Source organism: Ochotona princeps, chromosome 2 (genome assembly GCF_030435755.1).
Source record: "Ochotona princeps isolate mOchPri1 chromosome 2, mOchPri1.hap1, whole genome shotgun sequence".
NCBI lineage: Eukaryota > Metazoa > Chordata > Mammalia > Lagomorpha > Ochotonidae > Ochotona > Ochotona princeps.
The window spans coordinates 120,504,715-120,574,902 of record NC_080833.1 but is presented as its reverse complement, the minus strand read 5'-3'; the positions used below and the strand labels follow the sequence as shown (position 1 = coordinate 120,574,902).

At 50.6% G+C, this 70,188-nt stretch overlaps 2 protein-coding genes across 3 annotated transcripts; one reads left to right on the top strand and one right to left on the bottom strand.

Annotated features, from left to right (window-relative positions):
• Positions 1-12,704: 12,704 nt before the first annotated feature.
• On the bottom strand, positions 12,705-34,941 carry STYXL2 (serine/threonine/tyrosine interacting like 2). 2 transcript variants are annotated; one of them, XM_004589152.2, is made up of 6 exons: positions 34,804-34,941; positions 34,100-34,225; positions 21,449-21,543; positions 17,770-18,001; positions 17,279-17,496; positions 12,705-15,484 (listed from the first exon to the last, which is right to left on the bottom strand). In XM_004589152.2, the coding sequence occupies exons 2-6, from the start codon at positions 34,207-34,209 to the stop codon at positions 12,723-12,725; spliced, it is 3,417 nt and encodes a 1,138-aa protein (XP_004589209.2). In that variant the 5' UTR covers positions 34,210-34,225; positions 34,804-34,941; the 3' UTR covers positions 12,705-12,722. The 2 variants fall into 2 exon arrangements, with proteins under 2 accessions (XP_004589209.2, XP_058516564.1); XM_058660581.1 differs by lacking the exon at positions 34,804-34,941 and adding an exon at positions 34,554-34,702.
• A 3,505-nt stretch (positions 34,942-38,446) lies between these two features.
• On the top strand, positions 38,447-69,648 carry GPA33 (glycoprotein A33). The gene is made up of 7 exons (XM_058660582.1): positions 38,447-38,631; positions 52,972-53,126; positions 56,511-56,727; positions 60,080-60,238; positions 68,006-68,125; positions 68,752-68,884; positions 69,206-69,648. The coding sequence occupies exons 1-7, from the start codon at positions 38,589-38,591 to the stop codon at positions 69,339-69,341; spliced, it is 963 nt and encodes a 320-aa protein (XP_058516565.1). The 5' UTR covers positions 38,447-38,588; the 3' UTR covers positions 69,342-69,648.
• The last annotated feature ends 540 nt before the right edge of the window (positions 69,649-70,188 follow it).

Here is a 70,188-nt window from a genome sequence, read left to right as displayed (position 1 = left end):
TTGATAATACAAAGGTGCTGAAGACCATGCTGCAATGAAAATGAACTCCTAAAAATTCTGTATCAAATGACCTAAAATATGTAAAAATATATATATATATATATATGCATAGAAAGCTATAAAAGGTGATTATCTCCTGCAAGTCTGATTACAGGATGATTCCGTTTCTTTTCATGTTTTTTCTGTATTTTCCATGTTTGCTTCTGCAAAATTTTCTCTCTTGTTCGTGGAAGGGGGGAAAAGCCAGTTACGTTACTGAAAAATAGGTACTGGTCTCTGTTACCCCGTTGGCGTTTCCGTTCTACTGTAATTGCTTCTCTGACGGACTTGAATGTCAGCTGTATTTTTTTTTCCCCCTCTTGGAAACCGCCGCTGTTACAGGAAACCCTTCTACGGAGGCATTTTCTCATAACCTGAGCGTGTCTCGCAGACCCCAGCAAAGAGCCTTGTTTGGACAGCAGTGCTACTCCCAGTGACAGGCGCCTGCAGAAGTTACTAATCTCCCCAACAGCCTTTAGCCGCCATCCTTGACATTCAATGGCCGGTAAGAGGAACAGATCTCTTCCCCGCATTGGGCTACAGAAGGGCATTAACTCGGGGCCCCATTGTTCTTCTGTCTCCCTCAAAAACCCAGGAACATCAAATTCCCGCAACTTCATTAAGGAAGCTGACAGTGGCATTGCTAACACCGGCTGTTCTCACTTTACACGAACACTCGCCAGCGGTAGGGATTCATAACCCTTGTGGTGAGCACCCACAAATCTAAGCGGGCGCGTCTGATGCCTACAGCGAACTTGAAGCCAAACGAGAAAACGGTTCCAGAAAATAATGGATGCTCTCAGATCCAATATCTCTTCCCCAGAGGGAAACGAAAGAAACAGAGAATAACCACAGACGTCGTCAGGACATCCAGCTGAGGCAATGTCAATGCCGCAGACCATTCAATTAAGAGTTGCTGCCCAGGGTTTATTGATGGTATTAGTCCTTGATTTTGGTACCTGGGAACAGCAGATAAAATAAATTCGCAGTCTCGGAAATGTCTGTGGGCTTCCAAAGTCCCATGCCATACCTACAGAGCACTTTTGTAACTAGGAGGCTGGATGGGATGAGAGGGAGGGTGTAGGCACCAGAGACCACGCTAAGCACCGCCCTGGAGGCCGGGAGGGTCGAATCTGGTTCCTCCTTCGTGAAATGGGTACAGAAACACTTCAAGGGGTTGTTGTGACTGAAAATTAGAAGAATGTAGAAGACATCAGACTGCTGCCCGCACACATTCCACAGACAGTGGCACTTAACATTTCTTGATAACACTCTGAGTCCAGAGTGGACGGCCTGGAGAGAATCAAGCAGACTGATAAGCAAGACCAAATGATTGGGTGCTGTAAATCCAGAGGACTTTTTTTTTTAATGCCTATAAAACGAAACAAAACAAACAAAAAAAATAATGTGTATAAAACAGCAGAATTTGTTCTTCATCATGAAGTTGGATCACTGGGAATAACTAGCTTAGAATACTCATATGTTAATAGGAATCTTGAGTTCTGCTCTTCCACGTTGAAGTCCACATTCAGAATGCAGCCAAGAGCACCTCTGGGGCGTCTAGAAATGCTGAAGTTCTCCCTTTTTTTCTTTTTAAACATATTTATTTAGTTATTTATTTGAGTAGCAGAGTTACATACACAGAGAGAACACACACATACATATATACATACATGGAGAAAGAAAGGCAGAGAGGGAGAGCCATCCATCCACTGATTTACTTCCCAATTGGCCGCAATGGACAGGGCTATGTCGGTCCAGAGCCGGGAGCCTGGAGCTCCACCCAGGTCTGCTATGTGGGTAAGAGGGGCCCAGCTATTTGGATCCTCTTCTGTTGGTGCAAACATGAAGTCATGGGAGCCCAGCTTTGCAGTTATGGTTTGTCCCATTCATCTCACTGTTGGCCCTCTAAAAACAATCTGAAAGTAACTCCGGGCTTCATTGAAAGAGGATAATTTTTAAAACTCACTCTAAGAAAACTGCTAGTATTCTACAAAGTTCCTGATGACTGGAAAGTGGTGGTAGAAGTTAAAAATCTGGAAAAATCATTATCCTGACTCAAAAGATTAAATTTTAAAACTCATGTGATGTTGGGGCCAGCACTGTTGCACAGCATGCTAAATCTCTGCCCATGGCACCTGCCAGCATCCCATATAAGTGTCGGTTCGAGTCTCAACTGCTCCGTTTCTGATCCAGCTCCCTGCTAATTACCTGGAAAAGCAGCAGATGGGCCAAGTGCTTGAACCCGTACACCCACGTGGAAGACACATAAAAAACTTCTGGTTTCAGCCCAGCCCAGCTCTAGCTGTTGTGTTCCTTTGGGGAGTGAATCAGAAGATAGACGATCTTTTTTCCTCTCTTTTTCTCTTTGTAACTCTGCCTTTCAGAAAAAGAACAAAACATACAGCATCATATTAGATATCCTTTACTTTTTAAACTAAAAAATGTTAATTGTATTGAGATATGAGGTCAAAATAGTAAATGGATTTCCTTTTATGTCTCTCGTTAGGGACTGACCCTTGGGCAATTTGTTCAACTCTGGACTTGTTTTTTCAAGTGTGAAATGGTTGGTTGAAAACACTTAACCATTGGTTGTTCAGTGGTTGTTAAAATTATGTAGAGTCACAAAGGTTGGGGCTGGTGTTGTAGCTCAATGAGCTAAGCTGCCACCTGCAATACCAGCATCCCGTATTAGCACTAATTCAATTTCTAGTTGTTCCACTTCCGTTCTAGCTCCCTGCTAATGTGCCTGGGAAAGTTGTGCAAAAAGATCTCTCTCTCTCTCTCATTCTGACTTTGCATTTCAAATAAATAAATAATTCTTTAAAATGTCGCAGGGGATGAGACATAGCAACATTAAGTAACCTGAAAGTCCTGGATCATTTCTGGAAATTGGGGTGGAATATGACCAAAGAGCTGCTTTACAGAGAAATAGGGCAATTGCTTGGGCTACAAGCATTGCAGCTAAATCCTTGGGTCACTCTAGGGAGGAGTTTCTGAAACTCACTTACAGCTGTAGATTTACAGAAACATAATGTTAGAGGAAAGTATAATTTGTGATGCTGCCTTACTCTGCACTTTTCTTGACCATTTCCTAACGTGATCGATACCGAAATACATGCAACGTGACAGTCGTCCTACCTGGACAGACGCACAAGTTAATGACATGTAATTGTCCTGGTAAGGCAGGTGATTGGCCTTGAGTCTGAGTTCTGCCTGGCTCCTATTTCTGGCTTTCTGCTAATCAGCATCCTGAGAGGCAGCATATAATGGCCCAAGTGTTGGATTCCTGGCTTCAGCCTGACCCTGCAGGCATTTTGAGCGATGAAGCAGAGGTTGGGAGATTCTTGCTTTCTCTCTCTCTCTCCTTCTGAATTTGAAAATAAATCCTACATCCTTGCCTTCCAACTACATAGTAAGCGCTGGTTTTGCCAGACATATTCCAGAGAACCGAGGTGCTGGGGGATACTGATGGCTCACCCATTTGCATACATATCTTCACTCATCTGGATAGACCTTGGTCTTAAGGATGTCTCCTTGAATGTTGGGCCTTCAAGGTCAAGTTTCAAGTGTTAGGTCATCCTACTTATTATTATGAGGTGGTAAAATTATTTTATTAAAACAGCAATAATTAGAAAATACGTTCGTCTTGTAATCATGTAACAGCAGTGTTTTCTGTGTGAAGCAAACATCATCCTGCACAATCCATGTACTTTTACATCAGACAAAAAGCTTCGATCAACTTAGCTGAACTGCTGACACTTGAACTTGAAAAATTGCTGCCTGGTAGAGAGCCATATGTTGACAGTGAAACGCACTGTGTTGAAACTCACTGTGCCATGCACAGACGTGCAAACCAAAGCAAGAGAAGGAAAAAGGGGCAGGAGATCCTCTTCTTCCCCGCATTTGCCTTGCTATTCCTCTGACACAGTTTAGAACCTCCTGGATTTTTTGAGATTCACACAGCCCAGTGAGATCCTTCAGGGTCCTTCTCTTTCCAAAGGGCCAGAGCTAATCCGCGCCACTGTTATCCCTCACTCACAGCCATTTTCACAATGGCTGAGGCACTAACTCAAAGGAAGGAGTCTGATGCTCGGATCGCAGGCCAGGGTAGCCTCTGGGCTCTGAAGTGCCCGTCTTTGTGAGAGAACACGGTAGACATGCATTTGAATTCCTCAGAGCAAGATGTTGGGTCTCAGTCACCCCTGCATTTCCAGCATCCAGAACAATCCTTGTCCACAAGAAGCGAATGAAACAACTCGACACGGTCTCACGGTATTATTTATTCATAAGTGTGTTTTAGCCCCTGTCTATGGAACAGCTCTGGTTTTAGGCCTATCTGTTTAGCTTCGGCCTTGGCAGAAGTGCTCATTCATCCTGACCTTGCTGGCATCAACTTTCCTCCTGATGAAGGGACTTTGTGTGGATAAGTGATTTGCCCATTGTGTCTGTCTCTCTCACACACACACACCAAAAACATATCCAGACACAGAACCTGTCTTGTGCTTCAACCCAAGAAAACTGCACTGAACTCCACTGCAGCCTTCTGTCATTCCCCAGAAGCCTTTGTCATCACCGAGAGCTGTATCGCCGCCCGCTCGCTCCCCGCAGCTTTCCAAAGAGAAAGCTGTCAGAAAGATGCACAAATATTGTGACTCCTTGGAATGCAAGCTTCTCTCCCAGGAGCCGGGGAGACAGAAGGTGCAGAAACCCTCACGCCTTTAAGCATCATGTCCTTTAAGCAAAGCTGCTATTTAACAGACTTCGCTAGGGGCTCTGGGCTTGCCATCCTCCCCACCCCCCGCACGATCTCGCACTGGTCTGTGCAGTCAGGAGATGGTGAGTCCTGCGGGTAGAGGAAGGCCAGCTGGAGGAGGATCTCTACCTCCGGAACAGCACGTTGGGCAGCAGCCCTGCAGTCCGCAGCAGCCAGATTTCTCTGCAATTGCAGTTTCAGTTTCTCTGAGGGCACAGGCTTCTATAAAGCAAAAACAAACAAACAAAAAAAAAAAAGTGGGAGGAAAAGCTGGCTTCCCGATGTATCATGTAATACAGAACACTTCTTTACCCCTGTCTTCATCCATTCAGGTTGCTCTGGTGAAATTCCAGACTGGGTGATTCCAGCATCATGGGCATTTGTTGTACACAGATTGGCAGGTTGGGAAACCTGGAACAAGGCCTCAGTAGTGAGGGCTTGTGACTCCCTCCATGGGACCCGCTGGCTGGGTCCCCAAGTGGCAGAAGAGATAAACAAGTCCCTCTAGCTCCTTTTGTAAGTACTCTCCCCTATTCCTGAGGGCCAAGCCTATGAGACGTAATCACCTCCAAAGGTCCTGGTTCCTAATACTACTGAGTTAGGGTGTAGGTTTCAATCTATGAGTTTGTGAGGGGGGACTCGAATGTTCAGACTGTTGCACCCCACTAGATCTCAGTGTTTCCATCTATAAAATGGGGATATTAGACCTGCTTCAAAGAGTTGGTATTGGTCAGATTTGGACTGAATGGCAGCCAGTCAACTTTCCAAATGGAATTCCGAAGGGCATGGCTTTGGAACTCTGGGGGCCTCTCTGCTATGCTCCTCCCGGATACAGCTGCAGCTGGGCATGAGCAGCTCCTTGCTTCTTGTGCTGTCTTGCTGGTTGAGAAGCAGTAACAAGAAAGCGATCCATTTAAGCCACATGTGCCCAGGGTCCAGTAAAGGGCATGTGTCTTGCTTGGTGTTGGTCTGCTGCCATTTGCCACAATGGTTTAGCTGCTCTGTGCTGCTTTGAGAAATGTGGCTTCCTCCCATCCCCAGCAGCTCTTCCCTGTGCAGTGTGAATGAGATTCTGCAGGTAGGCTGGCTGTGGTAGGCTTGGCACAGAGCAGGGCCATGACCTGCTAGTACTATGATGCCCTTTGCAGCTGCTTTCCCTTCCCGACCCCTCCCCTGCACCCCAGCCTCTGCTCTGCCTTGGACAGTGTGGACATTCAGCAGGACGGGGCCACGGAGAAGCGCCAGCACAGAGCAGCTCTGTGGCATGGAGGGGGATGCTTTCAGGGACGGTCACAGCTGTGGGTGAAGCTGGGGCTGTTCTCCCGTGCAGGTGCTGAGCTGCTTGCCTCTGCCTTGGAGTATCCTGTGACCTCTTCTGACCTATCACACCTATCGCAACAGGATAAGAAAACTCAAACCAAAAACACCCCGCAAAATACTGCAAGAAGATAATTCAGAAACTAAACAGAAGCAAATTAACTTCTCTGGCCCCTAAATATAACTCATCCTGAACTAATGAGATAATCAATAATTCCATACTTTCAAAAAGAGATTAATGTAAGTGCTGATAATAAGGCAGAGGAAGTAAGAGTTGGTTTACTGAACAATATTAGGTTCCAGGTATTGTTTTAAGCACCTGGCAGATGTTACCTGTCTTCGAAGGTTTGTGGGCTCTGAAATCAGATTGCTTCTACTTGAACATGGGGAAGCCATACAATCACGGATAATTCATTATTCTACTTCCCAAGCCTTAGGGTCGGCACTGTTTACCTGTGTAAACCTCTGTGTCCTAGGGTAAATACTGTCTCCTCCAAGCCATGTCCTCAGGGTCACCCTGTTGAAAGTAACAAACCCCATGCCGCCCCAGTCCCTGCCATTATTTTCTAACCGCGGTCCTGCTCATTTCCTTTGGAGAGCTTAGCTGTCTTGAACTGCGCTAGCTATCTGGGTCAGACTCAGGACAGAGCAATGAATCAGGACTACCCTGTGGATGTTGCATTCTAGCAGGGAGAAGTAAACAGAGAGGACAGGCAGATAACAAAGAATGGTCTAAATGATTTGCTTACCACCCATCTCTTAATAAAAATTAGTTTCTTAAGGGCAAGTTCTGGTCTGTCTTGGTTTTTTGCTGAACTAGCAGTCCTGAGCATGTGGTTAGTGTATCATACGCTTCAAAAATGAAGACATAAATAAAGGATAGGATTGTAGAGATGATAAAGTGGATAATCGCTGTTAACATTCTTTGTATAGCACCTGCAGTGTGGTAAAAAGTGTAAATGGGAGCCATTTTTCAATTAGGTTACAAAGCTGTACTCTTACACTGTATATTGTATACTCTGTATATTGTCTCTACAACCATGGTAATTATAGTAGCAGTAACTATAATTATGTACAACAATATACAATTCCTAAACTCTACTGCAAGTCCTGAACCAGTTATTAAAACCAGTGTCTTTCTGAATTATAGCTGCATAATAATCCTGAAAGGCAAACATTCATTTTTTTTAAAGATTTATTTATTTTTATTGAAAAGGCAAATTTACAGAGAGGAGACAGAGAGGGAAAGATCTTCCATCTGTTGGTTTACCCCCCAGATGGCCACAGAGCTGAGCTGGTCAGGAACCAGAAGCCTCTTCCAGGTCACACACGTGGGTACAGGGTCCCAAGGCTTTGGGCCATCCACCACTTTCCCAGGTCATAGCAGGGAGCTGGATTGGAAGTAGAGCAGCTGGGACACAAACCAGTGCGTCTGAAATGTCTACCGGAAGGTAGACATTCTTAACCATAAGTTTTCTTACAAAACAGACTGTGGCAAGCATCAGAGATGAACGGGACACTGTGCCAGTTCAATGGAGGAGACTTACGGGGTCAGGGTCAGTGGAAGAGGCCAAATAGAGGAGGAATGTGGAGGAATCTTGGAGGACGTGACAGGGTGCAGGGTGGGGAAGCCAAGGAGGAGGGGAAAGCTGAGGCACAGAACACAGGAGAGCAGCCCAAGTGGCGTGCTGGGCAAGGGTGGCCAGTGCTAAAAGGACAGGCGAAGGCGACCTCTGGATGCCAAGTGGAGGAGGCAAGGATTCATTTAGTAGGTAATGGGGAGTCATTGCTGCAGCCAAGCAGAGAAAGGAACTGGAATTATAAATTTAGGGAAGGATAATTTGGTCCTGGAATAAACAAAAGGGAAATGGAGACTGGTTAATAACAAGGCTACTGCTAAACCAGATAGACGGAAGGTGAAAGAGGCCTGGTTTTGAGAGGTGGTGGGTGATATTAGCATGAAAGCAGCCAAGACAATGGGCAGAATTACCTGGCCTAGGTATAGACAGCAGGGAAAGAGGCGTCAGGTGTAGCTGTGAGGCTTCAAGCCTCAGTAGTGGGTGGATACACCTGCCTACTATTCAGACCCAGGGAGCTCGACAGTCCTTAATTCCACTTTTTCAAAAGCTTTTTCTCATGAGGGACATGTCTAAGAACCTGTCTGCCTTCTGTCACTTCAAACAGCACAGTGCCCCCTGTACAGTGTCAGCAGCAGGGTGGCATTCCAGAGACATCTAGCTGGCTGAGCTGAGCTCGATGGAAAAATCATTGATTGAGGCCCCTGTCTCTGTTGCTACCCAAGTTGACTCCAAGCTTTTACCTTCAGGAGCTTGGGGACACTCTGTTCCTTGCTCACTCAGGACCTAGCTGGGGGAAGGGATGGCAGTGGGGTTGCCTGGCTTGCGTTTGCTGCACTGCATGCCCACTTGCTCACAGGCGCTACGAGGGTCACAGCTCCTGAAAATGACTGGGGATGTATTCGGGACCCGTAAAGGTAAGCTTTCATGATAGCTGGCTGGATCTACACTGAATTTGATGGATATTTGGGGAGATGGGATGGCTTAGAATGCTGGTTTTGTAAGAAATCCACTTGTGATTGTGGGTGAGTGAGTGTGTGATTGTGTGTGAGTGTGAGTGTGGGTGAGTGAGTGTGTGTGAGTGTGGGTGAGTGAGTGTGTGATTGTGTGTGAGTGTGTGATTGTGTGTGTGTGTGTGGCAGAGGACATTGCTTCTGAATAGCTCCTGAAACAGATCACAGACATGATGCAAAGGAACTGAAGCTGGCAGAAGACCTGGAATTGTGTACACAACATGGATGATGTTTTTAATCAAGACAAGTAGATGCTCCTAAGCACAAGTGTAGATTTGTACTGAAGACTCTTCCTGCAAGGGCAGCTCTATGTAGTGTATTAAAAAAAAAATGGCTGGTGGTGGTGGTATGATGGCTCAATGGTCTAATCCTCTGTCTGCAAGCAGCAGCATCCCATATGAGAACTGGTTCATGCCCTGGCTGCTTCACTTCCCATCCAGCTCCCTATTTATGACCTGGAAAAGTAGTGGAAGATGGTCCATAACCTTGGGACCCTGCATCCACATAAGAGGTCTGAGGGAAGCTGCTGGCTCTTGGCTTCAGATCTAATGGGCTCAGCTGTGGCTATTGTAGCCATCTGGGGAGTGAACCAGGGTATGAAAAATCTTTCTGTAAATCTGGGTTCCCAATAAAAATAAATAAATCTTTAAAAATATTTTTTGAAAGGCAAAGCAAGAGAGAGAGAGACTTTCCATTTGTTGGTTCACTCCCCAGTGCCCTAACAGCTGGGGCTGGGCCAGGTGGAATTCAGTGTTAGTCTCCCGTGTAGGGAGCAGAGATCCAAGTAGCTGAGCCAACACCAGCTGTCTCCCAGAGCACACATTAACAGGAAGCTAGAACTGGGAGTGCAGCTAGGATTTGAGCCCAGGCACCCTGATCCAGGATGTGGATATCTCTGCTGTCTTACACAATACGCTGAACACCTGACCCTTCTGGTATTTTGAGATTTTTTTTCTTAGTGTATAACTCAAAAGTAGATGGAGGCCATAGATTCAGATCTGTTTCTTCATTTTCTTTCTTGAAAAACAAAATCACTGATTCTCTAGTGGGTGTTACGAACAGTCTTCCAGTTGGTAATTAATTCCTGAGAGCATGTTGACTTTGTGTTTAGTATCTTCAGGCATTTGGGACCACATCGATGCGAAGGTGCTGAGAAATGGCCTTGCGTGTCAGCATGTTCACCTCTGTGTGGTGGTTCCCTGTATAACCCTCCAGTCCCATCTTTTCCCCTTCTGTATGCTAATTAAACCCTCCAACCCACAAGCTTAGGTTGAGCCAGAGAAATTCTTAGCATGAGACTGAACACCAGGAGGAGAGGTATGTGCAGGAATTTGTTTCCACTCCTCAACCAGGCTATTTATAAGAGAGATGGTGCTGGGACCCTCACAGCATTCTCTGGGGGCAGCCTCCTTGCTGGGACCTGTGGGTCCTCAGTTGGTGGCTATCTCTTACCCTGGCGGACACTCAGGCACTTTGCCATCTCCTCTTGGATCCCTTCCTCTGCAAATGCCATGTTGGATATGCCATCTGTTTCCTGTGGAGACTTTTACAGACACACACCTTTCAATATCAGTGACTAAGGCTTAGACTGCAATCTATCATCCTCTGTTAGGCATAAGTCAAAAATACCTTCAAATCACATCATAAACCAAATGCAATTTCTACTGATGTGGTTTTCCAAAATATACTCTGGAGGCCAGGAATGAGCTGAACTCAGAATCTTAAATTTGGGGGTTGATCTTCCCTGAGTACAGGATCCAGACACAGGTGGCCTTGGAGATACCACAAGCAAACACATTTCTCTAGGCCTTGATTTTGACCCGGGTCTGGTTTCTTCCCCCAGTGAGCTGAATTGCTTCTTGGCCTTTTAGCTAAGATCAAGTGTAGCAAGCTGAGCTGAGCTTGTCTACCTGTGGCTGTGGACCTATTATCACCTCCTACACTATAAGAGCTCAACTGAAAGCAGACTGAGTGAGTGGTCTCCTTTTCTGTGTTTCCCAAAGCTCACTCCCAGGGTTGGAGAAAGACCAGTGTGAGTCTTCAGACCAATATGCTTTAAATGACCAACATCGATTTACTGGGTTTTGAGTGGGAATGGACTAGGGACGGTTTTAAAAGAATTTTCTTGTCTAGCTTGACATAAGTAAGATCAAGTTATATATTCTGCTGGCTATGTTAAAAGGCAAGGACAGAGAACCTGAGCTAGGTGGCTCCTGTGGATGGGTGGGGGGGGGGTCTATTAAGGTAATTCCTGTTCTCTCCTAGGCAAGTGCTACCTTGACTGTATCTACATCACAATCATCCCTCCAGGTGTGATTGGAGAGAGGGAGTCTTGCACTCCCCAGGGGGTCAAGTGGGCTTAAACAGACCCTCTTGCAGGTTACTCCATAGTAACACGATTTTGTAAGGTGAGAATGATTCACTGAGGACGGTTAAAGTGAGGCAAACAGAAGCAAAAGGAAAGGGGCAAACGGGACAAAGACAGTACCCCTCCCCCCGCAGCACGCTCTGTGCCAGTGGAGGAGGGCACGGGCATCACCAGCAACTGAACTGTGGGCCACAGCGACAGGGGGCAAGACAGGCAAGTGCTTTGATCCTAGCTAAGGGCAGGTCTGAGTTTGTGTCCAAGTACCTTCTCCTCTGCCTTGGTATTTGTATCTTTGTGCTCTCTGAAATGTACAATGCTGAGACAATCTGCCTGGCAAGCTTGCTTTATTGCCACACACACACACACACACACACCTGGAAGCTCAGTTTTCGGAAGATCATGTGACTATCCCTTGCCCTTTGTCCCATATCGGAGGCTTCCTGCCTCTGGTGAATCCTAGCATCACCAGCTGGGTCCCCTGAATGGACTTTTGTGTTTGGCTAAAGCATCCCTGGCCCCTGGGTGACACAGGCCTGTTTTTCGGCCCTGAGAGGGGTGTGGCAGCTCGTCGATGGTAGAAGCAAGTCCACTCAGGGTTGCAGTCATGTGCTCCAAGTGTAACTTCTGGCTTCAGCAACCCAACTTGTGTCCTGGCCAAGTGCTTTGGGAGCAAAGACTAGAGAGTTCTCAGCCAAGCCAGCACACACAGCATGCTGAAAGGGACTCTCAGCACTGCCATCTCCAAGGGCGACAGCAAGCATGCCCTCAAACTCTTTGGAAATCCATCCCCTCCCTGTGTGTGAGGCCTTCTTTTTCTGCCACTTCAAGGGGATCCTCTCCCTCCTTTTCATCTTGCCACCCTCACCTCAGTAACACTCATTCTCTTTATTTCTATCTAGGTTCCTCTGTTTTTCTGCAGGTTTTTCCTGGTGGGATTGCCCACTGCATTGCATCGTAGACTAAATACTTGATTGTTACCATTAGCGAGCAGACGATAATATGATCTGGTAGTATACGTTTTGAGGGAATAAACAGGATGGCTCGTGATGGTCCATTTGAATTTTTGGAAAGTGGGTTTCCCCTAATTTCCAAAAAGTTAGAAGTAAGCAGAATGAAGAAAACAGATGGACAAGATACCGATTTATTGGAGATCCAAAACATCCAAAAGAAGCCGCCAGAACTGAGTGTTAAAAGAAACAGCCAGAACTGAGGGAGCGGTCAAACTTGGCCCAGGATAGAGTTTTCTGGTTCTCATTAAAACCTCTACAAACAGAACTACCTCCTGTGTTCGTGGCCTTCCTGGAGTCTGACAAATCACGATGTTTGTCTGTGTTCACCTCTTTTTCTGGGTGATCTACTCTCCCAGTGAAGGGAGTTAAGCACCAAAGCGGAGATGATGCAGTGGGGCCACGGCAAAGGTGCCAGGCTGTTGGTGTTCCCACCTCTCATTGCTGGGCTCCTTGCCTCATCCCCACACCACCCCAGCACCCTTCTGCTCGGTGCCTTTCATTGGGTTCCAATCCTCCTAGCAGACTTTCCCCACATCCCTTGAGGGCTGGTGACAGCTTGTGCCCCACCCCCAGCTCCATCTCTCCCGGGGTCCTCAGGGGTCCGCCTGGGGTCCGCCTGGGGTCCGCTGGGCGGGGCTGGACTCAGTTCTCCCGCCTCCTCTGCAGCTTTGTCTTGGTTTCTTCCTGCCGTCGTCTCCAAGCGGCAATAACGGCCTCATCGTCCATTTCTTCCTCTTCCTCCCTGTCGGTGCTTCTCCGGTACTGAGACCGCCTCCCGGAGGCAAACTTCCCTTCCTCTCTGTTCTCTCTTCGCTCCTTCTCTCCCTCCTCGTCAGACCTCATGAAGCTCTGGGTAAATTTCCTCTTGGCCCCAAACTCGGAGAAATCCGATTTAGAGGACTCTTCCACGTCTTCCCAGTCTCCCCTGGGTCTGGCCCAGTTGGGGCGCAGCAGCTCCGGGGACTCATCACCCTCGGAGGGCTCGGGGGTTCTACGGAAAAAGTAGGGCTCTGGGCTCTCCTCTCGGGAGCTCGAGGTCTCGCTGAATGTGGACCTGGAGAACTTGTGCGTCTCCCTGCCCTCCTTGGTGGAGGATGTGGAGAACCGCGAGGAGCTTCTCACTGAGCTGCCGTCGGCCTCATGGTAGGAGGAGGTGTCCTGCTCCTGGCACTGGGATTTGGAGAACTGGTAACTGGAGGACTTAGACTCGGTTTCCCGGAACAGAGATGATCTGGTGTACTTGCCCCGGGAGCTGCCCGACCAGTCGCTCTGGGGAGGGGACTTGTCCTCTGTCCTGAGGCCACTGAGCCACCTGCTGATGCTGCCATCCGCCTCTCTGCCGGCTCTGCTGCCCTCCTCTCCGCGATGGGAAGCGGCCAGGGAGGACATGGTGTCCGTCTCGGGCTTTTGGGAGTTACTGCGGGAAGAGTGTCGGAAGCTCCCGAAGGCACTATCTGTGTCCTCATCCCTGATGCCCAGGCCATCGAGCTCATCATCCTCCTTGACCTTCTTCTTTTTGAAAAGGGAGCTGCGTTTGTTGTCTGAGGCTAGCTTCTCCATTTTGTACCCAGACATCTTTTCCCTCAGCTCCATCTGCATCTCCTTCTCCTTCCGGTCAAGCTCCTTCAGGTTCACGTCATCAGCAAAGAGGCTGTAGATGGGCTTGCTGGTCCCCCTCACTCTGCCCCCAGGGCCTTCCGCCCTGGGGCCCCGTGCAGAGCTGGAGGACAGAACCGACTGTGTGTCACAGCTGGCTGTGGCCTGGCTCTGGAGCGGGACACGGGCACCCAGGGAAGAGCTGCTCTGTCCACTGAGCATGGACACTTGGTCATCCCCCAGGCAGCCGGCCACTGGCGTTGCTTTCAAGCTGGCCACGGATGGCGAGCGGGACAGTAGCAGCATCTCATTTTGCTTCTGAGCCAGGGTCTCGCTCACCACATTGGCGATCCAGTTCTGGATACTGGCGATGGAAATAGTGTCTCCGGGCCCCAGCGGCAGGTTAGGCAGGGGTGTGGTGGGGTTGGAGGCCTGGGGCAGGTGGGAGCAGAGGCTCTGTGCGCTGAGGACTGATGCTGTGTCGCCATCAGCGCTGACGGAGGGCGCCGCCGACCAGAAGGCGGACAGCGGGATGCTCCCGCTCGCTGTGGAGCTGTCTGCCTCCCAGCTGCCCAGGGACTGACTCTCCTCTAGCGTCTGCTTGCTTCTCTCCAGCAGCTCCAGCCTCCGTTGCCTCTTTTTGGCCAGGACTGAGTCCTCTCCCTTGCTGAGCGCCAGCACCTCCTCCTTGTTCTCGCTGCCCACCTGCTTCTGATGTTTCAGCTTCCAAGCCTGGTAGGCTGTGAGATCCACATCAGACGGCTGCCTCGCCCCCTCTCCCTCCTGCGCTCCCTGCTCGCTGCTGCTGTCTCCCGCCTCAGAGTCTTTCTTGTGAAATCCAAATTGGATTCTCTTGATCTTCCATCTCTCCAGGGCGGTGAGCTTGTCCTTGTTTCTGCTGCAGAAATTATAGAAGGAGCTGGCCTCGGAGCACAGGCTCTGCTCGTCATCCTCCCGCATCCTGCTGCTGCCTGCCTCCCAGTCGCTGGCACTCTGCTCCCTCCGGCTCCGGCGCTGGTAGCTGCGGGAAGCTTCCTGCTCGATTTCCTGCAGGCGCTCGTTCCACAGGTCCCAGGTGCTGTCGGTGGACACGGAGTCGGAGCGGCGCCGGGCACCTGTGCCCTGGCTGCTCCTCTGCAGCTGCTTCTTCAGGACGTGCAGGCTCTCGCTCGTGCTGCTCTCACTCAGCGTGTGCCTGCGTCTTCTGCCTGCCTCGCTCTCCTCCTCCTCTTCCCTATCCCACTGCCGCCTGTGCCCCTGCGCTTGGTACCTCTCATTCCGACTCTGCCAATCCTGGATGAGCCTCTCCACGTCCTGGTCCTCCAGGTCCTGGTCCTCCCCATCCCCTTCCTGGGGCTGCTCCCCTCCCTGGGAGGCCTGGCTCGCTCCCGGGCTCTGCCCCCTTTTCCAGGCGGCGTACAGCTTCTCTTCCTCCTCTTCGTCAATGAGGGTGGGCTGCTTGGAGGCCCGGCCGGCCTGGCCCACAGAGGAGCCACTCAGGACGCTGGAGAGGTCGTCGTCCTCTTCCACCGTGAGGGTCTGCACTCGCACCCCCAGCGTGCTCCCGGTGGCCTCTCCCTCCTCAGCCACGTCCTCCTCCTCGTGGTAGTCCTCGTCCCGCTCCTCCATCAGCTTCTCATTGAGCTCTCGCAGCTGCTTCAGGAAACCTTCGTTGGGACAGACAGCCCGCTTCCTGCGCACCGTCAGCAGCGCATCCAGGACGGCCATGTCGTGGAAAATCATCAGGTAGGCCACCACCAGCACGGCCGAGCGACTGATGCCCATCTCGCTGCTGACCAGGACCTTCCCTGGAAGTCACAAGACAAGAGAGATGATACAGCTGCAGGGTCTTCCTCAGACAGCTGGGGTCCACTAAGGCTTCTCTGTGGCCCTACCCGGGGGCCAGCCAGGCAGGGCTCCCCCTCCCGGCCTGGGTAATAGCGCCTTTCTACCGCTTTCCGCCCACCCGAGGGAGGAGCAAAGGCATGCATAATGTGGATGAGCCAGCCAGGAGGCACTGGTCTTCCCTGGAATGTTCCCTTTGGACCCTCCTCCACGCTGTGCCACCAGTCACCAGCCCGATGCCTCCGTGGTTGGGCACTCATGGCTCATGTAAACACACAGACTCGCTCTGGTTTGGACTAGTTTAATTTTGCAAATGATACTTTCAGGGACCGGCTTGAGCCCCTGCACTCACGTGGGATACCAGGAGGAAGCTCCTGGCTTCAGCCTGGCCCAGCTCTGGTTGTTGTGGCCATTTGGGGAGTGAATCAGCTGATGAAGGATCTCTCTTTCTCATTCTCATTTCTCTCCCTCTCGCTTTTTAAACAAATAAATCAAGCTTTAAAAGAATTTATTCAGATGTTAGAGCAAACAACAGACTTCTCTAATAGTCACCTATTCTGACATTTTTGGGTCGAGAATGAAACTTCTGTCCGAATTAGACTTTTAATGAAGAATGAGATACTGATCACTGTCATATTCTTACATGTTTCTTTTCCTGGGTGTTCTGTCTTGCAATTATTATCCAAACATCTTTGTATGTTTCCTTCCTATCCTAACCGCTCTACTAAGACTCAAAATTGGAATGCCTGTTTCTTCCCAGAGCAGATTGCATGCAGAGTGGAGCAAATTATCTCTGGTTTGGGCTGAGTCAGAGTCCAGCTGACCCTCACCCACCTTTTTTCTGACCACTGGGCTCTCACTTGTGCCTTCCAAGCTTGCAGCATGGGTGGATCTTATGATGATGATGATGATGATGGTTACTAAATGCTTGTATCGGTTATGGTCATGTCTTTGTCCCACAGCGGGTCACAGACTGAGGCTTTAGGGGATGGGAGTGGGAAGGTGGGTGTGTGCAGAGCCCAAGAATATAGAATGGCATGACTGTCAGAGCCAGCAGCAGCCATGCCTGTTCCAATGCCTGAGTGGCCCATGTGGTACCTCACCTTAACCCCTTCCAGCTCCAGCTCAGGGCTCAGCTCTCCCTCCCTGGGGACCCCCCCTCTTTTATAGACTGCCAGGCCGCACAGACTGCTGTTAGGACCAAAGGCTCACTCTCCTAAAGATGGTACCATCTGCCATAAGTACAACTTAGGCTTGGTCTGTAGTAACCTGGCTGGGGTGCCATATTTTTTCCTTAAAGCCTGAAGGGACCCTCATGGCAGCCTGAGGGACAAGGCAGAGGCTGGTTGGGGATTTTCTGTTTTCTCTGTTGAGCTCTGGGTTCACGCTGATGTATAGACTTTGTACAACTCTAGGGGGCACTCCACACACTGAAGTCAAAATACGCTTATTTGGTTATGATGAAAATTTCCAGTAGGGAAATAGTTTGAGGAAGGTGGTCTTTTCTGATTTGCAGGTGAGTAGCAGGGTTGATTGGTGGAAGGATCTATCACTGAGTTAAAAATCTGGATTCAGGGTGGGTGTTTGGCACCTTCTTTCTTGGAATGCCTGATGTGAGATCCATTCAGCTCTGTTTCTGATTCAGCCTCCTGCTTATGAAAACACTCAAGATACACTCCCTCAAAACACGGCAGATAAGCCCACGTGGCTTCTCCCCAGGGCGGTCCCCGCAGCCTGGGGACAGCAGACACCCTTACCCCGGTAGGTCAGCAGGGCCTCATCGAGGAACTCAGCAGCTTTCCGGAAGTGCTGGGAGATGTCCACCTCGGGGAAGTCATCCACCTCCACCCCCAGGTACTGGATCTGCAGGCCAGTGTAGAATTCGGGGCCCGTGTAGACGCCGGTGCCATGGGCAGCATTCAGGATGTGCGTGATTCCCAGTCGTTTGAGCCTCCCCTTGTTCACAGCCACGCTCCTGAGAGCAGAAAGAGGGATATGTTAGCCAGAGTCACAACTGGAAGAGTGTGTTATCACTGTGACAGGAAGCCTGGGAGGGAGGGGACAGCCTGACAAGGGCCTCACTGCAAATGTTCTATTCAAAGGGCCAGTAACTTGGCCACAGCAAGAGACAGAGAAGAGACAAGGGGCTAGGCAGCGCAAGGCAGGATGAAGAGAGTTAGGGGTAACTCGCTCTGCCGCGAACCAGAGGAATGGGGCAAAAGGTTGTGTCCGCAGCAGTTGGACTCACTTCTCAGCTATGAAGACATTGGGCCAGACCTCATCCACCTCATTCCAGGGGGCCTCTCGGTGGTCCTGTACCAGGGCCCGCTGCAGGTCCATGACGCAGGGTGTGTTGTACAGGCTGGTGTCGTCCATCTTGTCCCTGACGCGGTTGTACAGGTCCTCCACCAGCAGCTGCTCTGCAGACTCCAGCATGCCCTGGCACTCTGCATCTGCCTTCAGCCCCCGTGGCTTGAATTCTACGGGGGGAAACAGGTGGCACTCATAACAACGAGTTGAGTACACCGTGGCCTTCCCTGTTTCTTGAGAGAAACTGCTCTTGGACAGTTGGATCTGCCAGGAAGGACTAAATGGAGGTTCTGAGGCCTCACTGCATTGATCTGGACCCCTGTAATCAGTTTGAGCCACAGCCTCGTTTAGCTACTCTCATTCTTCTCTAAAGCTTTTTGATCATTTTAAACAGATTTTGTTTATTTGAAAGCCAGAAGCAAAGAGAGAGAGAGAGAATCTTGCATTTGTTGATTCACTCCCCAAATGTCCACAGTTGAAGCCAAGAGCCCAAAACTCAATCTGGGTCTCCCACATGAGTGGCCAGGACTGGAGCCATTGTCGGCTGCCTGGCCCAGTTCACCTTAGCAGGAAGTTGGAATCAGAAGCAGAGCCAGGGCCCACATCAAGTGTTCTGATATGTATGAATGCAGGCATCCCAAGTGGTGCCTTCACTGCTGTGTGCAAAACCCTGTTCCTGGTTGTTGTTGCACCCAGGTTCTTACGTCCTAGGCATATGTCTGATTCATACTTCTCACTCTCACACTGCCCAAAATGAAGTGGACACCTGCCAGTATCTATCAAAGGAACACCTGGTGCTCCTTCATAACAGACCTGCCTTGTCGGTCTGACTCCTTTACATATACAGTGCAAATAACCTTGGCAGAGTATGACGTTGAGCAGTCACTCAGGCAATGCAACCTTCTATGATGCCTTTACTTTGCTTAGCTATGTCTTCATTGTTTCCCATCCACTGGTGTGTAAGCTGCTGTGTCTGTGGCCTCCCTTACACAGGAGGCTGAAGCTTGCTCTGAGCTTCCATGCTGTTCTCATGACAGGACTCAGGACCTTTCCAACAACTGGTCAGGAAAGCTCACATATTCCAAATGAACTCAAATTCAACACACTCACATCAGGGGTAGACCTTTATTTCCTCCTAATAGTATATTTGTTCAGGGGTTAAGACACAGTTTTGGATGCACCCCGAGAGCTTTGCCTCTGAGATTAGCTCCCTTGCAAGAGCCAGAGAGGCAGCAAAGGCTCAGGTTCTTGAGTTCCTATCACCTACGTGGGAGACTCAGATTGAGTTCCTGGCTCTTGGCTTTAGCTTGACCCAGTCCTGGCTGCCATAGGCATCTGGAGAGTGAACCAATGGATGGAAGATCTCTCTATTTTCAAATAAATAAAAGCAACACATTTTAAAAGTCTAATACATTTGTTCATAGTTTATTAAACATGGGAGGAAAAGTAAGATGTACAAGAGTAGGTAGGGTAATTTTTTTCCCCCAGTAGCCAGGAAAAGAGAGTTGAAAAAAATATGAATTGCAAAGTGGGCATTGGCCAGGTCCTCCTGCTGGTACCATCTCTTTCCCTGATTGGCAGAGAGGCCTGGGAAAGCAGAGCCATACATGAAGGACTGACTGGGCCCTGCCCTTCCTGGAACCTTCTGGTAGGTGTCCAGTCCTAGTTTCTTCACTTCACGAAAGCTCCCCTGCTCTCTCGTTCTTCATCGCTGGTCTGAACCACAAGCTGACGGGACCTTTGTTCTCTGACCTCCATTTGAAAGACAGAGGAAAACCAGAGTACTGCTCTCCTTAAAAATAGGTGAAGTGGTTCTGCTTTTCCCGATTCTCCAGGTTTTCTGCTCTGGCTCTCCCAGATCTCACCAAGCAAAAGTAAAAGCCCCTTCCCTTCCCCTCATCTCGTTCTATAGCTTTCTTTTCCTGTACAACATTTGAGCCGCCAGTGCTTTGCCACAGACACAGTGCTGCCTTCCTCAGCCATAGATGCAGCAGGTGGCTCTCCGGATTTCTTCCCCTGTCCGACCTCTCACCACCACTGGTGGCCCCGGCTTCACCCTCGGACTCTTCCGAGTCTGCCCCCCACCCTGCCTTAGCTCCTCATGTTTTCCTCCCTGCCTGCCCTCTCTGAGGTGAGCCTGAGAGCCAAGGCTGCTGCTTTTCTCCCCTCTTGTTCCTGGTTGTGCTCTTTAATGTCACCCAATATATTTTCCTCTCTGTGCCGTAGGCAATAGCTTTGTGTCGCTCATAGCTCTTCAGTCACCAAGGCTAGTAAAACACAGGCTTAATGTCCCAGAGAAGAGGACAGTAGGAATGACCCAGAGTTTTTAAAATACTTTTTTGTTTTGTTTTGTTTTAACCTAGATGTTGAATGTGAAAGACTTGAAAGTGATGCTTTCAAAGGGAGAGAATTTTTTTTTTTTTTTTTTTTTTTTTTTTAGCAAAAGCTAGACTTGTTCTCCTCAGGAGATGAAGCCTGGAGAGGCCAGAAGAGTAAAGTGTGAGTAGTGAGGGTGTGTGATGGGATATCAGTGAAAGGCCGCCCAGGGCCAGGACTGGGCCAGGAGCCATTCAGGGGAGCTGGACCAGGGGAAGGGCCATGGCCTGTATCCAAGAACCTTGGGCGGGTGTAGCATAACACCATAGCCCCCAGACAGGGTGAAAGAAAGAAAAAATACAACTGAAAACTAAAAGGCAGAGGGGTATTTGAGCATGTGGGGGCCTCCCAGGCTACCCAGAGCAGCCAACAGTTGCAGATGGAATTCTGGTTCTCTGTGAGGTGCCATGAGAGCCGCCTTCCCTCCTTCCCTCCCTGGACCCTGCTAGGGACCCAAAGGATCAGGGGTCCAAGAGAGGTCTGGGATTAAAAGCAGGAGTTGACAGTATGGTGGGTCTCATGACCCACAGCCACTGGCAGGGGATGGCGGAATGGAATTCAAAGGCTAGCAGGATCCTGCTCTATAAGCCTGCTGCTTTGTCCTACCCCATTCTGCCAGAAATATAAGAGGCCACCCAAGGACGAGGGAGGAGGGAGGAAGGAGGAAGGAAGAAATTGTGAGAGATTCTTTGCTCAAAATTGAGTAGAAAAAAGAAAGTACATTCATTCGGGGTGAGTCACCTTGAAGAAAATACAATATGGTGTCTGTTCTGGAATTTACCGTGGGTACATTAGCACCTTTCCACACCCTGACCCTTCTCTTCACATTTCAGCCTGAAGATCATCTGTGAATATGAGTTTTTGAGCAAAACTCCCCGGATGTCCCTAACCATTTCTTAGGTTCCAAGGTCAATGTGTATATCATAAGACACACCAGGACACTTACACTTAACTTTAGAAAAAAAAAAAAAAAGAAAGAAAGAAGAAAGAAAGGACAGAAGGGAGGAAGGAAGGAAGGAAAGAAAAATCCTAAAGGCTGGTTGGAACTACCACCTGACAATCAAACTAGACAACTGGTCACCCAACCGCATCATCATTTCCATCTTTACCCCACCAATGTGGGTGAGGTGGGTCTGGCAGAATTGCTTTCTCTGTTTGCACCTTCCAAAGGGCTCCCACCCAGGGTTTCCAGGTGCTCGCCGGTCCCCTCCCTGCTCCCATGAAGTCTCTGATGCCATTACCTTCATTGATGATCTGCTTGGCAGCAACAGCTGATGAGAGGTGAATGGGCTCCATGAAGATGCTTTCTGTCTCTGCCTCGGAGACCATGGAGTGCCTGTAAGAAGAGGACACACGTGTGAGAGGACTTGGGCAGCACCTGAAGAAAAGTCATTCTTCCTACAATGAGGAAGCATCATCCGAGTTCAGCGTCAAGGGGAAAACATGGGAGATGAAGAGCAAACCTTCCTCGGTTTCAGGAACCTGGGGGCACAGGATGCCGGAAACGTGGAGGCACAGTTGCCCAACAGTGTTCAGACCTGAGCTGACACCTATGAGTAGGAGTGGACGTATAATGACATGCAACATTAGTTGTGGGTGGGACAGTGATTATCTGTGGTTGGGAGAACTCACCTCATGTGGCTTCACTTGGTTGGATCTCCTGTTGTCTATTTCCCCTTCTTGTCTCTGGTTCCTCTCCTATGGGGTATATCGTTCTCCTATGGGGCTTGTTCCTCTTCTATGGGGTTTGTTCCTGTCCTCTCCTCGGGTTCTGCTGGACTGATGACCTCTCCACTCCCCATGGTATCCCTGTTTCTAAGGGAATGGGCTAACAAGGATGACCTGAATAGCAGTAAGTGAAATGCTGAAGATGTGCACAGATGCACGGGCGCTGACTCTGAGCACAGAAGTTCAGGTCAGGCTGAGCCAGAAAGGCAATGAAGTACTTTGGGTAAATGTCAAGGCCATTTCTGCCCAAGGATTCTGTGGCTCTGTCAAGAGACTTGGAAAGAGACTTGGGCCAGAGACGAGGGTTAGGATCACACATTAGTCCACTAGCAAACATGTCCTCAGTGGGCACTTCTTTTTTAAAGGTTAATTTTATTTTTATTGGAAAGTCAGATATACAGAGAGGAGGAGAAACAGAGAGGAAGATTTTCTCTCCGATGATTCACTCCCCAAGCGGCCGCAATGGCTGGAACTGAGCCAATCTGAAGCCAGGATCCAGAAGCTTTTCCGGGTCTCCCACACAGGTGCAGGGTCCCAAAGCTTTGGGTCGTCCTTGACTGCTTTCCCAGGCCACAAGCAGGGAGCTGGTTGGAAAGCAGGGTCACTGGGATTAGAACCAGAGCCCACATGGGATACTGGCACGTGCAAAGTGAGAACTTTAGCTGTTAGGCTACTGCACTGGGCCCAGTGGGCACTTCTTATTTAATGATGTTATGATGTTAGAGTGAACTTTGAGTCTTTTTTTTTTGTCTTCATTTTTCGTTTAGATTCAGAGGGGTTAAAAAAGTGGGGAGAGTTAATGAGCACCATCTACAGGTTTAATTATGATAAAAATCCTCATAAACTAGATGGTAGGAATTCATATTCCTGTTTCATACATGAGAAAGCTGTGACTCTGAAATTGCTCAAGACAGCCAATAAACGGAAGGACTGTGTTGTAGTCCTGCTCTGTGCCCCACCTTTTCTCCACTGCAGCACACTGATTCTGTTCAGGTTGGAAAAGAGATGTGAGCATTGTAGGGGCAACCTCAGCTGGATGTTCAAGTTCGTGTAGATTCAGAGAAGTGCTGTAGAAGTCCGTGCTGAGAACAAGAATGGGCAGATGGATGAATTGAGGTGAGTAGAAGTGAGTTGAGCTGAGTCCAGTTGGACTGAGATAGCTTGAGCTAAGCTGGCGATAAATTAGAATGGATTGATTGGAAAAAATAATTCTCTTACAGTAGGCATCCATATCAGAGTCCTCCAGTGGGCGTGTGATGTGCTCAGAATCATCAAGGTCAAGTGCAAATGAACTTGCCAGAGAAGGAGTATCCCAGGACTCTCCCCAGGATGTGGCCATGCAGCCTAAAGCCTAGTGCATCCTCCTCCCTCTCCCTCATGCTGAGGAGCACCTGAATGCACCTGTCACGGATCACTTCAGCTCCTACACCAAACACTCCTTGTGACCAGTAAATGTGTTTTCAGGTAAGGGTGATGGGAGGCCAGGGAGAGACTAAGGATGAGGTTTGTGGGATATTATCCTGGGAGGCGAAAACTAGAGTGACCTTTAGAGCTCTCCTTGGCTAAGGAAGACTAGAACTGGTAAGAGTCGGAGTAACTCTACAACAGTATAGTCTAAGTGGTCTTATTTATTTACCCCTGTGATTCCAATGTGTGAAACGTGAACAGTCAGGGTTTGGTGACCGAGTAGTACGTAGACAGATGGGTGGATGGATGAGCAGGCGGCTGGCTGGATACATGCACATACTATGCTGGATACTAGGCAAGGTGTCCACATACCACAGTATGGATTCAACCCAAGGATCTCTAAGTCCCCTCCTATTGCCCTCTCTCCAGCCCAGCTTGTACTAGGTTTTCTCAAACCTTGCCCACCCATCCTTACCACAATCACTTCTGTCCAAGGACTTTGCAGAAGCCCCTGTCTGCAGCTTGGATGCTCAGTCTCTTCGTCCTCTTTCAGACCTTGGTTCAGTTGTTGCTTCTTTAGGGAAGTCTGCCCTGACCTTGTGCTTTCTGGCACAACCACGAGAAGGAGCATTTCAGAGGTGGACCCTTCAGCCTGTTAGGCCACACCTCCCCGTCTGAAGTCACTTGAACCCGAGTCAGGACACCCAGTCATGTCGTATCCACATCCCTGACCACCCCACACCCTAAGAGAAATGAAGTAGAATTACTGTCTTTAGTCTTTAAGTCTAGCATAATTTGATACCAGAAACAGTGTTAATCCAAGGGCTAAGAGGTCAGTTTGGTGCAGATGCTAAGGCATTCTTCTTGATAGTAGCAATACAGGATCTAATAAGTACTAGTGACTGACTCAAACACACCCACTGTGGATGGGAAAGAATACTATGCCCACATGGGAGAGCCAGGCCCTGCCTCGGGATCGGCTCCTGTCGACCCTGCACAGGGGGCCTGAGCAGCACCAATCTTTGTTTTTCAGATAGCTATGTTTCATGGCACCGGAGCCAGAGCCTCCGAGATGATAGCTTTGTCCGTGTCAACAATATTTGTTAAGGGAGTTTGAGTTATTAATAATTAATGTTACATCACTATGAATAAAATATTCATCATATTATTTATTAAAGGTCAGTATTACGTGAAATGAGATTTGGGGCGAAACAGCATGACAGCTCCAGATTGAGAATTTCTGTATTGCCGTAGGGTCAGAAGGACATCCCCCTCCCCCACAGCCCTGTGCTTTCTCCTCATGGTCAATTTTCTTTGTTCTTCTATGGGTCTCTGGCACTCTGCATCCAGAGGAGGGTTTGTTTGTTTGTTTGTTTTTCCCACCCCAGGCAATCTGTCTTCCCAGCTACAGACAGGTGCTGGGCAGAGCCCCCGGGGGTCACCTCACCTATCAGGCAGGCAGAAAGTCCCTACAAGAAATCCCAGCTAGTAGTGTGGCCCCTGGGATCCTGATGAGGGAGCCCTTGGTCATGGCGTTCTCTGGCAACAGTGCCGACTCCAAATAGTGAGAATTTGACTCTAAGTGACTAAAATGGGAACTGAGAAGCAGCCCTAAATATACTTACAACTCCCAGGCCATCCGTTTGCCAGGGGGAGGATTCGAAATGAAAATTAGAAAACTGAGAAACTGTGGGGCGAGAAAGATTGAAGTTTGGTTAATGAGCCAGCCAATTGCAGGAGCCGTGCGTGGAGATCCTGCGGGTCCCCATTTAAGAAGCTGGCAACCTCATAACTGAGGAAAGAGGTGGATGAAGAACAGATTGCTACATGCCCCAGCTCCTCCCCACTTTCTGGCCTTGGCTTCTGATGCTGAGCCCTGAGCATCAGAAACCCTAAGCTCACTCACACTCAGCATGATATGTGCTACGCAGATTACACTCGCTTTCACGAGTCGGCTGCATGCAGAGAAATGTCCACCAGAAATGAAATTGTTTTGCCAGGAACAAGGTTTATTAAGCTAATAAAGAAAAGTGTGTGGTCGGACCTAACAAGACCCTTGCTTTCCCCCAGAGAAGAAATGCAGAGAGAGAGAGGGAAGGCAGGAGGGGGAGACCCGAACAACCAGCCCTGTTTATATTTGCAAGGTCAGGGAGATGGTAGTCCCCAGGTTTTGATTTATGACCATGTCTGAGCTCCAGCCGGTGCACCTGAGATGAGGCAAACCAACACTCACAGCCTGATTAGAAAGCAGCATGGGCTGACTGTTCAAGAAAGACAGGCAGCGAAGAGAGGATCCAGGATCGATATGTACCTCATCACAGGATCAGGAAGCAGCAGCTAAAAAGCCTTGAGGGTGAATTGGGAGAGAAACAATAACGGGGATTTGATGGACTTCCTCACCGAAAGCAGGAGACCAGGCAGCCTTCTTAAAATCTGTGCTTTTCAAAATTGCACACTGTGACCCATTAGTGCATCATAAAATCAATTCAATGGGTTTTGTCCAGCATCTTGGAGTGCAGGTGGGGGTGGGGAGCACCATCCATTGTAAGAATAAAGCTTTTTTAAAAATAACTGGTATATTGGGCCTGGCGGCGTGGCCTAGCGGCTAAAGTCCTTGCCTTGAATGCCCCGAGATCCCATATGGGCACCAGTTCTAATCCCGGCAGCTCCACTTCCCATCCAGCTCCCTGCTTGTGGCCTGGGAAAGCAGTCGAGGACGGCCCAATGCATTGGGACCCTGCACCCACGTGGGAGACCTGGAGGAGGTTCCTGGTTCCTGGCTTCGGATCAGCGCGCACCGCCCGTTGCGGCTCACTTGGGGAGTGAATCATCGGATGGAAGATCTTCCTCTCTGTCTCTCCTCCTCTCTGTATATCTGATTGTAATAAAATAAATAAAATCTTAAAAAAAAATAACTGGTATGTGCGTATAAAAACATACTTCACAAAAAGGGAAAAATTGAAAGAGAAACCTATTTTTTTTGCAAAAATTTTTGAAATCCATGCATTCGAGGGATCTTCAAAAAGTTCATGAGAAATGTGCACTATGAAAATAACTGCATGAGTTTCAAATTTTTTACACCAGAATGATTTGTACCTTTCCATTTTCTTTCCACGCACTTGGTGAAGTCCCCCGGTATATGTATACATGCTGAGTTGAGATGCAAATGCCATATCTTACTGCAGATTACAGGCTGCAAACTGTAAAAGCCACTGACTTAAACCGCTAATGGGGTGGGATGGGGTCCCACCACCCAGGCCCTCCCCCAGCTCCTGCACAGCCCAGGAGGAACTGCCTTTTTTGATTTGATTTTTCTGGAAAAGGCCTGGGTCTCAGAGCTCCCTCAATCACTTTGGAGATGATGGTCGTACACAGGCCATGTTCAGGCATTCGGGAAGGAGGCAAGTCAGTAAAATAAAGAAAATCAATTCTTAGCAAGCTGCCTCCAACGGGCTTATTGAAAGAGCCAAGGTGGAGAAATCTTCAAGGAAAAAGCCATGTAGAAGAGAAAGGATAGAGAAGGACCGCGTTGCCCAAGAAACCACGACAGGGACCTGCAGCATTTATACCTCCTGCCCCCAGCTCCTCCCCAGGCTCCAGGTGGGCACCCAGTCACTGCGGGAGGGAGACGCGAAGGGGCAGAGCTGTGGGGGACACCTGGCCAGAGGAACACCAACAATGCATGGCCTGAGGGATTTGGGTCTGAAACGCCAAAGCCAGAAATGAACCCTGCTTAAACAAGACCTAAAGGGAAATAGAAGAGCATCAGGCAGAGGGCAATGAAGTCTTTGCTCCTCTATTTGGAAAAACCAGCTCAGAAGGAAGAGGGCAAGGCCCACTGACTTAGGTGCTATTCCTGTGGGTGATGGGCAGGGCTTAGGAGTGTTGGGGAGGCGAAACATTCTTGTTAAGATGTCCCGTGCACAGCAGTTTTAAATGTTGGCATTAACTTGGGTATCACCTGGGGTGGCATGGCTCTCAGTCTGGGGGATGGAGACAGAATCTCTGGCCCCAGGTCTTCTTCCTGAGACAGTGATTCACAGTGGCTTAGTTCTTTCAGCAGAAGGTGTGTGAGGTCAGTGCCTAGCTCAGGCTGAAGCGAAGAGGTGCCATTTCCATGCCCTGTGGGTTCCTACCCTGGGCTGAGCTTTATAGATGGGACTCCCTGCCAAGGCAGCAAGCCACCTTCACTGCCCATCCTGATCCTTGCTAGTTGGTCTGGCGCTCTGGGTAAACTTCTGCAAGGCCCTGCCTCCATTCCACAGGGAAGAGTGCAGCTCTGCCTGCCAGGTCAGGGACTGCAAGCGTGACCCTCCCCAAAGTTGTGTCTCCTAGAACCTAGGGAAAGTCATCATTACATTGCAGTTGTCATTACGTCAAAGACCCAGAGCTGAGATCACTCTAAATGGGGGCGGGCTTGAGAGCATCCTGGGAAGAGCAGACAGAGGAGAAGGTCATTTGAAGGAGGGGCTAGAAGTTGGAGTTCTGTTGCTACAGGGAAAGAGACACCTGTAGTGGCAGAGATGAGGTTAGAAAGGAGTTGTTCCCAGGGTGGAGGGAGTGCAGCCTACCTACTGCCTGGACTTCCAGCCTCTGGATTGTAAAACTCTGCAAGAGTTCCTTTATGTTGTTGTCAAGCCACCTAGTTTGTCGTAATTTGCTACGGTTGACCTTGGAGCTGGTGCAAGAACCAAGTAGAGTTGGCAGTGAATACCTGGGCAAACAGAGACTCTAAGGTGGACTGTGTCAGCCAGGGGAGTCTGGAGAGATTTCACTGTGATTGGAGTGGCAAGATCAGGAGCAATACAGAACTGTTGAACTATCAAAACCACTTGAGCAGGACACTCATAGCACACTCCTTGTTGGGGACCCAGTTATGGTTGTGAGGCTGGGTGGGGCTTCTTCCCTTATCTCTCCTCTCCCCCCAGATACAGGAAGGAAAAGAGAATGTCAAAACAATGGTCTTATCCACTTTCCTCAAGTCCTTGACCCTTCATACCCTAATCAAATATGTAAAAATTATGAAAAATAAAATGTATACAGTTTTAAAAAGTGTCCACAGCTGAGATATTTGATGATTGGGCACACACTTAATTTTTTTTTAAAGGCCCAAACCATCAGCCAAACAGATAAAACAAAAGGATAGAACTTTAGATTCTTCACAAGTACTGGGAAGATAGTTCTGGGGAGGGGGATGGGGAAACCAGCCCCAAGCCATGATGCCCTGGAGCTCAGAACCCTGTATTTGCTTACTGCAGAGTTGAGGGAACAGTTGTCTGAACTACTTGCCGGGAACTCTGGTTCAATAAAAATTGGCTGACATTGTGAGTCGGTGAAAGGAATCAGTCATCAAATAGTCTCCTCTGGAAGGAAAAGCAAAGGGAACCACTTGATGTTTATCAAATGTTTAATTGTGTGTGTGTGTGTGTGTGTGTGTGTGTGTGTGTGTTTTGTCTGCCACTGGCGAAACTGGCATTGCAAGTTTGTGATTAAGTCGGTGATTCTCCTGGCTGTCGGGGAAGTGGGAGGGCAGAGCGGACCTCAGTTTTGGTGCCCGCTGCATCACCGAGGTTCTTACGCTACAAGAGGCTGCCTCCTAGAACAGGGAGAACCTTTTCCTACATTACAGACACAACTTGATTGAGATATAGGCAATGTATGACCAGAAGATACTTAAACGATAGTTTTTGGTAAGTTTTGACATTTGTCTACTTAGAAACCATCACCTCAACCAAGAATGTGGGCTTATCCATCATCCACACCGTTTCCTTCCTGCCCTGGGCTCCACGCAACTCCTAACTGCTTTCTGTAACTGTGGAAATCTGCCTCACTTTTCTAGAGTTTTATAGGAATGAAATTATGTATTACACATTCTTTTTTCGCTGACTGCTTTTGGTCAGCAAGATTATTATTTTGGGGGCCCGGCACAGTGGCCTAGCGGCTAACGTCCTTGATTTCTACGAGCCAGTATCCCATATTGAGCACGAGTTTGTGTCCTGGTGTCCCCGCTTCCCAACCAGCTCCCTGCTTGTGCCCTGGGAAAGTAGTCAAGGACGGCCCAAAGCCTTGGGACCCTGTATCTGCGTGGGAGACCTGGAGGAGGCTCTGGGCTCCTGGCTTTGGATCAGCTCAGCTCTGGCTGTTGTGCCAACTTGGGCAGTGAACCAGCGGATGGAGGATCTCCCTCTCTGTCCCTCTTCCTTCTGTGTATCTGACTTTGCAATAAAAAATATAAATTAAAAAAAGAAAGAAAGAAACTGGCAAGCCATTTGTAAGATGGCTGTGCTGTTTTTATTCCTACCAGCAACATCAGGTCATTTCAGTGATCTCACTCTACCATCAGTATTTGGTGCTATCTTTTTAAGCTTAGACTTTATAATATTGATATAATAATGGTAACTCATGGTGGTTTTAATTTGCATTTCCCTAATGACAAAAGGATTTTAAGCATCTTTTCAGGATGGAGCCTAAGGGGGCGGAGATTGGGTGTGTAGTCAGCTTTAGTAGATACTGCGAACTAGCTTCAAATGGTTTCTACCAATTCTCGCTCTCACCAGCAATGAGCGAGAGTTCTACCTGCTGTACACCTCATGTCGTATTTTCTATTATCTGTCTTCAATTTTAGATATTCTGGTGCACGTACAGTATTATGGAATTCTGAATTTAATTCAAATATCTGTTATTTATTTTTCTGTTTTTATTTCTGACCATCATTCTCCTGTGGCCAGAGAACATGATCTATATGATTTCAATCACGAAACATCTATTTATAGATATGGGCTTTCAGTCTAGTGGTTAAACCATCGGTTGGGAGGCCCACATCCTATATCAGCATGCCTAGGTTTGAGTCCAAGCTCCTGATTCCTGCTAATGCATACCTTGGGCAGTAGCAGGTGATGGATTGAGGACCCACAAGGGAGGCTGGGTTGTATTCCCAGCTCTGGCCCCCAGCCAGCATGGGGCAGCTGCAGGTATGTGGAGGGTGAACTGGCATTGGGAACTCTCACTGTCTGTTTGTCTCTCTCCTTTTTCTCTTTGTTTCTCAGGGAGAAAAAAGAGTAGATACATAAAATAGGAAATTAAGTAAATCATTTTAAAAGATTTATTTATTTATATTGGAAAGGCAGATTTATAGAGAGAAGAGATAGGGAAAAAGATTTTCCATTTGCTGATTCATGCCCCAAGTGGCTGCAATGGCCAGAGCTGAGCTGATCCAAAACCAGGAGCCAGGTGCTTCCTCCAGGTTTCATATGTGGGTGCGGGGTCCCAAGATTTTGAGCTGACCTCAACTACCTTTCCAGGCCTCAAGCAGGGAGCTAGATGGGAAGTGGAGCAGCTGGGACATGAACCGGCTCCCACATGGGATCCTGGCAGTTGCAAGGTGGGGATTTAGCCACTATGCTACCATGCTGGGCCCAACAAGTTTGTTTTTATATGAATGGATCAATATATGATCTATTTTGGTGAATGTTGCACGTGCACATGATCCGGCTGGACTGTACATCCTGATGCTGGTGGTATATGTCTTGTGGATGCTAGAAGTTGATTTTGCTTATTGCTTTATTTATTAAAGATTTATTCATTTTATTTAAAAGGCAGCGTTACAGAGAGACAGAGAGAAAGAGCACAAGACAGAGAGCTCTTTTATTTATTAGTCTACTCCACAAACATATGTGATGGTCAGAGCTAAGCAGGTCTGAAGCCAGGAGCCAGAAGTTTCATCCACGTCTCCCTAGTGGGTGAGGGGGCCCAAATGCTTGGATCATCCTTCAAATGCTCCTCGGACACATTAGCAGGGAGATGGATCCAAAGTGGGGCATCTGGGGTATAAACTGGTGCCCACGTGTGATGGGTGCTTTATACCACAAAATGTTAACGTCATGACAAATAGTCATGAAAACAGTGCATTGCAACTTCCCTACTCTTTGTTGGCCTTTATATATTCCTGTTTTCAAGGTGTGTCTCTTGCAAACTGTATACAGGCTTTTAAAAACAATTGAATCCGACAGTTTTTGTCTTCAGGGTGTTTAATCTAGTTGCTTTTAATGCAACTACTTATACATATATAGGGAATAAATCTACCATTTCCTTCTTACATATTACGCTTTTTCTCTTCTTTCTGCTTTTGGATGGATTTTATTTTATTATTATTGCATCTTCCTCTCATTAATTAATGAAATATTCTGTTGTGAAATCTTCTAAAAATTGCACTATAGGGGCTGGTGTTGTGTGGTAGTGGGTTATGCTACCATTGGTGATCCTGGCATTCCAGAGCAGAATGCCAGTTCCTACCTAGCTGCTCCACTTCTGATCCAGCCTCCTGCTGAAACTATTGAACTTTCCACCCAAAGTTACCACTTCAGTCAATGTTTCAAGGTAATTTCTATTAAAATGAGACAAGGAAGTAAAGAAATAAGTCAATATTGGAAGCTATGCCTAGGAAAGGGCATTAAATGCGCTTCTTAATACATGGAGTTACCTAGTCTAGGTAGATCAGCAACCTGTCGTGTCTCTACAGCCGGAGGGATGGACAAGAAGAGCTTGAGGGGCTAGCACCATGGCAGGCAGGGTTAGCTGTTTCCTGTAGCAATGGTAACCCTGCTCCATTTCCAGTACAGCTCCCTACTAGCACCTGGGGAAGCAGTGAAGGATGGCCCAAGCCCTTGGGCCCTGCACCCATGTGGGAGACTGGAAGAAGTACTTAGCTCTTTGCTTTGGTCTGGCCCAGCCATGGTTTTGCAGCCATTTGGAAGGGAATCAGTGGATGGAAAACCTCTCTCCCTCTCTATGTGTCTTCCTTTCTCTCTGTCATTCAAATAAAAAAATTAAAAACAAACAACACAAGGCTGGAGCCAGAGGTGGAAAGAACAGCAGATAAAGGAGTTTCTTCCAGAGCGGAGTCAAGGTTAACTCTAGGAGGCCTCCCCAGGGCTGGCTCAGGCAAGTTTGTTAGTGATATGACTGCTGAGCGTCCCAATTCTCCTTTTATTAAACAAGAGCTTTTTTTTCTGCAGTTGTCCTGGCCAGACCATACGGGTTGCATTCAGGCCCAAGGGAGAGGGTGCATACCTGTTGAACCAACCACCTTACACTCTTGAACCATGTCTGCAGCAATTGGCACATGGGATTTTGAAGCGGTCTCACTTGGGAGGCTGTAAGCGTGTTCTAAGTGTGGGAACAAAGGCCACAGAGTGCACTGGCTGAGCCAAACTTACTGGTGCGGTGTCCTGGGCCCATGGGCCTTACCACCTAGCCTCCCCTGTGAGAACGCAAGGCCTTGCTGCATTCTAGCCAATGGGCCGCGAGGGGAAGTGACTGTTTGCAAAGTTGGTCCATAACACCTTCCTAGGAGGCTCTCCATGCTCTTCCCTGATCTGGCTGCACTCGGACAAGGCTCTAAAACAGCAGATCCAGGAGCCAGAAGGAGCCACAGCGCCGGAACCTCCACTCAGGTGCCTGCTGGGGAATGTGCCGAGCAAGGAAGAAGTGCCCACCGAAGTTGCCCACAAAGCTGGCCCTTCTGACCACACACCAAGCTACCTGCCTCAGTCATGAGTGGGCAGGGGAGCAAGGATGCATTTTTAATTTCTCCATCCTGACAGTGGTTCCAAGTGGGAACATAAATGAGGATTTTTGGTTCCTTTTATTTATTTATTTATCTATTTAAAATTTTTAGTTGTTGTAATGAAGAATTTGAAAAGGCAAAAATCTCCAAACCCCATCTGGGTGAAGTGCTCTAGTCCCGGGCAGGATGACCCAGCTGTCTGGTTCTTGTCTGGCTGCAGCGGGGAGGTGTGTTGAGCCAGCAAGACCCCCAGAACACCCAGGAACAGGGCAGACAATGCTCATGGCAGACATTAAGAGGTGCAGTTAAATACAATTAATAGCTTGAGCTATTTTAGGGGGGCCCTTCCTTCCCTTTTCACAGTCTAGGAGATGTGACCTCAATTATTTAAGTGAATCTCCACACAAATCTGGTGACAGAGCCATCTATAAGTTGAAGTTAGGGCTTAACTCTCAGCTATGGTGGGAGATAACAGACAGGCACACCCTCCGACACACAGCTTTGGCAGGCGATTAAGATGACGTGTCATTAGCGCCTCATAGTTTTTCTTGCAAATTCATACAGATCTGTCATCCTTCAACATGGTCGAACTTCATGGCTTTGAGGTCAAAGAAAGTTTTAGATTAGTTGTCACAAGGCCGAAAGGACTCCGCAGGGAGATGCATAGTGTTTCCCAGCCCTCGGCGCCCTGCCTTTGCCATGGGCATGCGCAGTTCTCGGTTTGAGCAACACAACTGTGTCACAAATGCAAAAATTATTTTCGTCCAGGATCTGGTTCTATGGGCCTTCTCCCCTCCTGATCTCTTCTGTTAAGATCCACGGGCACCATCCCTTTATCCAGCCGTAATCCCGGTGAGTTAAGCATCAACTGCATGTAGCCCTGCCAAACTCCTGGTCCTCTTGGAGGTTCCGGTCCAGCTTGCCCTCCTCTGGGAACCCTTCTCTCAGCAATCCAAATGAAGTTGTGCCCTAGCCTAGCTCTCCACACACCCTACTGTCTTAAGTGCTTGCCAGGCCTCTTTGCAATCAGTTGTGGGCATGCCTTCTCCAAGAGCCTGATTGACAAGCTCAGGCAGCACTGTCTGCGGCTTGTGTGGGCTTGGAGGGTGGCCGGGGCTCCCTGGGCCCACCCCGTGTCGTGCTCCACCGAGGTCATGGGAAGGGGGAGGGGAGCTCAGCACTGCACACTTACTGGCTGGGGGAGGGGCTCCTCAGGTACCGGGCCTGCACCGCCCTGACGTCTGCTTCATCCTCCTCGCTTGGGACCACTTGCTCCTCCTCTGGGTCCCCCTGGGTGGCCATGGCAGCCTGTTGGCCTCTGTGAGGGCGGAAGGAGGAGAAAGGCCATTAGAGGTTTTGTGGGGGAGGGTGTGTGTGGGGTGACGTCATCTCTGAAGGTCACCACGTGCTAACCCCTGGTGGGTAAAGGCCCCAAGAGGAAAAAGACCCTCCAGCTTAGCTAGTATTCCGGGGATACCCAGAAGCTCAGCTTGACCATGTGAATAGGCCACTTTGGAGTCTCATTAACGAAGAATAACGAGCTGGCTCACTCCACAGATCCCACAGAGAGGCTGAGATGCGCTGTTAAAAGTGTAGGCAGAGCGTGACACACACTCACGCCACCCACACCCACACTCACCACCCACCTCATGCACAGACCTTTTGTCTCTCCTGGGGTAGTGCAGCTGGTCTCTTCTGAAAATTAATCCAAGGCCTTGGAGCTGAGGCCTTGGCCTCCGGTACTATCCCACAGCCTCTTAAACAGGGACATGAAGTCCCCCAGCAGGTGGTCCCAGACGTCCTGGCTGGGCCCTGCCCCTCAGACTGGAATTGCTGGGGACCTTGGCTCGCAAGCCCCAGCCCCCCAGGATAGAAATAAGGGCAGAACACACTCACCAATGCCTGTTTGTCCGTGTGTCCGTACCCCCCAGCAGCTAAGCGTGCCCCAGAGGAAATGAGCCTTTGGGAGACTAACCTCACCCCTCCTACCGCTGCTTCTCTGAGGGGCAGGACAGCTGTTAACAAGAAACCTTAGCCACCCTCTAAATTTAGCCTCTGGCCCCACAGGCTGGCAGTCCTCTGTGAGGAAGGAATGCAGGCTCAGGACCCAGACAAAGCCACTGGGCTGTACCCCCCTCCCCCTGCTTCGCTTAACTCTTTACCTCCTGGCTAATTCTTGCCAAGCCAACTTTGCAGAACAACACAAAGGTGTTCTCTGGGCTCTCTCCAGCCCCTCCCACCTGGGGCTGTTCAAGTTCTTCCAGAAGACAGTGGGAATTCAAGGATCTGGAAGAATGAACGAACTGCCCTCAGCCCCACGTCGCTGTCGCCATAGGGAGGCCTTAGAGAGACACCAGATAGTGCCGTGGTGTGACTGAGGAGGAGTTGTGGTTGGGACCAGGATGACATTTCTTTAAACAGACATCTCTGGACAGGAAGCCAGGCAGCTGTGGTCCTGTTCCATGCCCTACACCCCCTGCTGATACCCTGGGAGGGGGGATGATTGACAACCCTGGGTGATACAGAAATTCCATGAGCTTTATAAACTTCGTATGAGCTCTGCACTATCCCTGTGGTCAATGCAAACCCAAGAAATCCAATCATTCACCACTGTAATCCTAAGGACTCTATAATCACCCCCTTCATCTGGTCATGCGCGCATCTGCTTGTCTACACACTTAAAAGTACCAGCTGATTGTACACAAAGCATCAGGCCCCATACATGAGCGAAGTTAGTACGACTCATAGCTTAAAATTGTCTTTCTTCTTAGTTAGGTGGCACAATGCCCAGCACACAGTATCATTAGAAATCAGCCAAATGAATGAATGAGATCACAGTTTATTAGGAGGAATGAGACACAGACCTAAAATAACTCAAGCACAAGATAGAATGGAGTTAGGGTCGTAAAAGATGTCTGAGAGCTGTGTGAGTTTCAAAAAGGAGATAGCCCTGTGACCAAAGAACTCGTAAAGAAAGAATGCTGACACACGAGGGGCCTTTTTTATTGAAAGGCGGATATACACAGAGGAGGAGAGACAGAGAGGAAGATCTTCTGTCTGATGATTCACTCCCCAAGTGACCACAACAGCCAGAGCTGAGCTGATCCGAAGCCAGGAGTCAGGAGCTCGTCCAGGTCTCCCCATATGGGTGCAGGGTCTCAAGGCTTTGGGCTGTCCTCGACTGCTTTCCCAGGCCACAGGCAGGGAGCTGGTTGGGAAGCAGGGCCACCAGGACATGAACCGGCGACCATATTGGATCCCGGGCGTGCAAGGTGGGGACTTTAACCACTACACTATTGCGCCAGGCCCCCCCCAATATATATATATATATATATATATATATATATATATATATATATATATATATATATAAATATATATAAATATATATATATATTTCAAGACTCCATTTATTGAAAAGGCAGAGTGAGCGAGAGAGGGAGAAACAGAGGGAGAGGGGTAAGAGAAAGATGGAGATTTTCCATCTAGCCTGGTCTGGACCAGGTTGAAATCCAGAGCCGGGAGCTCCAGCCTGGCATCCTCCATGGGTGGTAAGGGCCCAAGCACTTGGGCAACCACCTGCTATCTTCTGGGCACATTAACAGGGAGTTGGACTGGAAGGGGAACTGTTGGGACCCAAACCAGCCCTCTGCTATGGGATGGCAGTGTCCCAACGGTGACTTCTTCCTCTGGGACACAGTGCTGGCTCCTCTGCATACAACAGCATGGTAAGAAGAAACTGTGTATGCATTCTACATTTTTTTCAGCAAAGGAAACATACCTTTTAATTCCATTTTCTAACTTCCAACTAAGCTGGCTTAAAAAAAAAGATTTATTTATTGGAAAGGTAGATTTATAGAGAGAACAAGAGAGAGAAAAATCTTCCATCTGCCAGGTCACTCCCCAAATGGTTGCAATGGCCAGAGCTGAGCTGATCCGAAGCCAGGAGCCAACAGCTTCTTCTAGGTCTCCCATGTGGGAACAGAATCCCAGGGCTTTGGGCCATCCTCTGCTGCTTTTCCAGGCCACGGACAGGGAGCTGGATGGGAAGTGGAGCAGTTGGGACAGGAACTGGTGTCCACTTGGGATTCTGGCACTTGTAGGTGGAAGATTAGCTTACTATGCCACCACGCTGGCTCCAACTAAACTGGTTTTTACAAACAAGTCAAATTATAACAACCAACAGAGAAAGGAAAGAGATTACACAAGAGGGTGCATAAACAAAATTCTGGGTGGGAAAGGGTGAATTCTGAGTGGGAAAAGACAAATTTCTAGCTTGGTTGAGGCATAAATCATAATTCTTCGGAATTACTTTGGAAGGTAGGCTACACTGAAAAACAAATGCTAGGATACCTTATAGGCTAATGTCAGGAGCTTAACTTCATTTATCAGGTCTTATAGAATCAATGCTAGGACCCCAACACACATTAAGGCTGTCTATTAGGAGAACTAACTTGGGAAAGGTATTGTTATATGTTGGGGATGAGAATTACAATATACAATAAAAGAATCTAATAAATGTGACTGAATAAAATGTAGTAAACCCAGTAGCCACAGGGGATTGATAAAATAATTGATTGAGGAAATTCTGAAATTATTATGCAAAAAAGAAAATACTGGGAAAAAAATCGCAATACTTCTCAGATGCAAAAATTGGTTTTTCTAATATATAAAGAGCTGCTAGAAGTCAACAAGCTAAAGATCCACAACTTAATGAAAATCTGAGTTAACAAACTACCCAGACCCAGAAATATAGAAGATGATTTTGTTCTACACATTGCCATAGAAAACTATCTGTGGGCTTTTGCTCAGTGAAAAGTAAAAATGAAATAAAACCTTGCTGTAGCACAGCCTGCGTGGCGCGCTTTCATGTATGATGCATTTATGTATCAATCTGGAGAGTATAAATGGAAGGACTGGCACCGGTGGTTGCTCCTGGAGTGTTATGCTCCTGACAGCATTGTTCTCTCAAGTTGGATGGCCAGTATCCCGGTCTGTCTGCTGGGAATAGAGGAAGTTTCAGGACAGCTCAACAGTCCAGGAGACACGAGACAGAGCGGTTACACTCTGCAAGATTATCGCCTTCATTTACCTGAGTCCACACTGCTTTCCCAGCAGATCCTAAACCCTGAGGACAGGCCCCTCCTGCTCTCTTTATGACTGTTTCTCTACTGTGGGGTGGACTGGGGCCTGCAGGAGAAGAATGGAGCAAAGGAACAGATCCTAAGGCGTGTTGTCCCTGCAAATGTGGGCACCACCCTTCTTTTACTATGCTAGAGCCCTGCCTCTGAGCTCATTTCCCTTTTTATTACAAGACAGCAATCCCTAGGGGTTGCAGGTGAGGCCCATACCTTGGTGGGGAAGCCCGGGACTTTGGACACCTACTAAATAGAAGAAAGACAGGGAGGAGACAGGGTAACAGAAAAGCCCGAGGAGCCTCTTCCTGGGCTTTCTGGGGGAGGAGGAGGAACGTGTGCACCCAGCCCCACAGGTGAGCTCACCTGCCAGTCTGCCTGAGGGGTGGGGCGTGTGGGCCAGGCTAGGCAGAGAGGGCAGGAAGAGAACTACAGGTATCTGAGGCTGGGCCTGGCCAGAGGGCAGCTGGAGCTGTGAGCAGTCAGCCCAGCTCTGTGCAGTTCCTGCTGGTGCGTGGCGACGTGTGGGCGGTGGAGGGAGCAAGCATGGCAGGGAGGATGCGGCCTGTGCTGTGGATGCTCTGTGCAGGTCAGTGAGCCCGTTCCTGTCTGGGGTCCAAGGCAGGGTAGGACACAGGGTCCAGGGCAAAGAGAGAGAGAGAGAGGCTCCTACAGTCACCTCGGCTTCCCAGTCATGTTCCCACTGGGCACGGTCACGCTCTGTGGTTCAGGCAGCACTTCCCAGCCAGTGCCCCTAGGCAGAAAATCAGTAAAGCAAACCCTGACCCGTTGCTGGCGTGAAGAATTCATAGTTGTATGGGGTGAGGCCCAAGTGGGGCCAAGGCATTTGAAATTAGGATCGTCCTGAAAATCCAGGACATGGGCTGGCTACTTTCACTCTCCGGGGTTTTAACCGTTGCCTGAGCACCAGCGCTTCTGTGAGCATCACACACAGGGCAACCGGGGCAGAGAAGCAAGCCACCTGACCCAACATCTCTCGCAAAGCAAGGGAAGACTCCAACTCTTCAGAAAACACCAGAAAATTCCTTTCCAAAGACTGATGCCCCTTGGCCACTATGGAAACTCCGAGAAATGGGAAACCCTTCTGAGAGAAATCAAACAATAGGGGGAATCCAGAGCAGGTGCTAACAGCCCCATGGAGGCCCTTGGAGCCTCTGAGAGCAAGCCCAAGTCTTGGCTTTAGGGTGCCTGGACCCAGGAAGGGATTGGAATGGAGAGAAGCGGCAGGGGGTGGGGGTGTGGGGGGGCAGAGGGAAGCTCAGGAATACCTTTAGTTCTACATATTTGGCCGTTAGCTTGACCTTCAGAAACTGCTGTGGGTTTCCGGGACTCGGCAATACTGAGGATATAATGAGTTAAAGCAGGAAACCCAGGCGCCCCTAGGAGGCTCTGGCTTGGAGCTTACCCTGTAACACACCCTGGTCAGCCGAGGTCGGCCTGGCCCGTAGCCTGGGGAGGGAGACCCAGGCCTAGGCTCTCTCTCCTGCCCCGTGTCTCAACACCCAGCTGTGGGGCAGGCATTTGGCCTAGCAGTTAAGGGATCCCTGGGCACGCACTTGGAGAGCCTGGGTTGGCACCTCAGCTCCATTTCTGATTCTGGCTTCCTGCTGATGCCTATTCCGGAGGGCTCAGAGAGTTGGCTCTCTGCCCCCATATGGGAAACTCGTATTGGATTCTCAGCTCCTGGTTTGGGGCTCGTTCAGATCCAGCTAATGTGGGCATTTGAAGACATGAACCAGCCCATAGGAGATTTCTGTTTCTGTTTCCCGCTCTCTCTCTTGCTTTCTCTTTCTCTCCCTCCCTCCCTTCCTTTTTCCCTTCCTCCCACCCTTTCTCTTTGTCTTGCTCTGCTTTTCAAATAAAATTAAAAGAAAGAAAAAATAATTGAAAATTCTGATCTTAGGACCTGTGAGTGGCAGGCAGCCCCGTGCTGGGGTAGGGGTTGGGCCGAAGGGTTGGGAGATTGGGCTGGGAAGGGCCAACTGGGGCAGCCTGGGACAGCCGCTGCCAGGAGGTTCCTGTGGCTCAGGGCAGAGGCTTCTCATCAGCCTGACTGGTTCATCCCTTCATCCACTCTCTCTACTGAGCACATAGACATGGGGGTGCCACAGCAATGGGGTCCTGGAATAGCTACAGTCAGGGGGAGCTCAGGCTGGGAGAGTGCTTCAAGACCCGAGAGAATCTGGCCGAAAGACTTTCCACCACCCACACACCTGCATTCAGGGTCTGGCTGCAGCCCAGGCACAAAGAAAAAGCTGTCATTTTGTCTTAGGAGACGAACTCGCACAGAGCTGACCCAGCTCAGCATGGAGGGTAGCCTCTGCTCTGGGGTGGTCTGGTCCTTCCTGCAAAGAAGGGTGACCCCTGGGTGAACTTGGGGTGGCAGAACCAGTTTCTAGGCCTGTTTTCGGGACAGTGCGCCTTGGGGCTGCCCCTGCTGCCGCCTCTGCCCCTCCCAGCCTGCCCATGACCTTCACTTCCTGCATGCCTTACACTTGGGGAAAAGGGGTTAGAACTCAGAGCAGGGGAAGCCCGCCTGGGTGGCGGCCTCAAGGCATCAGGACAAAGCCAGCACCTGGGGTGGAGGGTGTTGAAATAGCCATCCTGCCTGAGACCCACCAGGCAGCCCTCCCCATCCTGCCTCAGCGTGACCACAGGGGCATCACTTACTCCTTCACAGATGTGAGAAGCCCAGAGAGCAGCTAAGGAAACCCTGGAAAGTTTCCCAGAAGAGGTGAAACTTGAACTGAGTTCTACAGGATCTACTGGCTTTCCCTTTATCCACCTAAACTGTGCCCAGTGATTGTCAGGCAGGGAGACACTGGGCTGGAGAGAACACGCCTAGGACTCCTCAGGGTTCAGGGTCGCAGAAACTATCGTGTGAGGTCGTATGGAAGTGTCACAGGTCGCTACGCTGGGGAACTGAAAACCAGTCCGACAGCCTGTATCATCACATGCAGATGCTTTGCAGCAAGTCAAGTGACACGCGCCTGTGCACCTGTCTGCCTGGGAGGTGTTGCCCTCCCCCCTGCCCCCTTGATATGCCTCTGCCACCACAGGTGCACCAGGGGGCTGATGCCAGCCCCAGTCCGCCCTTAGCTGACTGCCGTGTGGGCACATTGCTTCATCTTGCAAAACCTCAGTTTTCTACTCTGTGAAATGGAGAGGGCAACTTTCATTGTACAAAATGCACGCTGTGTTTTACACAGGATGACACGGAGGCTGGCTGAATGCATGCAGGGTAAAACTCTCAGAACAGTGCTGGGCACACATGACACACTTGGTAACTGCCAGGTGTTCTGCAGCTGTTACTCTCTGAGTACAGGAGAGTGTAGGGGCTGAGGCTGTCACTGGACTTTGATGGATGAGGATGTGAGTGCTCTGATCTGGCAGGTACTTGCCAGGAAAGGGAGTCTGAGGTAATGGGGGATGAGCTCAAAGTTTTCCCCCTGCCAAAGCCACCATGTGCCAGGTTGCTCCCAAAGAAAATACTCCAATTTGTGCACAAGGCTCTTTTAGTCTGGGGAATCCCACTGAGGGCTCTGGCTGGGGCCACTGGTGGCTTCATCTCAAGTTCTCTCTCTCTCTCTCTCTCTAAAACACACACACACACACACACACACACACTTCCTACAGCCACAGAGAAAGGGGTCCATTGTGACAAAATGCAACACTAAAGGAAAAAAGTAGCATTCTCCTCTAAAACAAAGATCTCAGTACACCCCCAGTTGCTCGGTCCGTGATGACTTTTTTTTTTTTTTAAGATTTATTATTATTGGAAAGCCGGATATACAGAGAGGAGGAGAGACAGAGAGGAAGATCCTCCATCTGATGATTCATTCCCCAAGTGAGCCGCAACGGGCCGGTGCGTGCTGATCCGAAGCCAAGAGCCAGGAACCTCTTCCGGGTCTCCTACGCTGGTACAGGGTCCCAAAGCTTTGGGCCGTCCTCGACTGCTTTCCCAGGCCACAAGCAGGGAGCTGGATGGGAAGTGGAGCTGCCAGGATTAGAACCGGCGCCCATATGGGATCCCTGGGCTTTCAAGGCGAGGACTTTAGCCGCTAGGCCACGCCGCCCCCCCGTGATGACTTTTTGATAGCAGCTAAGCTATGTTAGAATTCTTCCCTGTTGTCTCGTTAGAGGTATGGCACACCCCTTCTGCAGCACCATAGTCCTGGGGGCCCGCGCACGTTTTGGGGGAGGTCTCTGGTGGTGTAGCCTGTCAGAATGGCATATCACTCAAGTGTCTATGCTCTGTGCTGTGGCCCGGACCATTTGCTGCAACTTCCTCGGCTGAGTCTTGGACGCGTACATCTGATGAGGGTCAGATAAGGGAATAGTCTTCTGTCCACTCATCTTGACCCCAAGAGTACAGGACTCAGGCCAGAGCCAGGGTGATGTCACCCTGCCCATGCGCCCACACGACAGGTAACCTGGCCCTTGTCTGGGGTCTAAGCACCCCTGCTGGTGCCTAAGCACAGGTGAGAAATCGGTGCGGGGAAGGCTCTCATGTGCTGGAGGCAAAGCATGCTGTCTGTCTATCAGAGACACCATCAGGATTCCCAAGGCCCAGGCAGGCCCCAGCGCCAGAGGGCAGCGGATGTCGCAAAAGATCAGTGTGAGACAGGCGTGTGTAAAGGGAGGGGCCGACAGCTGAGGACAGCTGAGGGCTCAGCACAGTCTGCTTAATAGTAAAAGGAGAGATGCTGGGTGTCCGCATCCCATACCTTCTGAATCATAGCCCACAGGGAGCGGGATCTGGGCTCCTCTGGTTTTGTTTTTTTAAAGTGCCACCCACCTGATGCCTACGAAAGGGGTTAGGGTGAGGAAAAGGTGAATTTTCCTTTTTTTTTTTTAAAGATTTATTTATTTTAATTGGAAAGGCAGATTTACAGAGAGAAGGAGAGACAGAGCAAGATAGGTTTTCCGTTCACTGGCTCACTCTCCAAATGGCCCAAGAGCCAGAGCTGAAGCCAGGAGTCAGGAGCCTCCTCCAGGTTTCCTACATGAGTGCAGGGTCCCAAGGCTTTGGGGCCATCTTCTGCTGCTTTCCCAGGCCATAAGCAGGGAGCTGGATGGGAAGTGGAGTATCTGGGACACAAACCGGTATCTATATGGGATGCTGGCACTGCAAGGTGAGGACTAGCCTGTTGAGCTAGCACACCAGCTCTGGGTTGTGAGTTAAAGAATGGAGCTTGAGGAGAAGGGTCGCCCCTGGAACCCTGCACAGTTTCTCTGAGCGTTCCCATCCAGCCTCTGATTTGCTGATGACTCAGCAGGCAATGTTCTCACACTTGAGTGTGCATACCAAGGTCCTGGGGTGCTTGTCCAAGTACAGACTGATTTGGTGGGTCCCAGGTAGGTGGTGGTGGGCCCAGGAGTTGCCTCTTCAATGAGCTCCCACGTGGTGATGTTACAGGCCCTGGTGCTGTGCGAGAAGCCTCTGGGGAGGACCTGGGGCACAATTGTGAACCTCAACTTTGCTCTGCCCTCTAGAGTCCCTTCCCAGGCCTGCTTGCTAACTCAGCACTCACACTGCTGTCCCTGTAGCTGGGCACCAGGGCACTTGGTACAGCACCTGTTTGCGCTCCTGGCAGGATCCCACTTTGATGGCTTGAGTAAGCGCTCCCGCCTCCTGGAGACTGCTCTGTTGGTTGCCGTGCTGCCTCCTCGAGTTGCCCTCCTCCTCCAGGGCTGGCCTTGGCCCTTGCCCCTGCCCTGTCATGCAGCCTCAGAGCTCTGCAGGTCCAGTTCTGGCCCTGCTTCCAGCTCCATCCATCTACACCTGTCCACTCGCTGCTGATTCAACTTGATCTCTCTCTTTACCTAGAGTCTCACAGGTCCCACGATTCTTGGATAGTTCAGAACACTGCAGACACTCACGCAGACAATGAGACTTGTGATCTTTGTCCCCTTGGCAGTGATCTCCCTCTAAAGAAATGGCACGTGTGCCACACAGGAAGGAAAGCCAGAAACATCTATTCCATCTGCCATGGAATAAGCCATCCTCAAATTCGGTCACTAAGAGCAATAATCATTTCCTTTGCTCTCAGTCCTACGGTTCAGCTGGGGCTTGGCAGAGACCACTTCCCCTTGCTCCATGCAGCATCAGCCGGGATGGCTTATGGGTCTGGATGGTGCGATTCTAAGATGACACGTTTGGTAGCTGCAAAGCTGGTGCTGACTCTGGTTGCTGTGTCTGCGGCCTCCCCCTAAGGAAGCCCAGGTTTCCTCCCAGCGTGGTGGCCGGGGTCAAACAGCCAACACCTAAGAAAGAAGCAGGTAGATGCTGCCAGTGCTGCTTCTACCATCCTCAGCTGGTGAAGCAGTCACAGGCCTCAACTCAAGGAGTAGGCATGACTCCTCCCTATTTACAAGAAGGGGCCCAGAGAGTGTCGGGACCACATGTTGAAATGGCCCTCTCTTGAGCTATTCCTTCTTCCTTTAGAAACTCAGGTCATCTATGCCTTGATGATCTCAACTCTCCAACATTTGCTACATCTGCTCATTTTTCTCTGCTTCCCAGCCTCTTGAGGTCATGGTCTCTCAGGTGTGGACACAGCCACATGGCTTGGTTCCTAGGGTTCCTCTACGGGAGGGACAGTGGAAGGCTAAAGATATCACCCTGGGGTCTTGCACATCTCCCAGACACCCCTTGTTGCCTGTTTCCTGATTCTAAAACATGTTTTACCTTCCCGCAACCTGGCCACTGCACAATGCCCGTCTCTTCCCCAGCCCACCAGGCTCTTTTTCTGTGGAGCTTCCCGGGACAACCTCTGCTTTTCCCATCCTCTGATATCACCTTGCACAAGCATGAGTAACATTTGTTTACCACAATGGTTTATGTTTAAGACTCACCCTAGCGACTGGCCACTGTGGGAGCAGGCACTGCCTCCTCTCCACCTGCCATTGTCTGCCCCGGAGCCTGGCACCAGGCTGGGGGCACATTTGCTGGCGGGCTGATGGGGAGCGAGCCCCTGGCCTTGAGGAGCTCAGCAGGCTTGCTCTCCCCTGGGTCTTCCTGCCTAGTTTGCTTTTCCTCTTTCTTCAGACTGCCTGCTTCTCTCCAGTTCCACTCACCTAAGTTCACCTGGTCCTTCAGCCCTTCCCCATATGTGATGGACCCAGGGGACTGCCTGGGGAGGTTGCAGGACAGTCACAACCTGCACGCGGCAGGAGCTTTGAGCCACCACTGGCTGTAGGGTTCAGTACTGAGACAGCGGGGCTTGGAGGTAAAGTGTGGTGTCTCCAGCACAGCCCCCAAAGGCAGCGCTGACTGCCTGCCCTGCTTGTCTCCATCTCTGCCCATAGCGCCAACCGCCCGCTCGGCTCCTGCTTCCTTCCTGAGGTGCCTCCCCCTCTGCTCCTCAGTGACCTTTGGTCCACTTCCTCCTTTTCTTGCCTTGGTAAATCAAGGATGCCATAAACACCTGGGCGGGCTGTGGGCGGAGCGTGGCGAGGACGCTTCGGTTAGCGCCATCACAAAGTTGACCGGGAGCTGACTGTGGGGCACCTGCCCGTCCTCCGTGGCCTCTGGAGGATGGTGACGTTCACAGTGAGCCAGGGTGGCCTCCTCCTGGGCTGAGCTCTCCCCTCCTGGTCTGTACCCTCAGGCTGAGGCCTTGCTCCTGCCGGTTTCTCCTTTACTTCCAGTGTATTCCCTTCCAAGAGCTCCTTCTTGAAGGCCTACGGCCCCAACCAAGACAACCAAGAATATCTGTGGTGGTTTTGTTTTGTTTTGTTTTAACTTTCGGCCCAACATGGTAGCCTAGTGGCTAAAACCTCGCCTTGCAGCTGTCGGGAATCCATATGGGCGCCGGTTCATGTCCCGGCTGCTCCACTTTCTATCCACCTCCATGCTTGTGGCCTGGGAAAGCAGTGGAGGACAGCCCAAAGCCTTGGGACCCTGCACCTGTGTGGGAGACCCAGAAGAAGCTCCTGACTCCTGGCTTTGGATCAGCTCAGCTCTGGCTGTTGTGGCCACTTGGGGAGTAAAACCAGAGGACGGAAGATCTTTCTCTGTCTTTCCTTTCTATAATTCTGACTTTTAAAATTTTTTTCTTAAAATATTTCTTTATTTTTACTTTAAAGGCAGAGTTACAGAGACCACACACACACACACACATCTCCCATCTGCTGGTTCACTTCCCAAATGGCCACAATGGCAGGGCCTGGGTCAAGAAAAGCCAGGAACTTACTCTGGGTCTCTCAAATAGGTGCAGGGCTCCCAGGACAGGGGTCAGCTTCCCCTGCTTTCCCAGGCCATGTGTAGGAAGCTGGATTGAAAGTGGAGCGGCTGAAGCTTAAAGCAGTACCCACATGGGTTACGGATACTACAGGCAGAGGCTTAATGTACTATGCCACAACACCTGGCCCAGTATTTCTTTCTTCACCTAAAATGGGGACTAAACAAAAGTTTTCCAGATCCTTTTTGCCCTGTGGTCTCAGGTTTCTCTTCTCGCTGTGTTTGGTGAGATCCTGGACGAAGCAGTTTGCCCATACTGTCTTCACCTCTGTTCCTCCTACGTGGCTTTGCAGTTAGCAGAGAACAACTGTCCCACAACGCCTGAGCCCAGAGCTAGCCATCATTAGCTCTGTATTTTTTGATATTTTTAAATTTTTCATTCACTTATTTTCAGTTCCTTTGAAAGGCAAAGAGATGGAGACAGTGCTACACAGGCAGCGAGAAAGCTCTTCCATGGACAGGTTCAGCAGTCAGGGCTGGACCCAACTGAAGCCGGGAATCACAGCTCCATCCTGGTACCTACCTCGTGAGCTGCCACCTCTTGGGATGCACACAGGTGGGAAGCTCGAGTGGGACTCCAGGTCCCTGTCTGGATGCAGGCTTTCTTGGGTGGGACGCCAGGTCCCTGTCTGAAACGCAGGCTCTCTGGGGTGGGACAAGAAGTCCCTGCCTGGACAGAGGCTCTCCGTGAAGGGATGCCAGGTCCCTGCCTGGACGCAGGCTCTCTGTGGTGGGACCCGAAGTCCCTGCCTGAATGCAGGCTCTCCGGGATGGGACGAGAAGTCCCTGTCTGGACACAGGCTCTCCGGGGTGGGACATGTGAATGCCAAAGCAGCAGCTTCACTATCATGCCAATTGCGCACCAAGGGTGTGTTTTTGCCTAGACTTTTCTGCTCTCTAACCGTGTAGAATCGGGATCCTGTTGCATTACAGTTTTGCATCCTACTTTATTCTATGTGCAAATTACATGCCGTGAATTGAATCCCTGAGGACTGTGTCAGCTTGCACCTCCTCAATAAGTGATTTCCACTCAATTATCCTCCTGTTTTTTTTTTAATTTATTATTTTTATTGGAAAGGTGGATACACAGAGGAGGAGAGACAGAGAGGAAGATTACTCCCCAAGTGGCCACAACAGCCAGAGCTGAGCTGATCCGAAGCCAGGAGTCAGGAGCTTCTTCTGGGTCTCCCACACAGGTGCAGGGTCCCAAGGCTTTGGGCTGTCCTTCACTGCTTTCCCAGGCCACAGGATGGGAAGCAGGGCTGCTGGAATTAGAACTGGTGACCATATGGGATCCCAGCACTTTCAAGGTGAGGACTTTAACCAATATGCCGGGCCCTCCTCCTGGTTTCACATGGCCTTCTTCTCTTCCTCCGCTTCACACTCCATCCCTCCCTGCCCCCTGCCCACACACACACCCTGCAAGCTGACACTTAATTAGTCCACAGGCTGAGAATGACCTCTAACTCCTTCCTGGGCAGAGATTGGGCCAAAAGCCGTATACAAGGACTTCTTAGCCCCCAGGCCTTGAGTGTGAAGCCTGTGGGTTCAACACAGAATCGTACTCGGAGGAGCTTGCTCTCTGGTGCGGGGAGGAGCCCACACACATGTGAGGATGACAAGTGTGTGGGACATATGTGGCCTGATGGGTTCAGCAGAGGCAGCCAGCAGTAGGGGCTGGTTCATCCCAGAGAACTTGCGGGGTGGAGGGGGGAACCTGAGCAGGCCTGTGTTCCTTTCCCCAGGGCCTTGCCGCTCGGCTAGAACTTCAGCTGAAATGCGTTGAATTGATTGGAATTTTATGGCTTCCTAAACCTGTGTCCAACAAACATTTATTGAGCTCTAAACCAGCTCCCTTGCCGCCCGGGCCATCCTTCTTCTCCACTGCCAGATGGCCAGTCCGCAGGGGCTGTCCCCCACCCAGAGCTGCTGGGATTCGGGATAGAGCATTCTGCTTGTGGGGCCTGCTTGCTTCTCCCTGGGGACCCATGCTTTCTCACCAGCAAATGCGGGGAAGCTGGGACCCTTCTGGCCTCGGGCGGCATCTCCGTGGTTTCTCTGAGTGAATGGCTTTTCCTAAGTGGAGGCATGGCTACCCGCTTCCCAAGGGTTCCCCTAATGTGCCTTGCCTGCCTCCAGCCGCCAGCTCCATCAAGCATTTCATTATCCTCCTCGGATGTATTACTTTCTATTACTTTCCGTTGGGCTCTCGAGAGACAGTTTATTATCTTCTTAACAAACCTTAATTATTTACAAGCAATCATCAAGCCCTCAAGCTGGGGCTCCACACCCGGTCCCCCCAGGGAGGCCAAATGACCTTGTCTTTTCCATCTGGGGCCTCAGGTGGACTCAGCTTCCCTACCCTTTAGGTTCCTTATTTCATTTGGGGGCAGTTTCTAGCAACAATCATTGAGATGTATTCTTTCGTATTTGCTTTCTTTTAAAATTTGATGGGCGTGCGTGCGTGCGCGCGCGCGCGCACCCACACACAGCACTCCCACCGGGCTAATTTACTCCATAATTGTCTGTAGTGGTGGGGATTGTTCTGATCTGGCCTGAAGTTGGGGCCAGGGACTCAATCCACTCTCAAATACAGGAGGCAGGAACTCAAGTCCTTGAACCGTCACCACTGCCTCCCAGGATCCACAAGAGCAGGAAGCTGGAATCTGCAGGCCCTGGCATCTTAGCAGGAGTTTTAACCTCTATGCTAAATGCTGCCTGCGCACGACAGGTGTTCATACTGGCTGTCTTTGACTATAAAGCCCATTCAAGGGTTCTAGAGCTCACATTCAATTAGAAAGCTTACATTCTCTGCAGCAATTCATTGGCTGCCAGAGAACACTTATTTGAGCATCTCCTAAGTGTTAGGCAATTTGTTGAGCCCTGGGCATTGGAAGAAACCACAGTATTATGGAAGAGAAAGCAAAGAATGCCTGTGGGGTGTGTTCTTCTGCACCAAAGGCAGAAGACACGCACCTGCTGTGAAGTCCCAAGACACTGTGTGTTGAAGTATCAACACTCCCCAGAACACTGAACTCAACAATGGGATCACCTTCATTTTACTGTTGCAGAAGCTAAGGCACAGAGAAGGAAATGAGGCAGTTCAAAGTTACACAGTGAGGAATAGTAAGAAGGGAGGCACCGGCTAGGGTAGTTCGGCTCCAGGGTTTTTGTGCCTGGCCATGTTCTATGTTGCATAACAAAATCTCATGAGAAATGAAGACTCGGAGGCAAGTACTCACACGGAGCAGGTGACGTGAAGCATGGAGTTGTGTCACTTATGTTTGGGAGAGTTAGGACTGGTCTCTTCAGGACATAGTACATGCTCAAAATCTTGTCCACAAACTACTGTAATGCTTGAAGGGTTTAGGATTCCTTCCTGGTAGATAAAATTACTCTTCTAACGGGAGGTTGGCACATTACACGTTATTGGGTAACACACGTTAGAACAAATTGGCTTCTCGGATGGTTCTGCCTTTTAAGCTCAGAGGAGCTCAGCCTGGAGAAGAAAGGAGAATAGGGAGTAAGAAAGGAAGGAAGGAAGCTTCTGGAGTGAGAGCAGATGGAGGGTAGGAGATGAGAGCTGTGAGTGCTCAGCAGGGAGGACTCAAGTGGCTGTGGGGAGCAGGGTGTGTAACAGCGACCCATGCGAGCAAGCAGAAAGGGAGCCACTGGGAAGGTTCTAGAGACAAGCTCTCCATTTCTGTTTTCTGGTGGTGGAGTAGATGCTCTGCCTGGTGCGCTGTCTCCTTCACTGAGGGCAGAGACCAAGATCTCAAGAAGGGGAAGCAAGGAATCATAGAGTTGTCACCATAAAGCCTGTGAAAAGCAGTGAGAGGAGCCCGAGTTCTTAGCCGGGAAGGAGCAAGCCAGAGCTGCCAACAGCAGGTGCCCCTGGACAGTGAATGGACATTACTGAGTCCAGTGCTATCAGAACAAAAGGGCATTGACTTGAACCAGTGAAAAGGCTGAAGTTGCTTACTGGGCAGTCCCAGAATGGCGAAGGGCCTCAAGTTCTCAAACAATAGCCAACGGCTCTTCTAGGATGACTGACCAGGGGGAGTATGCCTAGGGCCTCAGAGTCAGCCCTAGAAGGCTCAGGTTCACAGTGGCACGTGAAAGAGCCAGACTTCTCTTTCTGACCTCTTCTCATTCATTGGCATCTATCTCTTCATTCACAGGTTTGCTCATGGGAAGTGATTTAAACGCAGTTAGCAATGACCTCATGGATCAATCTAGTCTTTAGTTCCAATTGTTAGCAATTACTGTTCCTCTTGGATGACTTGCCCATGACAATGCTGTGTGATGGTCTCTCACTGTGAGCCCCCACCAGGCCTGTACCTCGGCAATAGGCTATGGCATGAGAAAGTGAAAGCCCTGTAGGCTATAAAATACACGGAAGAAGAAATGTCATTTGTTGAGCATTGATTGTGAGTGAGGAGGCATTCTGAACAAAGTATACATTTTATGTTACTTAATCCTTAGACGACCGTTTTTCAGGTGAGCATTGGGTGGCACGGAAGGCTGATGTAAACTGCTAGGGTCATGCGTGGAGGAGTGCAGGACCTGGACTCCCAGCTGAAGCGCTGTAGCTGCAGGACTGAACCCCATGTTCCTGGAGTGGTCATGGCGAAAGCGTGCCACAGAGCTATAGTGGTTCAGAAACGGGAATCAAAGTATCGGAGGGAGGCTTCCAGGTCGGGGACAGTTAAGAGGGTTGGATTGGAGGAGTCATCGCTCTCATGGGAGGGGCTGTCCAGGGACTTTCTGGATCCAGACAATCTGGTCTGTTGCCATTTGTTAGAGGATTATCCTAGGACACGGCTGTGAGGCCCCTGAGGACACGAGGTGCTGGCCCACATCGGGGGTTGTTTCCATGCTGTTGTTTTCTACATAGAGATCACATTGTTGTTTCTTCTGATGGCACATACTGGACATAAAGTTCAGGAAAGAGGACTTAGCTGAGTGCGTGAGTATGGCATGCATTCATCAGCTCTGCCAGGGCCAGAGGCCAGCCTTGTGGGCACCTATCTTACCTCCTGGAACAGAGCAGGAGGCTGACTCTATGCAGCAGGCATGGGTGAAAAACTTGATAATCAATGTGTGAGTTATGGACAGAGTTCAGGGGTACAACGTGGTCAATGAGCAAATTAGGAAATGGGTGCTAATGGGTGCCAAGACGAACACAACCACCTCTGAGCCCATGGGCACAATGATCCTTTGCCCTGAGGTTTCACAGTGAGAAAAAGTAAGAAGGAGGGTGCCAGCCTAAACAGTTTGACTCCAGCATACCTACACACACATATACACATACACACCACACACACACACACACACACATGCACAGGGGATTGTTGGTCTTCCAATTATTGATTCACTCCCCAAATGGCTACAATGACTAGGGCTGGGCCAAGTCATAACCAAGAACCTGGAATTCCATTTAGAGCACCCATATGAGTGCAGGGGCCCAAACATTCTAGTTATGTTCTGTTACATTTCCATATACGTTAGTGGGGAAGTGGGGTGGAAGTGGAGTAGCCGAGACTCTTCACTAGCATTTATGTGGGATGCCAGCATCACAAGTGGTGGCTGAATGTACCGCATGTCAACCCTGGCCCCAATGAAAATATCTTCAGTTTGGGCAGGGATAGCCCAGCTCTGCACCCTTTGTTAGGCTAGTGTGCACACCCTTGTGTCTGCACGTCAGGGGGAGTCCCACATGTTCACCTCTGCCTTAGCTTCCTTACAGAGCATGCACTGGGTTTGCAGTTTGAAAATCTACAGAGAACCAGGCCTGGCACAGGCTCACCTAGATTCAAGGGCAGGGCACTTGGGTGCCACCTCTTGATGAGCTGTCATGTGGTGAGAGGAGGAGAAGAGAGGAGACATGCCATAGAGGTCACCTCTTATTCTCATCATTTTCTGATAAACTTACATGACAAAATTTCCTCTGAGACAACTTTCTAGTTTTTGACCTTGATTTAATCTTATTCATCAGATTATTTATTCACATATAAGTTGCCTTGTAAATACATGTGAAATACGTAAATAAGTCCTTGTCATTAAAAAAAAAGTGATATTGTGTAATAATATTCACTGAGAGCCTTCTTATGTGCTATGCACTAAAAAAATATTTACGTGTGTTTTCGGCTTTTACGTCCCCCCCAAATTTTGGAATGTATCAGGGCTTCCATCAGCCGTCTTCTCATGCTTTCTCAGGACATTAGCAGGGAGCTGGATTGGAAGTGGAACAGCCAGGACTCAAGCCAGCACCCAGGTGGAGTGCTAGTGGCACAGGTGGAAGATGAACTTGTATGCTTTGGCACTGGCCGCTAGGGCTTTCATCTCACCCATGAGAAACTGAGGCTTAGAAATGTTCAAACAGCTGCCAAGAGGTAGTGCTCAAGCTCAAAGCCAGACTTCACCACCAAAGGCATGTAGCCTCCTCGTGATGCTGAATGAGGGAGATGAGGTGACTGGTGTACCCATGTTCGCTTTGACGCTGGTCTTGTACAGCAGATGGAGTACCACAATCGAGATCAATGTCTATTGTAGCAAGATTGGCTGTGGCTGGAGGAGCAAGGCTGTCCCTCAGAAATCCTGTGAGCAATGAGTATGAACCTCTGTGCCATTTAATTTCTCCTCCTGCTCTTAACTTTGCAGTATGGGTGACGGTCAAGGCCATCTCTGTGCAAACTCCAAAGGAAGTCATTCGGGCTGCCCGGGGCAAGAGTGTCACCCTTCCCTGTACCTACGAAACCACTTCCTCCAAACGAGACGGGTTTATCCAATGGGATAAGCTTCTAAGAACTCATACGGTAAGGAGCCTTGAGAAGTTGGGGGTGTGGTGGAAATTCATTATCACGCGACCATGACCTCTTAGACGGCAGTCTGGCTGGCAGGCACTGTAAAATTTTTGAATAAATGTTAGTGAGAATAAACGTGAGCATCTCAGCTGGACTGGGTGAGGAGGGAGCAGTGAATGTTGGATGCAGATGATTCCACATTTATTTCGAAAAAGTCAGTGTATTTAAAATATCTTTTTGTTGGTCATTCTCAAATGAACTATCTTGTGTAATTGGTCACTCCTGTGGCTTAGTCTCACTCTTTGGTCAAATTTTGCTTTCACGGAGTGAATTATATCCTGTTTTGGAGTATGTAAAGGAGTTTTGTTTTCCGTTTCTATGTTTAGATAGATATTATAATCCATGACTCAAAAATCAAAACATCATGAAAAGAATACATTAGGAAGTCCTGTTTCCACCGCTGCGCCCACATCCTGCCCCAGCTACCTTACCCGCATGCTGTAATCTCTCTGTCTCCCTCTCCACCATGGTCCCACACCCATGGCCAGGCATGTGTGAGCACAGCTGTATATGCACTCAGTAGGGATACATCACAGAGTTCATGAGGGCGGATATTTGATGAGGCATGGGATGTGAGCATCCCATATGGAGGGCGTGGATTCAATCTCAGCTCCACTCCGGATTCCATCTTGCTGCTGCTGCTGCTGCTGCATACCCTGGGAGGCAATGGGTGATGGAGAAGCAGCTGGGGCTCTGCCAAGCACAGAGACCTGGACTGGGTGCCTGGCTCCCTCCTTGACTGTTTTGGGCACTTGAGGAATGAGCCAGTGGATGGAAGCTCTCTCTCTGTCTTTGTCTATCTCTTTTAAATAATTTTTTTATACAGTTATCATGAACTCTTAGAGAGTTCATGAGGCAATGAAATTAAAACTAAGTTTAGTTTGGTGCAAAACTATGGAGATTCATGCGTTTTTTTTCGGAATGCACATTTCCAAAGATTTTCAAAGAGATCCTACACATATGAAGATGTGTGTTGGTGTGTACTGCACCCCCACTGCTCTGTGCTGGACTTTCTCCCTCTTGAGCTACCTTGGGTTTTTTCCATGCGTCGATATATTTATATCTACCTCATAAAAAACCTTCACATAAAGCGTCACACTTTAAGAAGGTACTATATGTCATTGGTGGACATTTGATTTGTTTCCTGTATTTTACAGCTGCAAATAATACTGTAATAGATATAAATATCCTTATGTGTATATTTATGCATATGTTTGCATTCATATATGTAAAAGATGAGACTTAAGGGACAAAGAGTATGTGAATTGGAAATTTTGACTGAAAAATGACAATCTGTCCTCATTCTATGTCTCCCAACCCTCATTTTCATCAACAATTATGAGGGTGCCTATTTCTTCAAGGCAGACGGTCCTCAAGCAGTTTGGTATTTGCCAATTTGATAAGTGAAAAAAAGTATCTCCTTAGTGGCATTGTTATTAGAAGTGGAGCATCTACTCATATATTTAGCAATGAGGTCGCCTTTCTAAGCACAAACAAGTCTGACAGAACTCAGCATCGGGTCCCCGGCCACTCAGAAGGAAAGGTGGCCCGGGACACCCAAGTGCTGGAACAGCAGGACCCAGCAACTGGATCCCAGAAGCATCCAGGGGAAGGACACCCCGCGGGCCCTCGTGGACCATGGTCACATGGCCCATCTGCTCCCACAGTCCTAGGTACAACCCTGGAGAGAAAGCTGCTACCTTTGCTTGTGGGAACTGTCATTTGTGTTCAGACGTGGGGTCCCAGAACCACAGCCTTCTGAGGGCTGAGGTAGATACTGACGTCACTGCGGTGACAGATGGATCTCTTACATCAACAGAACGTGAGCTGGAGCAAACTTGCCGAGAAAGGGAACAAATCTGCTCGCTGTGTTTCTCCCTCTGCCTGAAATGTCCAACACAGTCCTCCCACTCCAACCCTCACAGCTTCCAGCCCTTAGCCTTGCTAATTCTCAGTTATATATTCATTTGTTGATTTATTTTCAGGATTCAGGGTAGTGGTCACCTCTCTTATGGAGCCTCTCTGATTTCCCAGTCTGGAAATGACACCATTCTCTTGGCATTCCATAGCCAACTGTAAGATTCTGTAACGTTTGGTTGGCCATTGCCACTTGTTGCTCTGAGTACAGAGCTCATGACTGTTTGTCTGTGGGTGGTAGGCGCCTGGTAGATACACCTAGATGACAGTAATAATGCTGATGACAAACTTAGAGTGTTGGGCAAGGCCCTAACAGTCTCACACACGGTTATCTACTGGCCCCTGGTGACAAGAGGCAACGGTGTTGGGATCTGACTCAGTCCCTCTCACTCATACTTCAGCTCTGAGTCAGTCCCACCTACTCACACTTGCATGTTAGGAACCACCTCAGGCCCGCCCTGCCAGTCTTCACGAGACAGGTGCCATTATTGTTATTACCATTTACATTTTGTGGGAAAGAAAACACAGTCACAGTGGGGTCAATTTTTCATTCAAGGTCAAGCAATGAGTCACCATCAGAAGGGGAACGGAGGGGGGTGGGGGTCCAGCGTGGTGGCCTAGCAGCTCAAGTCCTCGCCTTGAACACGTTGGGATCCCATATGGGCACCAGTTCATATCCTGGCAGCCCTGCTTCCCATCCAGCTCCCTGTTTGTGGCCTGGGAAAGCAGTCAAGGATGACCCAAAGCCTTGGGACCCTGCACTCATGTGGGAGACCTGGAACAGGCTCCTGGCTCCTGGCTTTGGATTGTCACAGCACCGGCTGTTGCGGTCACTTCAGGACTCAGTGGATGGAAGAACTTCCTTTCTGTCTCTCCTCCTCTCTCTATATATCTGACTTTGCAGTAAAAATAAATAAGTAAATAAATCTTTAAATTAAAAAAAAAAAAAGAAAGGGAATTGGAATCCACAGGGGCCACTTGACTCACTGCTTGGAAGCCAAGGTCAACAGCCTGGTGTGATGCCTGGCTGGAGGCAACTGCTCAGTAACTATTGGTTGGCTGAGTGAGAAATCATGATCAAGGGATGGGAATAGAACAGGTGCATAGATGCCAGAGGTTATTATGGCTGCTGGACTTGCCACCTGAGGTAGCTCATTCCCTCACATGTGCTCCTATGGGAGAATGTCCCTCTGGCCACCCTGCCGCAAGCCAGCCCTGTGATATTATCGCTGAGAGTGGATTGAAAGTGTTCGTGGTAAGTGGACTCCACCGTGGGCACTGCAGTTGAGCACTGCTGTCGAGGCAGCCCTGTAGTATGTGCTTCTGAGCTCTGGGAGTGGTGGCTGGGGTGGGCAGTGGGGGGCTCAGGACAGTTCCATGGAGTGAAGAACCAATGGCGTCTCTTCCTTCACACCCCAGGAAAAGGTGGTCATCTGGAACTTTGTGTACAAAACCTACGTCTACGGGGAACTTTATGAGAACCGCGCCAATGTATCAGCCCAGGCCGAGCAGTCGGATGCCTCGATCACCATCAATCAGCTCACCATGGATGACAATGGCACCTACGAGTGTTCTGTCTCTCTAATGTCAGACCTGATTGGCACCAGCAAGTCACGTGCCTACCTCCTGGTCCTCGGTGAGTGTCTCCAGCTCTAGGACAACTCGTCCACAGGAGGGCTGGTGCCAGATGAGACCCAGACACATGCCCCCAGGAACAACTGGACCCTTTCACCGCCAGCAGGCAGTGCCCAAGGGCAGCAATGGTCAGAATGGAGCAGATCCTTGCTTTGTGTGGTCTTGATCCTGTATCAGCCCATCTGCCCAGGCCAACCTCATTCAGGAGAAGGAGAGGGGAAACCCTGAGCCCTGTTACAGGCTCCATCCCTAGTCTCACGTGCACCAACCCCTGCCAGGCAGGGCATCTGTTCCCGGTGGTGAAGGTGGTCACCCAGGGCAACTGCCCTTGTCACTGTGCCTCACCCAGGCTCCCAACAGACACAGCCCAGCCAGGTACTGTCTTGGAAATCTGTGCTCAGAAGATCTTCCTGCACAACAAACATACCAGAACCCACAGTTTGGGGAGGATCTGAAAGATTACCATTTTCATTACAATCAATTTTTATTTTTTCCTAGTTAATATTTCTCAAATATGTATTTATATCTTTATCTAACAAGACATTGTAATTCTTCTCTTGACATTTAATATCACATACAATAAGCCTCTTGATTGTAACGTTATGTTTTTTACGTGTAAAAGTCTTAAAGACTTAACAGTTCTGCTTCAGTGGCCTGGCTCTGCTATCACCTACTTTCATAGCCTCCTCTTTCTAGAACACGAGGAACAAGGAAAGCTTTTAAGAAGCACCCGGTCTGTGTCTGGTCAGAGCAATGGGAGCCCCTGGGAGGTGACCACATGTCTGACCGAAACAGTGGGCCTTTTCATTGTTGTTGCCATCTTTTTCCATCTTCCTATTCCCTTTACCCCACTTGGTAGATTTTCCTTTTTATTATATATGTTAAAATATATTTATCTTTATTGGAAAGGCGTGTGCGCATGCACACACATACACACACACACAGATCTCTATAGTACTGGTTCACTCCCCCACATACAACAAGGCGCGACTGGGCCAGGTCAAAGCCTGGAGCTCCGCCTGGGTCCCCCATGTGCGTGTCACCAGCCTGCTGCCCTCGGGTGAGCATGAGCAAGAAGCTGAGGCCCCTGGCCTGGAACCCAGGGCCTCTGATGCAGGGGGGCTTGCATCCCCAGCAGCCACGTAGCCACTGCGCCAAGCACCCACTCCAGATGTTACTCTGAACCACAGAAGATGGTCACCGTGCATCATGTTGAACGAAGCCATACCCAGCAGCACTGTGGCAGAAATAATGAGGCGTTCCTGCAGGTTTCTCACACTGTGCCGTGGACAGACACACACAGCTGCCATACTGTTGTCTGTTCTTTTGTTCCTGTTTCATATCGTAAAGTTCGCTCTGTCATCTGCTTTTTCTTGGGCATGTCTCTTTCACACACATTTCTGGAGCTCAGCACCCGGAGATCCATGTTGGCTGCAGACCTCGCATGGCACGCGTATGCCAGGACGACTGTGCCCTGTGTGAGTTTGCACCCATTCTTTGTGGCAACAGGACAGCAGTCCACGCCTCCCCCATCACCAGCACCACACAGGTGCTGGGGGTCCTTCATCTGGTGGGGCCCCACATCAGAATGGATACCCAGCCCCCCAGGCCCCATCAAGGCCCACCCAAGTGAAGCAGAAGCAAGAAGGAGGCAAGCTCAGTGGAATCAACTCATTTCACCTTACATGATGATAAACCCAGTTAAAAAAAAAAAAAACAAAAAACAGAAAACAAAAACTTTTTTTGCAAAAAGTTTTCCAAGAGGTTCTTGCAGCGGAGCTGCTTTTTATGCAGAAGGGTTTGCATTATCCGGGTCTTCCCAGCCCCCCAGCTGGCTCAGCAGGAAGCTCCTGAGCTCTGTTTTAGGGATGCAGCCTGGACTAGGCCATGTCCGGAAGCCCCCATGCCCTGGGATCCGGTGCTGGACGCAGGCAGCAGACGGGATCGGCCTTCTCTGCGGCCTCTGGCGCCTCCTAACGTCAGCAACAGGACTGGCAGGCTTCCAAGAAGCCGGGGAACTGGGCTCCTCCAAGGGTCCCTGGGTGAGCACTCAGGTTAGAGCCGCACTGGGCGTGGGAGCAATTTGAGGGGGGGAGGTGCCGCGAGGATCAAGGCCTCCAGGGTCTATGGGATCCCACGCATACGGAAGGACTACTTGAACTAGATCTGATTGCAGGTCCTGTTGGTTCGTTTGTTTTTTGGAGAAGGGAAAGGGAAGAGAAGTGAAGACAGGAGATGAATGGGATAGAAAGATCCTGCCCACAAAGGCCCAGGCTGCAGCTGAGTGCTGGGTACCCACCTGGGGAACACCGACTCGACTCATGCACCTGAGCCTTTGGTGCTGCTCCCCCGGGGCCCTCAATCCATAGCCCTGGGCCTCTTAGTTGGAGAGACAGCCCAGCTGGGAGTGACAAGAGGGAGTGTCTCTAATGCGTGCCACAGCCAGCCGGGCCACACCTGGCCGGGCACACCCATGGGCCATCCTACAGCTGCCAGGCTGGGCAGCTGTTTGCAGTCACTTCCGGGTGAGGCAGGTGCTGGCATTCATGCTAGTATCCCTGCATTACAGAACCAATAGTCCTGCATGGGCGAGGGGCATGGGGGCAGGAGAGCCTTCCAAGAGGGCATAGAAGGAAGGAAATGACGGGGACAGGCCCACCACCAGGGTTCCAAGAGGAGTCCCCTCCTGCCCTTCCCACTCTAAGGACACCGCCTGAAGCCCCCAGTTTCTGAGCCTTAACGCATGCGGATCCCTCTTTGGGGTACTCTCTGACTCTCCCCACCCCTCCCCTGTCGGCCTCCCTCACAATTGCTCTCCCGTCAGGCTTGCCATCAGTGCTGGCCAGGGGGACCCCAGCAGCAGTGCCACCTGCCTGGTCATCCTCCAGTCACTCATCCTTTGTCCTCATTGGGTTCCATAGCTCAGTCACTGTGTAGAGCCCTGCGGGGTCAGGATCACAGCGGGGCGACCTGTGGCCTATGGAGCTGGAAGTGCTGCCCTCTGGCCCTTGACAGGGGTGATCCCCAAGGCTGAGGATCCCCACTTAAATGCCTCACAGGAGCCAATGGCAGAAGGGGTCCAGGTAGGATGTTGGAGAGAGCCCCGGGGTCAGGGGACAGATGATGTGGGCTCACTGAAGACTGGTGGGCAGGTGGCCGCTCGCGTCCCAGGCTCCCTGTCTTTACAATCTTGTGCTCTAGAGGACACACGGAGCCACCCGTGGGAAGGCTGCTGCGGTCCCTGAGCCCTCCTGCTGACCCCATGAGGGACGGGCCACATGGAGGTTGTTGGGTGTAAATACGTTCTACATGGTCTCACCACTCAGCTTTCCTCACTCCTCCCTTCCCCACAGTGCCACCTTCCAAGCCGGACTGTGGCATCGTTGGGGAGACGGTGATTGGGAACAACATCCAGCTGACCTGTGAATCCAAGGAGGGCTCCCCAGCGCCTCAGTACAGCTGGAAGAGCTACAATGTGCTGAACCAGGAGAGGCCACTGGACCCAGCCTCAGGTGATAATGCTGCTCTGCCCCCCACAGCAAGGTGCAGGGGGACTGGCTGGGGCTGCTGGGGGACGGGATGCTGGGGCTGACTAGCCAGACCCCTGGCGGTGCAGTTGTTGCTGTGCTGCCTCAGGCCATCTCTCTGAGCAGCAGCTTCTCATAATGTGTGTTTCTTGGGCTGTGAGCTCAGCCTCACTCAGGGGCAGGGCACTTGTTCTATCCATCGGCCCAGGGCTCTGCAACAGGCAGGGGTTGAGCATCTCTGTGCCAGGGCTAGGGTGTCACGGTGCTCTCTGCCAGGATTTTGTCCTAAGGCATATCATTCCCACTGGGGTCTAGCTCTGTGGCTCCAGCAGGGGCCGGGAAATTGCTTCATCTCAAATGGAACCGATCTCACCCCACGCCACCCTGCTCTGGCATTGCCCATTCATACCCACACACCCGTGTGGGGTCCATGTTTTATCAGGAGGAGATGCTAGGCTCAGGCAGATTGCCAGGAGACAAAGTTTATACTGGGCTGCTTGGAATGTGACGTTTCAGTCAGGAAACAAAGTGGGAAGGAAATACCCCTGGTCATGCCCCGGGACCTAGTGGCCCGGGGAGTTGCCAGGGGAGCCTGGGCCCTGGTGCCCAGCCAGCAGCAGCCAGTACTTCCCAAGATCAAGAATGGCCAGGCCGGGCCCGGCGGCGTGGTCTAGCGGCTAAAGTCCTCGCCTTGAAAGCCCCGGGATCCCATATGGGCGCCGGTTCTAATCCCGGCAGCTCCACTTCCCATCCAGCTCCCTGCTTGTGGCCTGGGAAAGCAGTTGAGGACGGCCCAAAGCTTTGGGACCCTGCACCAGCGTGGGAGACCTGGAAGAAGTTCCTGGTCCCGGCATCGGATTGGCGCGTACCGGCCCGTTGCAGCTCACTTGGGGAGTGAAACATCGGATGGAAGATCTTCCTCTCTGTCTCTCCTCCTCTCTGTATATCCGGCTTTTCAGTAATAATAAAAAATCTTTAAAAAAAAAAAAAAAAAAAAAAAAAAAAAGAATGGCCAGGCCTCACAAAGATGCAGGAAGGCTGCTTCCCAGCAGGCCTTGCTGATCAGTGTGGCTGGAAAAAGGCGGGAAGTTAAAAATGAAGCCAGCATATGAGCAAATCTGTCCCTATCAGGGGAGAGTGTGAGCAAGTGAGGATGTGTGAATATCCCTGCCCCGACAGGTGAGTGTGAGCAGGGGAGGGTGTGAGCAGTGGGGGAGGGTTAGTGCATCCGTGTGACCACAGCGCCCCTGGCTGGATGAAGGTGCAGTTTGAGAGGCCAAAGATGAGGAGTTCGGGAATTGTGCCTGCCCTTTACACCGGGACAAATGAGAATGCAGCAAAGCATTAGGCAAGCCCACCCAACTTCAAGTACAACAGGAGTACAGTGTGGCTTTCAGCAGGTTTCCGGTTTGCTTTTCGGATTTCTGCTTGGCCAGGGTTCACTTTGCATCTGGAGTTTGCACTGTGAGCCCATCTGGCAGTTCTCTGGCTAGGTGGCCTCCTGCCAGGCCTGGGGGGAGATGGCCTGTCCCCTCCTGACAGGTGTAACTGTACGTAACCCTCTAGCTGAGGGCATAGAGGGACACCCAAAACTACAGTGCAGGAGGCAGTGGTGCCAGACCATCATTTGATGCCCAGGGCTGTGGTCACACAGAAGATACCCTAGGGATGTTCTGCGGAAGGGTCTTGGGCTGGCAGTAGGGCACCACAGGTAAAGGCATGGCAGGGTCCGAACCCTTGTTCTGTTGCTTGTTAGCTGAATAGCTTGACACACCATCATATACTAATTGTCCGAGTAGGAAAGAGAGGGACAGGGAAGGTTCTGCTGCCTCACTGTCCAAATGTCCACAGCACCTACGGCTAGGAATGCAAGCCTCCTAGCAGGTGGCAGGACTTCCCTGACTTGAGCCATCGTCCTTGCTTCTCAGACCCTGTGTTGGCCAGAAGCTGGAGTCAGGGGCTGGAGCTGGGAAGCACACCCCTGTGGGATGCAGGTGTTCTTACCAGGCTGAGCACCCACTCCCTGGGCAAATTCTTTAGTTGCTCCATTCTGTGCAGTGGGCACAATGCTCCGGTTTCCTTTTGCTAAATTGCAGCACACAGTACAAGTATATGTGAAGTACCGAGACTAGGGGCTGGTACGTGGCAAGCACTCAGTTAATGCCAGGTGTCGTTGTCCTTGTGGATGGATGTGCTCGGTGTGACCGAGAGCACAGGAATTGTGACCATTTGGTGAGGCTGAGGCCGTGCGCAGATGGCAGGAAAAGGCAAGAAAAGCTGACCCTGGGCATGCTTGGGAGGGTGACAACGCCCACCAGCCTCTACTTTGTGTGACCCCTGAGCCACGGGCACCTGCCAGGGGTCTCACGGTGGGGCATCCCGGTTCCAGCTCTGTTGCCATCATGGGACAGACATCTCTGGCTGTTGGAAGCCAAATCACAGTTCCTCAGTGAATTGAAAGGGGAGAATCTTGAGGACAAGAAAATGAGCTCAGGCAACGGGAGATTTCCAGGTGGGCATCTGGCATAGCCATTAGGTCAGCACTTTGGGCAATGGCATGCCATGTCACAGGGCCTGGGTGTGTGTCGTCGCTCTGCTTTTCCTAGGAGGCAGCCAAATGATGGCCCGAAGGCTAGGGACCACGCAGTCCATATAAGAGAACTCGATGGAATTCCCAGCTTCTGGTTCTGACCTAAGCCTGGCTCTTGTGAGCATCTGGGATGAAACCAAGAGATGTGATGCTTGGGGTGGAATATTCAAGGCCTTTGTCTCCACCTGCCCCCCACTCTCACCTTCCGCATCTTCTCCCCAGGAGTAAGTCAGGACAGGCCCATTTTTGACTCCAAAACAGCCATTGTGGGGTCCCCACCCAGCCTTCACCTGCAGGTGGTTTTTCCAAAACTGGGGTCAGTGGACTGCAGCCAGCAGGGACAAGAACACAGCCGTGCAGTCAGGAGTCCAAGGGCAGAGTCCTCTTGGCTCTTAGGTGCTGGCCATTCAGGAGTTCCCTTGTCCCCCCGCGTGGCCATCTGGAGAAGGGCATGGGTGCAAGGAGGAGGATAAGCCATCCTACAAGGCTAACTCTAAACATACCTGGTGCCTCAGGCGCAGCCACTTGGGCTGTGCGACACCCAAGGTTTTCTGGATACCAGAAAGGAGGGCAGGCAGCTGGAGCCCATTCCCAGGAAGGTTGGCAGGAGTGGGAAAGGTCCAGCCAAGCCCTTCAGAGCCCTAGGAGAGAGATGTAGTCTCTGCCAGCCTGTGGGTTAGGGGCATCTCAGCCTGGAGCCCAGAGAAGCGAGGGGAGCTGGTGATGGACTTGTGTGTCCCTCGCTTTGACCACGAGGTGTCGCCACCGCAGCAAGGATGTCCGTCCAAGGTGGGCGCCCCAGGCTGAGAACCAGGGCAGAGTCTGACGTCCGCCGGGGGAAGATGGCGCCGGCTCAGGGACTCGGTGCCTTCCCATCCTAAACCAGGCGGCGAGGGTCACTCCTGTGCCCACAGTGTGGGGTGTGCGTCTGACGGCTTCACACCACAGCAGCGGGAGTATGATGGGGGCCAGCTTTTACCCAAAGTGTGTTGCTCTGAGATGCCTTTTAAAAATAACAAAAGCCAATCAGCTTGGCACGTGGGACTTTGCATACTGCCAGTCTCCACCAGGGTTTCCTTGCGCACAGCTTGGAGAGCGGAGGCGGGGGGCCCTTAGCAAACTCACTCCTCCCCGCCCTTGACCATGGCTAACTCGCTCTGGTGGCTGGAGTCTTTTCAGCACCAGACACAGGAGGCATGCCTGGCTACAGGAACACACACTCACGCCGTGAGTTCAAAGAGAAGAGCTTGAAGGTAGGGGTGTATTTGTGACACACTTGAAAGGAAACAACTCCACGTACAACAGCTAATATTTCTAGGTGATGCGATTGTGGGTGGCTTTTAGTTAATTTTGTTTTGTTGAGACTTTCCCTGGCTTTTCGTTTACCTGACTGCCCTTTGGGACGAGCTTAAATACCATCTCCAGCTTAAACCATAATGATCCCTTTTTAATTTTTTTAAAAGATTTATTTATTTTTATTGGAAAGTCAGATGTACAGAGAAGAGGAGCAATAGAAAGACCTTCTGGTTCACTCCTCAAATGGCTGCAATGTCCAGAGCTGAGCTGATCTGAAGCTAGGAGCCCGGAGCCTCTTCCGGGTCTCCCACAGGGGTGCAGGGTCCTAAGGCTTTGCGCTGTCCTATACTGCTTTCCCAGGCCACAAGCAGTGAGCTGTTCTCCCCTTGGGACCCCCCCTTCTGTCCCTGGGACAGGTGGCCTCTCCCTTAAATAAACCTTGCTTTGTACACTTAAAAAAAAAAAAGCTGAATGTTATTTGAGGGAGTTACAGAAAAAAGAGACACACACGGAGATTTTTCCATCCTTTGGTTCCCAGCCATTTTCCACAATGGCAAGAGCTGGGCCGGGCTACTGTAAAGCCACAAACTTCCTCCGGGTCTCCCATATGGGTGAGCAGGTACCCAAGCACGTGGGCCAGCCTCTGCTGCTGTCCTAGGCCATGTGCCGGGAGCTGGATTGGAAGTGGAGCAGCTGAGACATGAACCAGTGCCCATACGGGATGTTGGTGCCACAAGCAGAGACTTAGCCTAGTACACCACGGCACTGCCCCCCACCACCCTTGGAATCACAACATTTCATGCTTATCAGTCTTTCCAGAAGGAAGAGGACAGGAACCCTCTTCGTCTTGTGCATAGCTGTGTGAGGCTTGAGATGTTCTGGACTGACTGCAGTCATGGTTTTGTGCCATATCTAAGTGTGGATAACCAAGAGCGAGCATTTGCTCTTGTGGCAGCAATGGCAGTTTGTGGGTGTGCGTTCCCCACCCAGGACCTGGGATGGAGTGTCAGCTGCACACGGCGGCCTCCTCTAGTGCAGACCCTGAACAGTGGTGATGGCTCAAGTGCTTGGCCCACCACCGTGTGGGAGACCTGACACTCCCAGCTTCATCCTGGCCCAGTCTCGGCTCCTGGGGGCATTTGAGGGGTGGAACAGTGGAAGAGAATTTTTTTCTGTCTCTCAGATAACTAACTAATATTCTTATAATACGCATGCATAGCCTTTGTTATACAATATTTCTTTTCTTTTAAGATTTATTTCTTTTTATTGGAAAGTCAGATGTACAGAGAGAAGCAGAGACAGAGAGAAAGATCTTTTGTCTCCCAGTTCATTCCCCAAATGGCTACAATGGCCAGAGCTGAGCCAATCTGAAGCCAGGAGCCAGGAGTTTCTTTTATGTTTTCCATGTGGGTGCAGAGTCCCAAGGCTTTGGGCCGTCCGCTACTGTTTTCCCAGGCCACGGGCAGGGAGCTGGAAGGGAAGTGGGGCAGCTGGGACACGAACCGGGGCCCAGATGAGATCCCGGCATGTGCTAGGTGAGGATTAAGCCATTAAGCCACCACGCCGGGCCCTATTCTGTGTTTCTAAGAAAGCTGTCAGTTGCTTCTCAGAGTTCTGACCTGAAGTGGGATTGTCTCAGCCTTGCCATTTCTGAACTGTATGACGCTGAGCGAGTCGCTTCACTTCTCCGGAGCTGTAGCAACCTCTGTGGAGTGGGTGAGAGCGCTCGCTTTGCGCCTTCTGTATAAGACTGGGAAGGGCGAGAGGTCGTTGGTGCTAACGACAGGAACAGCAGCAAGTGCAGAGCAGGGCGATCCACGCCAAGGTCCCCCTCGGAAGAGCAGGCTGAAGGGGAGGGGCGGGGCTGCTCCCCTGGCTCCGCCCACAGGATCCTGGGGAAACGAGTGGACAGAAAGCTGCCCTGCCTGCCAGCGCCCCTTCAGCCGCTTCCGGAGCTGTGATTTGCTACTGAAGGAGTGTGGCCGCCTGGGGGCAGTCGGTTTCCTCTAAGTCTCCAACTCTTCTCTCCAAACAGTAGGCAGGCAAAGCACCCGAGACAGGGAACTCAACAGGACTGAGCACCGAGCACCCTCTCCCAGGGAGGACTGAAGGGGTCACAGGTGCCGGGGACAGGTGTTTCTGGAACCATCCTGACCTGCCCCTGAGGCAGAAGGACCTGGTCTTCATTGCTACTGCCCACGGAGGCAGCTATGGCCCAGAGACCTGATGGCGAAGGTCCTAGACTGACAGCTGGCCTTGTCCAGCCCCAACACCACACCTTCCCATGCCCCCCCATACACCATATCCATACCACCCACTGCCACACAGTCACACACAAACCAGTCATATTCATCACCCCTAGTTACACACACCAAAAACACGCACATACTACTCACACATTCTCTTTCTTGTTTTTGTTTTCAGTGACATGATTTTATGTGAGACAAACTTGCAGATTAGAAAAAAAATCTGCTAAAACTGAAAAATGAATTCAGTAGTTGCAGGATATAAAATTCACATACAAAAATCAGTAGCATTTTTTTTTTTACTTTTCCACCCATTTTGATTAAGCTTTATTTATTTATTTTATTTTTTATTAAATTTATTCATTAATTACATTGTGTTGTAATTTCATAGGAACTGGGATTCTCCCCACACTTCCCCACACCCTCCCCCCATGGTGGGTTCCTCCACCCTGTTGCGTAACCATAGTTCAAGTTCAGTTGAGATGCCCTCTTAGCAAGCATATGCCCAGCATAGAGTCCAGCATCTTATAGTCCAGTCAAGTCCAACTACTTATTGGGGAGACCCTCTCTGGTCTGAGGGCAGAGCCAGCACTACTCACACATTCTTGACAAAAACCTGTACATACATGCATACATTTCAACCTTCACCACACTCACATAGATCACACACATCACACATCTATGCAGTGCACATGCTAGGCACAGACACATCATACATTCATTTTACAAGGACACATGCCTACAAATGCCACCCACACTCAGCACACCCGTGTATGCACAGGCACATGTACACACACACACACACACACGCCCCCTCCACTCCCCCGGTCAATCAAACACAGAGCTCAGAACTTCTGATATTTTAAGACTTGTTTCCCAGGTCTGGTGCGGTAGCCTAGTAGCTAAAGTCCTTGGCTTACATGTGTGCCGGGATCCCATATGGGCATCAGTTCTAATCCTGGCAGCCCACTTCCCATCCAGCTCCCTGCTTGTGGCCTGGGAAAGCAGTATAGGACAGCGCAAAGCCTTGGGACCCTGCATCCGTGTGGAAGACCCAGAGGAGGCTCCTGGCTCCTAGTTTCACATCGGCTCAGTTCCAGCCACTTCAGGAGTGGATCCATGGATAAAAAATCTTCCCTTCTGTCTCTCCTCCTTTCTGTATACCTGACTTTTCAATATAAATAAATAAATCTTTTTTAAAAAGACTTCTTCCCCATGTGTCTGAGCTCAGAGACTCCATCCTTAAAGTTTACAAAAATGGTGATCACTGTGCCGTCTGGTTAGAAAGCGTTTCCCTTTGCGCAGCTTGTGTCCTGAGCGGTGGGTGCCTATAGGCATCCCCTGCAGGCCTTGTCACTGCCCATGGGACCGGCACGAGCCCTCCACGCTGCAGGTGCTAAGCCACTGCCAAAGCCATGGAGCCTGCCAACAGCCTAGGGCCTGGCTGTGTTCTCAGCCCTTTGGGATGCTGCGTCCCACCTGGCTTCAGGCCCTGTGGTCCCGGGGAGGCCGTGGCCCCCGGGGAGGCCGGGTGACAGAGCTCCAGCCTCCCCAGAGCTCTTTCCTCTGCCAGCACTCTGCTGTGGCACCCTCTGCTCAACCTGACTGTCCATCTTCCAGTCTCTGGCCAGACCGTGACCCTGAAGAACATCTCCACCGACACCTCGGGCTTTTACATCTGCACCTCCAGCAACGAGATGGGCCAGGAATCTTGTAACATCACTGTGGCTGCCAGGCTTCGTAAGCACCCTCTGGGGCGATGGGTGTGGGGTGGGAGGAATTGTCTGCTGGGACTCCCCTACATTCCCTGCCATAGAGGAGAGCGGGGATGCTCTTGGGAGCCACCTATCTGCCAGAGACCTGGAGTCTCTTTACCCATACATACCCCCTTTGCCGCTACACACATTCAATTCTGCTAACTCCGCAAGGGGTTACTGGGGCCGGCTTCTGGAGATACCAGCCTGCCTGCCCTAAGGGCCACAGAGTGAGTGTGGGGGAGATGTGCAGAGACCCACCCCAGACATCCTCATGGGTGGGTCACTGCACTGAGCTTGGAGAGTAGCTGGCGTCGGGGCTGGCAGGATGGACGCCCGAGGACTTGCCTCCGCGCCTGGGTGTCGTGCCTCCTTGTCCTCTCTCTGCCCTCATCCTGGGACGTGTCCTCATGCCCTGTCTGGTGTTGAGGCTGCTGCAAGGCCACACCCTCCCTGGGGAGCAAGGCCAGTCTCGGCTGCCCTGATAATCAGCGTTGTGGCAGTGTACAGTCCCCTGCAGCCTTGGCGTCTCCCTGTGGTGCCTGGTGGGGTGGGTGTCAGGGGTGTCTTGGGCTGGGGTTCCAAAGACGCAACTGTTCTGTTCTCTTGCAGCCTCCATGAACGTGGCCCTGTATGCGGGCATTGCAGGGGGTGTGGTGGCGGCCTTCATCGTCCTTGGCGTCATCATCTTCTTCTGCTGCTGCCGGCAGAAGGGCAAGGTCGATGACAGCGAGGACGCCCGGCCGTGAGTGTTGGGGCGGGCAGCCTGGTGGGAGGCGGGGAACGGTCCCAGCCTCTCACAGCTACTTGCCCCTGAAGGGCGGCTCCTATTACCCTTACCCTCCTTTTGTAACAGAGGACGGAGTCCTGCTGTGTGCACCTGTAGTCCTGGGCTCAGTCTTTGATCTCAGGGTGGGGCCAGGGCCAGGTGTGAGCTGGAGCCTCTCAACCCAGGATGAGCACACACACAGCCCTTCAGCCCAGTGTCCCATGAAGGGCTCTGGGCCCAACTCCCCGGGGGATGAGAGTGAGAGCCAAGCCTTCTCCCTTTCCTACCTCTCTGCAGGAACCGGGCAGCCTACAAGGAGCCCCCAGAGCAACTGAAGGAGCTGTCCGGAGTGACAGAAGAAGAGGAGGATGACAACAGGCAGGAAGAACAGAGGCGCACCGGGCGCCAGTCCCCTGACTCCCGTGACCGGTGATCCACGGCCGGCCCTGCAGCAGGTGGAGTAAGAGCTCCAGTCCACTGTTCCCCGGCTTCCTCCTCTTTCTCTCATCCTCCCACCTGGACATCAATGGGGATGTGCCTTCTTCCTTGTCCGCTGCTGGGGGGGTGGTTGCTGGGCAAACGCACTGGGCTGGGGTAGGGGACCCCTGCCCATGACTGACCCTGCTGACTATGCCATCTTGGGAGGTGATACCTCCCCACGGCCACACCTAGCTCAGGACCTGACCTTCACCTTGGACCAGGCTGCAGCCTCTCCATCTGCTGCAGCTGATGGGAGCTCTGGGCGGGGGGGAGAGGCGTAGTGCTGAGTCCTAGGAAACTTGCTAAGAATGCTCCTCTGAGGGCAGCCCAGGGTCAGGAGGGCGGGACCCAGCCCTGTTTACCTCCAGCATCCAGGGGGCACCCAAAGGAGGCTTTATACTCAATGCCTTTTTGCTGAGTGAAAGAATAAACACATACATGAAGGACCCCTTCTGACTTACCCCGTGTAAGTAGACACTTGGTACTTGGGAACTTACACTGGCCTAGCCCCGAGCCTCATGTCCCTCTGACACCTGCCCTACACATGCCAGACACTCCCAGCAGAGGCCACCTCCCCACCCCATCTCTGGCCACACGCGTTGTCACAGGGCCTTTACCTGTCAGCATTCTATCTCTCCTTTAGGCCCATCGCAAGTCACAGTGATGTTTAGAGCCCGTTTCTGATCTCCCTTGGTCATGGTGACATGAATCGTGTGTCTCACAGCCCGTCCTGGGCCACCTGGCGCAGTCATCCGAACAAATGTTCCTCGCTGTGCTGGAACGTGAGCTCTGAGACAGCT

What these genes read in the sequence shown, in the direction of transcription:
- STYXL2 (XM_058660581.1), bottom strand. An exon ending in AGGAGCCCCTCCCCCAGCCA is followed by an intron (nt 21,544 to 34,099) that starts GTAAGTGTGCAG and finishes CTCTTCTTACAG; the next exon opens with GCACTCCATGGTCTCCGAGG. An exon ending in GGCCCTGCTGACCTACCGGG is followed by an intron (nt 15,485 to 17,278) that starts GTAAGGGTGTCT and finishes TGTGACTTCCAG; the next exon opens with GGAAGGTCCTGGTCAGCAGC.
- GPA33 (XM_058660582.1), top strand. Translation starts at nt 38,589, where the DNA reads ATGGCAGGGAGGATGCGGCCTGTGCTGTGGATGCTCTGTGCAG. An exon ending in GCTGTGGATGCTCTGTGCAG is followed by an intron (nt 38,632 to 52,971) that starts GTCAGTGAGCCC and finishes TTAACTTTGCAG; the next exon opens with TATGGGTGACGGTCAAGGCC. An exon ending in GACAGCGAGGACGCCCGGCC is followed by an intron (nt 68,885 to 69,205) that starts GTGAGTGTTGGG and finishes ACCTCTCTGCAG; the next exon opens with GAACCGGGCAGCCTACAAGG.